This window comes from Lactuca sativa, chromosome 2 (assembly GCF_002870075.4).
Source record: "Lactuca sativa cultivar Salinas chromosome 2, Lsat_Salinas_v11, whole genome shotgun sequence".
NCBI lineage: Eukaryota > Viridiplantae > Streptophyta > Magnoliopsida > Asterales > Asteraceae > Lactuca > Lactuca sativa.
In genome coordinates this window covers 52,590,133-52,662,221 of record NC_056624.2, presented here as the reverse complement: position 1 = coordinate 52,662,221, position 72,089 = coordinate 52,590,133, and the positions used below count along the sequence as shown (strand labels likewise).

At 34.3% G+C, this 72,089-nt stretch overlaps 1 protein-coding gene across 4 annotated transcripts; it reads right to left on the bottom strand.

The window, feature by feature from the left end:
* Positions 1-26,067: 26,067 nt before the first annotated feature.
* On the bottom strand, positions 26,068-61,014 carry LOC111907137 (glucomannan 4-beta-mannosyltransferase 9). 4 transcript variants are annotated; one of them, XM_042899054.2, is made up of 10 exons: positions 60,458-61,014; positions 60,252-60,350; positions 59,053-59,305; positions 47,054-47,164; positions 46,834-46,970; positions 46,635-46,748; positions 46,370-46,569; positions 46,098-46,292; positions 26,468-26,541; positions 26,068-26,364 (listed from the first exon to the last, which is right to left on the bottom strand). In XM_042899054.2, the coding sequence occupies exons 1-9, from the start codon at positions 60,785-60,787 to the stop codon at positions 26,508-26,510; spliced, it is 1,473 nt and encodes a 490-aa protein (XP_042754988.1). In that variant the 5' UTR covers positions 60,788-61,014; the 3' UTR covers positions 26,068-26,364; positions 26,468-26,507. The 4 variants fall into 4 exon arrangements, with proteins under 4 accessions (XP_042754988.1, XP_042754987.1, XP_023758694.1 ...); XM_042899053.1 differs by lacking the exons at positions 26,068-26,364; positions 26,468-26,541 and adding an exon at positions 36,862-36,916; XM_023902926.3 differs by lacking the exons at positions 26,068-26,364; positions 26,468-26,541 and adding an exon at positions 41,513-42,065.
* Between the last annotated feature and the right edge of the window lie 11,075 nt (positions 61,015-72,089).

The following is a 72,089-nucleotide window of genomic DNA, read 5'->3' as shown; positions in this document are numbered from 1 at the left end:
TATTGATTGTAAAGCCCGAAATACCCCACGAAGTGCCCGAGAAGCCCGGAAAATTTATCTTTTCGGTTTCGAAGCCCGACTTTTGCAGAGCCCGGTTTCTCAACAAAACTCCCGGTTTTATTAGAAACGATCGTTATAGGAAACGAATTGCTGCCCGATTTTCACCAAAATACGTGAATGTGTAGTTACTTTCTATTTACACATAGATATGAAGTATTTACCTTGAAATACGTGTTATGTGTAAATATGCTAATTGTTTATTCGAGGTGACTGTTGAATTGATGTTTTATACAAGTTTTAAATTGTATATACTTTTTATCTACAAAATGTGTTGGGTAGAACATGGGTAGATATAATAGTTGTTGTGTGATAAAATGAAATAATGAGAGGCCTCGTTGTAGATATTATTGATGATCTAGTCATCTAGCGGAGTATAGATGACGACCACGGACTATTCTAGACAGTCCAGTGGAACACTAGAGGCTAGCAACCTGTAGGTCTTTATTCGAACTGTGTGTTTATTTGAACTGTGTGCTCACCAGATGTACTCCATCCCCCTCATGGTTGCCTTTAGGACATTTATTGCTGAGGAATCCCCTTAGCAGTAGTGTCCATCCCGATGATAATCCTTAGGCTAGGTCCCTTGTGATAGGTGTTTAGGGACGTAAAGTGAGGACAACGGGAATGGGTAATCAGGGTTATTGTTGATTGGTGAACTTAATAAGTATATTATTATTGTGGGTTGAAAAACCCTATATGCTCACTAGGCTCCCAAGCCTGACCCACTCAGTTTTATGATCACAGGTGGTGGACTCCGAGCATAGTCGGAGGATGACGAGAGATTTTTGGATTATACGCCAGTAGTTGTAAATAACTGTTGAAAGGCTTATAATGTCTTGTTTATGCTTTTGATCTGTATCGGAACATGACATCCCGAGGTTTTGATATATATATATATATATATATATATATATATATATATATATATATATATATATATATATATATATATATATATATATATATATATGGAAAATATATACCTTCTTAATGAAGGATTTTGATAAACTTTTATCATATGTTGTTTGGGGACCAATTCTGCAACATCTTATAAAAAGATTTCTCTGATTTTATTTTAAAAAGCATAAATTAAATCGGTCTTTTCTGGCCGAGAAATATGGGGATGTCACATATAATGAAAATACCAAGTAACTAAACATTTATAAATTCTCAATCTTAGTTACTTAGAAAAAATGTGAATTTGGTGCGAAACCATGAAATTGCACTTTGCACCATGCTAAGTCGTTAGTGGAGCGTGTGTGGTTAACCAGCTCACTAATTTAGGACTAGCAAGGATGGCAAAAGGTAGCTTGGTGTTAATCATGGATCAATGGAGCATGTGTGGTTAACCGGCACATTAATTAGGTGATATGTAACATCGAGAGTACCAAGCTAATTTGCATGATTATTCATACCTTGTTTGTGATCCTCAGCATCCCAGTCACAAACTTGAAGGGCATAATCGAGATTAAACATGTCCTTGAAAAGTTCAATGAATATCAAAGAATCTAGAAATTTCAATTCATTTAAAACCTAAAATTCATTTTCGTTTTTCATAGTGGAAATTGGTAAATCATCATTTACCTACCTTCAAATATTATGCAATTGGATTACGGCATCCCTCTTCCGAATTGTAAATTATTGTGTTGGGTCCTAGCCTTAATATTTCATTTGGGTGTTATATTAAGGACTTAAATCAACTAAACTTGAATTTCTCTGTTGTAAATGTCTAGTTCAGACAACTATGGTCTTCCCGAATCTTTTGGAAAAAGCTTTACCCATGAAGATGATATTCCCAGAAATCATACTTCACTTCCTCCACCTCCTTCAATAGTTCTCCCTAACCCACATGTTTGAAGACTTGAAAAGTTCAAGATCACTCAAGCCTTATTGATAAGCAAACATGAAGATGGAAAGTTTGTATGTGCTCACGTCTTGGACATGAAGCTACATATTGACAGGCTAGGAATGTTGGGTATCGTGTTCCCAAGGAAGTTGGTTGTTAACTTGGTTCTTCATTCACTTCCTAAGTCATATAGTCAGTTTGTTAAACACTACTATATAACAGATCACGACGTGACCCTTATTGATCTTACATATTTGCTAATTGCTGGTGAATCAGCAATGATTTAGCGCACTGGTAAAGAAAACCTGATTGGAAGATCTACTTCCCAAGCTACCATGGACATAGGCAATGACATGGATATCCCAGAAATGATTCCTTCTCCTAAAGGAAAGGAATTGTCCATGGTCAAAAATTTTGATCATAAGAGAAAATTTGTTTCTGAAATAGTTCCATGTGCAAATGCCAAAGAGTCCACTTGTTTCTACTTCCATTTGAAGGAACATTGGAAACGAAGCTACCCAGATTACCTGAGAAATCTAAGAGAGGGTAAAATCAAATTGTATGGTTCTACTTTAGGTAAATCCACTATCTAACTCTATTAAGTTCCTATTTGGAGATTCTTAATACATGATGTGATAAGATTACATTTTGATGTTTTTTAGGATCGAAGAAGAGAAAGGAAGCTGCTACTTAAGAGTAAGTTGAGTCAGATCATGAAGAAATGGATTTCGATCGCATGGTTCGATGATCGGATTTTTGAGCTGCTACTTAAGAGTTATGATAGATTGCTTAGAAATATGTGGTGGCATAGTTTTCATTTGTAATTGCATTGTAAGGACAAAGATTTTTCCGCAATTTTAATAAATAAAGAAAATTTTGATTTTATTTTATTTTATATTTCCTTACAATGGCATTTGTGAAAATTGATGTTTGTATGTTTCTATTTTTAGCAATATGGATTTGATTCTTTCGTTTGTAGTAGTGTCAGAAATTTACCAAATAAGGAAAGATTCTCATCAACCAAGTTTCATTTGGACAGAAACTTGGAATCATGCAACTTGTATTGTATGATGAATGACAACCTTCATATTTGGGAAATTAAGACTAATTTCTTATTCACATGTATATGTGAATTAAGTGAAGGACTAAGGGATCTAGTACACATCATTATGCACTGGTTAGGTCCACCACAAAGAACAATAAGACTATTCGTTATGATTTCCTAAAAGTTTGGTAAATATGGTTATGCTTACAAGATTAAGTGTGATTCTGAATCATTGAAAAAGTTTCAATGTATATCAGAATGAATAAAAGGAATCAAATGGGCAGAAAGATTAAAAGTTTCTCCAATCTGAAATTAAGGAGAATACTTTAGTATCATATTTTATGATCATCTTAATGATTATGGAAACATATCACAATTGATCCTCTAAAGTCACCTTAGTACACTTGTATGACTCAGAAGAGGAATCAAGAATTTATTAAATGGTTAAATCAATTAAGGTGAGTCATACTTCGTTCCAAAATCAAGTTTTAGAGTCATGCTCCAAGATTGTGACTTGAGTGATATATCTTAAGTAGGTATATAACACATTTAGAATTGGTAGTTGTGATGTCTTTAAGACAAAGACCAACGAAGACCAATTATATGAAGTGTGATTCTTGAGAAGAATCCGCACTAACTCTTGAATATTTGTTTGCCAATCGTGACGAGATAATCTTATATGTCAAGAGGACGGTGGGAGTCTTAAAGGTCTTGAAAATCTTCAAGAAACTAATCAAGAATAAACCTATAATTAATCACTAGCACACGACTTAAGGTTTGTAATCTATCGTGTTTACACATTCTTGCTTTTGTGCCCATTCCAGTTAAGTTGACTATGCATGTGAGTTCTATGAGTTATCAATTGTTTGCATAAGGTAAAGCACCTTTATCAGTGAAAGTTCATTGATCAGTAAGGGTGATCTCAACAACTTGGAAGACATGGTAGGCCCTTGTGCTGCCCAGTGACAAGAAATTAAGATTGAGTAAGTACAGTCCATGAGAAGTTGATTTTGTCATAGACCTTGTCTAACGATAATGGTTGGAAATGACAATTTTCACATAGATAAGAACACATACACCATAAAATCTAAGTGAAAGAGGTTTCTCTCTATTTCAAGAAAATGATTGTGAGGAAACACTTTCACTAAGAAGATTTTAAGGAGATAGCAGTTGTGGTAATTGCATTCTCAAATTCGATTATGATTACGGCATCCCTCTTCGTAGTTCGAATTGTGAGAAATGGAAAATAGTTCGAACATTCGGAACTTATTGTTGTAAGTTTTCCAATAGTTTAGACACACATACGAGCTTTCTTATAAAAGGTGTATGAGCTTAGATAAAGGCTTATCAAAGCATCTCAGATCAGAAATCTGAACTTTGGAAAGAAATTCAATAAGTATTGATTTCTAGAAGTCCAACTGATTTCTGAATACATGTCAAAGCTAATAGGATCATAAGTGTTATGCTGGTAAGAATATAATTATCATGATAGTGGGAGCATGATTATTATGTTAAGTGTTGCAGGTTAGTAATACTAGTTATAGGAAACAAAGGTTACAAATTTTCAAAATTGCAAAATTTGAAAGATTATTTCGTTATAATAAGGGAGAGGATACTTATACTTTATTTCAAATCTAGAAGCTTAGATTGAAATATTATATAGACTTAGTCATGGATATATATATATATATATATATATATATATATATATATATATATATATATATAGGATTACCATATTGGAATGTTTCAACATGGGAATTCTATATATGGAAATACTATAGCAAAAGACTAGTCAAGTATCATGTCTTTAAGTAAGACATTATGAATCGTGTCCCATATGCTTCGGATATAGGATCGATTGCATATGCTATAACATTCTCGTGTTCTAATTTTCCAAATGCCTAATATATTAAGAGGGAAAGATGACTAGAACCGGATATGACTAAAATGGTTAAACAACTTTCAATGACAATATAAGGTTCGCCAAGGATTGGTCACTTATGGGCAGTTGGAAGTATAGTAATGAATGGACTGTATTGACATTATTATGAACAAATAGGATTCTATTAATAATGAGTTGTCATATGGTAAATATGGAAATGTTTCCATACTGGGAGTTGGATATTAAGAATCTATCTGAAATTTAGAAACTTTTGTGCAAGAAGGATGTTCAAAGGAATGTACTTTGAAATTGAGACTTCGCTTCCATAGAATTGTTCTTGTGATAACCTCCAAAGGAATACTTTGTAATATCGTTGGCAAAGTATCTATGACTTTTGTACCTCGACATTACGAAAGGAATCATTTCATAATACTTTAGAATCTGACACATTCTAATAGTGGCAAGAATTTGGAATTCTTACACTTGTGATAAAGATTTGGAATTGGGAAATGAGTTTCATTGAGGATGTGTTCAATTGATCTATTTCACAAAGAAAGGACCATAGACAAATATAGTGTACATGCTTGGAGCACGGAATAACTAGTGTTTTAATTCAAGTATTAAGTTGATAAATCGAAACATTATACAATGAATAATGTGTAATCAATATTGTCATTAAATAAAAGGTGTTTTATTTATATTCAAAAGTTTTGAGACCATATTGGATTCGATTATTCTTGTGTTTCACTTTGCATGTTTTGACTTCCCGAATAATAAGATTATTCAAACTATCCACATTCGATCATACTTTGGAAGTAGGTATTGAAGCTAGACTATCATGAATGGGTCTGTAGACTGTCTAAAGGTGTTTAGACATAGCACAAGTTTGCAGCAATATTTATGAGTACTCCTATAATAAGATTCCAGTATTGGACTAAACCTATGCTCATTTGAATCACTTCATGGATTTTATCATGAGTGATCATGAGACGATAATATCTTATATTCTTGAAACCAAGACATGTGAGTTGTAGTTTACAAGTCGGTTGCACATTGACATATGTAAATGTACCAGTAATTTCGTGTTATAAAACATATTGTTGTGTGTGATTTGATGAGTAAATAGAGCAAGCACATGAGTCAAAGTTTAACTGTTCATTTTACCCTAAGAGGGATAAAAGCGATATATGTGGGCCCTTCGATGATTTAGTGATGACAACCTTAAGTGCTTGGCCAAGCCTGAACTAATTTGATTTTTTTCAATTAGTCAGTTGTCTTAAATTGAAAATAGGGAAGCAACACATGAACAGAGAGAATGATTATAATCCACGTCTCTATTCATACGATATCTATAATGGAGGAATATATGATCCCTTATCTAATGGATGCCTTACTAAATAAGATCAGAGTTCGATAGCGGTCTTTTGAGAGCTACGATTGTCAATCGGATTCTGAAGTCGTACTTGGAATTATAGTTATTAGACTTATCCAAGTGGGAGACTGTTGGATTATGTGTCTAAGCCCATAACTATAATAGGTATGTACTTAACCCGATATAGCATGCTCCATTTGGGTTGTAACACTCTGGAACAATTTGATAGGATGGATATTTGAGAAAGATATTATTTGTGATTTATTAATATATATTATAAGTATAATATATTAATTGAGAAATCATATTATTTAATTATTATTGATCAAGAATTAATTTGGAATTAATTTAGTGATCAAAAGAGACTAATTAAATTTGCAGGGACAGATTAAGTAAATCAGTAATATTTATAGTTTGGGCTAATGATCCATGTTGATTAGAAATGGAGTAAATCTTTATGAGGATCCATGAAGAGTTAGTTTATTAGGCTACTAAGTTATTGGAGTAAAAGCCCAAGTGAATTAAGTTTTACAAGTTTAAACCTTAAGGATTCCATACTATAAATATAATCCCTAGCATGCTAAAATTGGGCCCCTATGAGTCTAAGAGAACCATAATCGATTTTATGTCTCCTCCATTCTCTCTCAAATTCCTCCTCTTGTTCTTGGTTTGTTATAAGACATTTAAGGCATCGCACTTGAGGTGCTATTGTAAATATAAATAATCTTAACCAAGTTGTATAATATGTCTCAAGGGTTCCATACATATAAAGAACGTCGAAATCCGAGGTATAACGAAGAAGTTATGGCCCATCAAAGCTTTTCGGCAAAACCGGCATGGCACCGGGAAACGTAAATAGTGAATTTAAGATAGAGGACTTTTTAGCCTTAGTAATATAAACCAAAGTTGTAGTATACGTTAAACCGACAACATCCATAAAAAGAACGCCCAAATCTGACTTCGTGTGAGGAAGTTATGATTTTTCTAAGATTAGGCTTAGCAGTGCACGGCCCGGAACTCGAATTTTAGTTCGAGTGGTTTTTGTCTTACGTGACCTAAATTAGAGTTGAAAATCTCATTAATAGGAACTCAACGGTAAAAAGACAGACGAAAACGGAGTCCGTATGAAGGAGTTACGAATTCTTCGCGATCATTTAACAGTCTAAAGTCCTCCTACTATTAATTTTAAGATTGGTCGAGAATTAGCCGATGGAGTCTAAATGAAAGTTGTAGATCTTGTTTTTACCTACGCGTGGATATAAATAATGTCGAAAACGGAGTTCGTATGCGAAAGTTATGAATTTTTGAAAATCGGTTGATTTCCACCATGTGTACGATGCCACGTGTAATTACCAGGCTGTGCCTGGTTGTAGCCAGCCTGGCTCACGACGTGAGCACCTTAAAACTCACGACGTGAGCACCTTAAAACTCACGACGTGAGTGAACCTCCAGCCTCCTATAAATAAGAGGTGAAGCCCTCTTCATTCCTTACACCTCCCCTCACTTCCCTCTCTCTCTCTCTCTCTCTCTAATTTCTCTCTAGCCCCGAAAAGCCTAGGGAACCTCCCTAGCACGAGGCGGAAGCCCCGGAGTGCCCGACGGCTCCGAGAAGAAGAGACTTTCGGCTCGGGAATGCTGCTCCAGTGGCATCTGGTTTTGAGAAAAAGCCGCTGTAAGTGAGCTACGCCTACGCTATTTTTAATATACCTTTTATTTAATTATAGTAACGTTATTAGGAAGTTATAATAAATACTTGGGCTATTATTATGGGTTATATAAGTATTTTTTAACTCTTATATAATAGTAATAATAGCTAGACTATTAATTAGTCTCGGTAAATATTAAACTAAACCCTAGTGGTAATGATACTAGGTTCTATCGAGGGAAATTGTTTTAAGAGTAACGAAGTGTTGTCTGAATTCAGAGTCACCACCTTATCAGGTGAGTGCATAGTTACTTTCATCTTACACATAGATATGAAGTATTTAATATAAATTACGTGCTATGTGTGCATATTGTCTGTATACTTGTTGTCTATGTTGGGTGAAAGATTTTTATACATGCTTTAAATGATTTAAACTGTATATAAATTTTATATCTACAAAATATGTTGGGTAAAACATGGGTAGATGAAATATGAGTCGGATGATGAGATGAGACGTGAAATAGACCTTGAGGTGAAGGTGAGAGGTAGACGATGTGAGAAGCCTTGTACCCAAATGTTGGCCCCGTCATCTAGCAGAGTATAGATGACAACCACAGACTATTCTAGACAGTCCAGTGGAACACTAGCAGGCTCGCAACCTGTAGGTGTTGTGAACGATGTGTTCACCGATGTACTCTAAAAACCCATTGACATGTATTGCGAGTGATTCTCGGAAACGATACCGTCGATAAACGAGATAACCCTGGCAGCTGCGCCTAAAGGACAATACTGGCAGATGCTCGTCATAGAGAATGTCACAATTTTGGCAGATGAGCCTAAGTGATAGAACTAGCAGTTATGCTTGATAGATGTGTCATTGGCAACGATGGACTTTAAGCCGATTCCTTAGGATAATCCTTAGGAATGAATGAACGAGGAATAGTTGATTCTTAGGGTAGATCCTTAAGAGTAAAGAAGATAATGGGGATGGGTAATTGGATTGATTGTTTGATTGCTAAACATAATAATTATATTATTGTGGGTTGAAAACCCTATGTACTCACCAGGTTTCCCAACCTGACCCACTTAGTTTTATTTACATCATAGGTGATGATATGAAGTCACATTACACTGAGAGATTAAGGAGATATAAATCACTAGTGATAATGAATGTAAGTTCTGTTTATGCTTAAGTTTCTGTATTGACCATGATATCCCAAATGTTTTAAATGAATAAAAATACTTTTCTTCGGAAATGCTTTGATAACATATTTATCATGTTTTACTGGGCACAAATTCCACAACATTTTTATTAAAAGAGGTACTCTGATTTTTATAAAGCATAAACAAAATCGGTCTTTTCTGGCCGTGAAAATGGGGATGTCACAGCTAGGCTCTTGAAAGACCAATTCCTACAAGCAACAATTAAGAGGTATTCTTCTAACTTACTTTTATGTTTCAATTACCAATATCGTATGCTAGTTGTAAGTCTGAAGCTTTGGAAATTTTTGTAGCATGTATAACTAGAGAAAACTTAGATCCAAAGCTATTAGGGTTGTATGTCCACCATAGGAGTGTTAGAGTACATAAAACCCAACAGGTTTCATATTCATAAGATGTTGCATCAATTTCTTCTTCATTTAATTATAAGAATAGAAGCATGTCATGATGGATTTGTTTTAATATGGCACAATTATGATAAATTTGAGTTAGTTTTTTATACATTCTCTTAAAAATACGAAAAAATATTTTTTTTGTTTCATTAAAAGTCAACTATCATTCTTTTGTTCCATTTTGTATTTTCACTTAATTTTGAAATTGTATCCCTTAGTTCACTTAATTCATCATCATAACGATAAATAGGAATATATATATATATATATATATATATATATATATAAAAGTGTGCCTTCTCGATTACATTCTCACAAGACTCCGTGTGTTCCATAACACTCTTCGCAAAAAGACAAGTATTATAAGGGTTAGAATAACAGATTCCACAATCTTCAAAATTATAGCCTTAACCATTAGAATTTGAACTTCTAACCATCAGAAACTTGTTATCATTTGCACTTGCAGAAACATTTGAAACAAACAAAGCACCATGAGTTGATCTTCACACTTCCTTGTCGTCAGCAGAACCAGTAGACCAACGTTCAATGTTTCATGCATCACTATCCTCTTTCTCCACAATCATTGTATTCCTTTGAATGTTCATCTTCTTTTTATCCTCGCTCTTCTTCATATAGTATGCTTCATCCTTCCTTTTCACATTCTTCTCACTTTTATTCCTTGGCGAAAAATCCTTCACAAAAGGGTTCTTTCCATATATTGCAAAAATTCCAATCATAACCTGAATCACCAAGTAAATTATACTCTTTCTTTTATTCTTTTGTTGTTGGTAGTTTATAGTGCCATCGTTTTTGTTCTTATCAACAAATGAGTTACCACCATTGTATCCTAAACCTCCACTTTTAGATCTTGCACTACCACTATTCCTAAACTTCAAAAAGTTCTTCTTGAAAAACTTATTGGGATTGCTCACGAATAAATCCTTTTCTTCACTTGTAAATTCATCATTTATAGCATCGAAGTCAAAATCTGCTACAACGAATTTCCTCTTTTGCAACTAATGCAATGGACCAGCATCACCAGTTGACTTTAAACCCTCAATGACCTCATCATCTTGCGATTTAAGAATTCTTATCTTTTGCAACATCTAGTACGATTTGAAATGTTCATGAGCCTTTATAGTTGACACAATCATTTCCGGTCGGGGACAACATGCCATCCGGCAGGGGGATTCTAAAATTGCAGAGGCTTGGTTCAATCAAGCCGCTGAGTATTGGAAACATGGTATATCACTTACTCCTGGTAATTATATTGAAGCGCATAATTGGTTGAAGATCACTAGAAGTTTCGAATAAAAGACGAAACCCTTTTCTTTATTTTAGTTATTATTGAATTTCTAATTTACATTGTTTTAGATATTTTTTTGTTATAATTAATTTTTTGTTGGCCCCATCAGTCAAATAAAATAGATCATTCCTTTGGGAAGAACCAATCAAAGAATTTCTTTATATCCATTCTAAGCATTCTATTTCGTATGGTATTTTTTCCATTCAAGACAGAGTACTTGCAGGAATGTAACCATCTTCTCGACCAGTGATCGTTCCAACTCATATTTCATCAACCTACTCAACAGATGATTATATCTTTCATATACCTGATTTATACTCTCTATATTCCTCAATAAACTTCAAAAGAAACGATGTTTATACTGAGTGACGTTGATCGTTTTCATCTAAATATCGTTCCTTCAAACGTTTCCAAATTTCGGTTTCAATTTTGCAAGAACTAACCAGCATGAAAGTGTTTGATGCAACAGAAAAACAAATATGTCTTTTTGCTTTTCAAATCATTCGCAAAATTTTCTTTCACTTCACCAGCCATGTCAGTGTATTTATCAGAAAGTTGTCATTATTCAGTAAGTGAATAAAGAGGTTCCTTCGTCTTCGTGAACTTATGTTGACCATCGCTTATATATTTCTAGATGTATTAACCATGACTATTGATTCCAGTGATGTAATCTTCAAAATGCAACACCCACACCTATAATAGTCTGGAAAGAGAATTGGAATCCTGGTATTTGAACCGATGCTACAGGGCAACTTAAATGACACAACATGAGAATATTTGTTTACATGATTTCAATCAAACTTTGAACAATGAATCAAATCAATGAGTGAAAATACAAATTCAAACCATAATGAGTTCTTGAATAACAATTTCAAGATCAAAAAGCAAACTAATTGCAAATGCGGAAGAAATCTAGAAAAAATCAAAAACAAAGAACGAAAAACTCGATGAACTTGATGAACTCAGGAGAATTCAAAGATTTGAAATTCAACTCAAAGATTTCCTTGCTTTGATACCACTTGTAAGATCAAATAGATTTTACAAGTATGCAATCATGTTTGAAATGAAAGAAATGATACCACTCGAGATTAAATAAGATTTCGATTTCAATTAGAGTATGAAAGCTCAATTACAACGTTGGATGTAGAAACTTGCAAAAAGCATACTCTACTTTCTAACTAACATCCCTATTTATAGATTGACAAAACCGAGAGTTGGTTAGAGAAAGACCAATAAGAACACGCTACCTAGGTAGTAATAGACTATCAAACAATTATGCATGTCACTACAAAACCTAGTGTACAAAAGTCTGAAACCAAACATACGTTCGGAATAATACAATGAAGACTTAAGATATTACAATTGTGGAAACTTTTGCAATATGATTCAGACACACATATAGACTACGGGACGTAACAAAATCAACTGTTTAAATCGAGTTCTTTGCTTCTGTGTGCTCAAAATAAGTTATTAAATCAAGTTTAATTTTGATTAAACAAACACCCCTCGTTTTTACTTTTATGTTTCTAGTTTAGTTAATAGCTTTATTTTCTAAATTAAATCATACTCTTTCGCCTTGTGTTCGACACCTGGTCTTACCACAATACCACAGCTATACTACTACTCGATTAGGTATACTGCCTAGTGTATTCATAAAACAGTTTTATAAATTTTTTACTTTGCTTTCTCTCTCTCTCTCTCTCTCTCTCTCTCTCTCTTTATATATATATATATATATATATATATATATATATATATATATATATATATCCACATATTAAGTTTTTGGAGCTGTTGTCGGGGAATAGTTTGATTTGTTTAGATTAATTAGCCTTTAGTTATTGAATCCTTTTTATGAGATTTATTCCGCAAAAAGTTATTTTTCTGAAGTTTGGTATTTATTTTTCTAAAATTTGAGCCTTCGCATCACAATTTTCTATAGATTGCAACACGACCTCATTGTATTCTAGTATATTTTATTTTTCGTTTTTGTTTTTTTTACGCGTATTTGGTTTAGTTTCTTTTCATTTTAGTTAATTGATTAATTAAGCTTCCACACCAAAAACAGTGCCTTTATTTAAAAAACAAAAAAAAAAAAAAAAAAAACAAACAAACAAACAAACAAACCCATGCAAGAATTTCCAAAGAGAACTAAGCAAGCCAAAACCAACTCTACTTTTGAGACCAAATTTGTTATGAGTGACATAAGAGATACAAGCAATATCACATTCAAGGAGTATGTAAGTCGTACCAGAGACGGCACTGGGCACTTGCCCATGTCTAGTTTGTCTGACAATCCTGGAAACAAGTACTTTTGATCTTAAGGGCAAGTTTATGATCATATGCTATAAGAAACACATGTTTATGGAAAAGATGGTGAGGATGTGCACCAGCACATCGATGAAGTATTAGATATTGTAGATTACTTCAACATACCCGGAGTAACCAAAGACCCAATGACGTTTCGTGCATTCCCCATAAACTTCAAAGATGCAACAAAGAATTCGGTAAATCATTACCATTGAAAAGCCCTTAGATCAATCAATTTATCAAACAATGACAGTAAATAAGAATAAGAAGAATTCACAAAGAAAAACTTTCACTAAGAAAGATAATCTCACAAAGAGATTATCATGTGCACAAAGCAGCTATTAGGGTTTGTGAAAGGCGTAACCTTTCACAAACCGATACAAATGATTATATACTGCTATTCTAGACAATCCCTATAAATCAGGGATATGCCAGCTAACTAATTTACACTAACTATGGAAACAAGATAAATACAAAATATGTTACAATGCACTGAATAAACTAAACACACTGAGCTGCTAAAATGCTGATGTTGATACTGAGATATACGCTGATGCTGAAAGATTTATTTCAAACATCATCATATTTCAAGGTTTGACCTTACAATCTCCCCCAATATGATGATGTTCAAAACCAACTAAATAAGAACACCTCTGGACAAGAACTCTTCATACTCAGCTTCAGCTTCTATTTTTACTGGCCAGTAAGGACTATCCAGCAACTCTTGTCTTCTATTCAGCAGCTCCATAGCAATAAGGATGTGAAACTCTCTGGAGAGATCTTGATGACTCATGCACATTTGCCTTAAGACAACGAGATGAGTGGTTGGAGCCTCTGGAATCTCAACAGTTCGCTGAAAACACATTTTTCTATTTTTGTCGAGATAGAACATCCCGTGTTCAGGAACTGAGATAAATTTATGTTGAACTGGGTCAACACTGATAGGAAGAGAGTTGTTAATCCCACCAGCACCAAAATCCAGAACCAACACATCTTCACAATCAACTTGAAACTTGGTTCTTCGAGTTCTGGGAACAGATGACCTTTGGCCTTGATGTTGTGGTCGTTCTTTAGGAACAAGGTCCAAACGCTGAACTTTCTTGATCAGCCGATGAAGAGCACATGTCAGTTCAGAGGAGTGAGCTGAGGTTTGCTTGGTTGCCAATTCGAGTAATTCCATCCATTCAGAATATCCATATTTGATCAGCTCATCCCTCTTGACAACTTTAGTGTATGAATGTTGTGGACCTTAACGAGTAATCAGCAACGTAAGAATTTTCTCATTGCGTGGTTTGGAAGCTTTAACTTTGATGATTTTATCACTACACACTCGTCGTCTAAGAACATCTTCAAACCTCTTTCGATCAATCCTGTCTAGAACACTATCAGTCTTAGGCTTACTGCTGCTAGGAGGAGGCTGAGAAGATTGAGATTTGGACTGAAATTCCAAGAATTTCTGCATCTGAGCTTCAAAAGATCCTTTGGCCTGAAGTTTATGCTGAATGAGAGATTCATCAGCTTGAGCAATGTTCTTTAGAAGCTGAGCTTCATTAGCTTCATCAAGAATTTGTTTAACTTGATCAGGAGACATGTTCCATTCAGCTGCCAAATTTGATATACTGACTATGGACTTGGGTTTCTTGCAAGACAAAGAAGTATCAGTGTGTGAAGGAGCCAAGTCAGTATCTGCTACCTTGCGCTTGCGAGATAGCGGATGAGAATATTCACTAGCAACGTCTGAATCTTCTCCTTGGACCGGAATAATGGGATCAACAATGGGATCAACAAATTTCATGTCTTTCCTTTGAGATTCATTATCAAGATCATCTGAATCTTCTTCTTGGACTGGAATAAAAGGATCAATGAAGTTCATATCCAGTATTTGACATTCATCATCTTGTTCATCATCATGCTCACTATCTTCAATAAGCTTTTCAGTATCTGCTGGACTATTAGGCTTCGCAAAGTCAGACTCGTGCATCTGCTTTGGTGGCTCAGTCTGAACTAAGGAGTTGTCAACATATTCGGTGTCTCTCTCTTTTGGATTATCATCAACATTATCATCATCATCAACATTATCATCATCAGCAGCATCTCCCCCTTTTTTAGCATCATCAGTTTGGGGGCTAGAGGAAGGAGTATGCAAGAGAACTTCCTTTAGCTGATGAACATCAGCCTCAACTCATAGAAGACGTTGACTCATGTCCCGAGTCAGTGTCAAAAGTTCATTAAATGCTGAGGCCGGAATTTGAAAGAATGAAGTACCTGGATCTGCTTGTGACTGTGATTGCATCCTCGGAGAAGGTTGGTCCCCCTGGGGTGGATTCTCCCCCTGTGAGGGATGCTCCCCCTGGGATGGGTGCTCCCCCTAAAATGGTTGCTCCCCCTGAATCAGTTGATCCTTTTGAGCTGAGGGAACTTTCTCAGTAACAGAGACCGTATGATGAGAAAGTTGAGGAGAAAAATGACCACCATCATGTGATTCATCCTCTTGACCGGCATGATCTGCATGGTTACCATCATCTCCTTCATCAGTATCAGCGGTGAGTGAAGGAACAGTGTATGGATTTGCAATCCATTCTCTCATCCAATCAGAGATGCTGATGTCAGTATCCAGCGGATCATCTTGATACATTCGAATTGACATGCGAGGGCATTGGATGGGATTTCCAGGGTGTGAGAAGTAATCTGCAGCAAAAAATTTATCGAGCACAAGAGCAATCCAGCGTGGGAAGGGAACGTGATCAGCACGTACATTCGCATGAAGAAGCTGAACAAGTTGATCAAAGAATAAAGCCCCATAATCAAGTATTTTATTGAGAAGAAGTGAGCAGACGACTTGTTGCTCATAAGTGCTCAGTTGATCACCACTTCGAGACTTATGACCCACGCATTTGCATAGAGCACCGGTGAAGAATTTCCATCCTGGGGTCATATATTGGCGCTGAACAAAAGCTGATCGAGCACCAGCCTTTGAGTGATCATATCCCAGTTGATCGAATAGACGTCGACAGCATTCAATAGAAGGAAGTTCAGAGAATGGTTCAAAGATAGGTAACCTAAGTGCAGCACTGAGGAGTTCAGCGGTAATAAAGACAGAGTGTCTTCCACGGCCAATAGTCCCGGTGATGACATTGTTTTCATCATTGACTGTTGCGGTGTAGTAGAACTCACAGACTTGTTCAGGGAAGAACTCTGATGGAATGTCACTGATGGCGTATCGTAGGCGGCAGGAGGCTAAGAAATTAACAAAATCATCGAGTCCAAGACCTCGATGAACATCTAGAATATCAGGGTTGAAAACAACGTTGGTGGCTTTGATGTATATTGGAAGAGGAGGAGAGTTTGGGGCAGGGATTACCCTTCGTGAGGTAGAGGAGAAAGTAAACAGAGATGCCGCCATTAGAGAGTGTTTAGGGTTCTGGGGTTTTGAATATAAGTGAAGGAAGTTTAAATTGTTGAAGGAAAGTTTGAAATAAGGTGGAAAGAGGTTTAAATATGGAATTAAACGGGCCTTTAAAAGGTAATGATTATCTTCTTCAAAAATACGGCGTATCGTAACAACCTGTTAGATCAGAAAAAATAGTCGTTGGGTAAAAGAGCCGTTGACTGAAGATGAAACGTCAATCAGTGTTTGCGGAAGCACTGAGATCAGTGTCACAAAAGTTACATGCTGAGGATGATTCTCCGTCAATTCAAGGTACAACTTGCTTCGTTTGGGCTAGCAAGGAGATTGGTGCGTGTGATAGATACTAGTGGTATTATCTAACCATCGGCACAGAGTGTTGTGTCTTTATCAGTGAGTGGTTTATCTTACTAAATCATTAGACACTAAATGAGAAGAAGGTAAAGAAAGGATTGTTGCGTGTGATAAACCTTGGTGTTTTGGTCTAACCATCGGCAAAGATTGTTAGATTCTCATCAGCGTATGTTTAGTCACACTGAATCACGAAATCAGTGTAAGATTGGTAAGAAGAGATAGTTGCGTGTGATAGATCTTGGTGTTTTGATCTAACCATCGGCAAAGATTTTTAGATTCTCATCAGCGTGTGTTTTGTCACACTGAATCATGGAATCAGTGTAAGATTGGTAAGAAGAGATAGTTACGTGTGATAGATCTTGGTGTTTTGATCTAACCATCGGCAAAGAGTTTCAAGTTGTTATCAGTGTATGGTTTAATACAATGAATCATTCAACTTTAGTTTAGAAGAGTTGAAGAAGAGAGAAAGATAGGAGATCAAACCAAGTACTTAGTATGCAAATATCACCAGCATGTCAACATCAGCACAATGTACATCAGCTTATAAGACAATATCAAACATTAGCAAAATTAATCAGCAAAATTAATTACAAAGTAATCATTCCAAGTTCTCCAATAATGTAAGCAGTTGTTTGAGAATCCAGTGCCTTGGTGAAGATATCAGCAAGTTGCTCTGAAGTCTTGACATGTTCAAGAACAACTTTTCCCTTCTCAACATTATCTCTGATGAAGTGATGTCTGATTTCGATATGCTTCGTCTTTGAGTGCTGAACAGGATTTTGTGTGATTTGAATGGAACTGGTGTTATCACAATATATGGGAGTCTTTGAGAACTTGATCCCATAGTCTAGAAGCTGATTTTGAATCCATAAGAGCTGAGCACAACATCTCCCAGCTGCAACATACTCAGCTTCTGCAGTCGAGATGGCTACTGATGTTTGCTTCTTGCTAGACCAGGTGATGAGACGATATCCAAGGAAATGACATCCACCAGACGTACTCTTTTTGTCTAAGTTGCATCCTGCATAGTCTGAATCAGTGTATCCAAAAAGTTCAAATGTTGAGTCGCGAGGATACCACAGTGCTAAGTTTTGAGTCGCTTTCAAGTATCGAAAGATACGTTTGATGGCCAAGAGATGAGATTCCTTGGGATTAGCTTGAAATCGAGCATAGAGAATGGTTCCAAACATGATATCAGGACGACTTGCCATGAGATATAAAAGAGATCCAATCATTCCTCGATACAGAGAGTGATTGACATCAGTTCCAGTTGGATCAGCGTGCATCTTATCAGTCTTGGACACTGGAGTAGAGGCTGGTTTGCAGTCACTGAGAGAATACTTAACAAGCAAGTCAGAAATATATTTACTTTGGCAAATAGAAATACCTGATTTTTGTTGCTGAACTTCAAGACCTAAGAAAAAGGTCATCTTCCCCATCATGCTCATTTCGAACCTTTGAGACATGATCTCTGCAAATTCCTTGCTCAGTTTCTCATTTGGAGAGCCAAAAATGATGTCATCGACATAGATTTGAACAAGAACCATGTCTGAGCCTTTGTTTTTGATGAAGAGAGTATTGTCAATTGCTCCTCGTCTGTATCCATTTTCAAGAAGATACGATGTCAGCGTCTCATACCAAGCCCTGGGTGCTTGCTTCAGTCCATAAACAGCTTTGTCTAATCGGTACACATAATCAGGGTGATCTTTGTCAACAAAGCCTGGGGGGCTGATTGAGGAATACTTCTTCATCTAACACACCATGAAGAAATGTTGTTTTCACATCCATCTGATAAACAATGAAATTCATGTAGGATGCGTATGCGAGAAACAGTCTGATTGCTTCAATGCGAGCAACTGGAGCAAAGGTTTCCCCGTAGTCGATGGATTCAATTTGAGTAAACCCTTGAGCGACAAGCCTTGCCTTGTTGCGAGTAATGACTCCATCTTTATCAACCTTGTTGCGATAGACCCAACGAGTTCCGGTGATGGTCTTTCCTGATGGTCTTGGAACAAGAGTCCAAACCTTGTGCCTTTCAAACTCATTCAGTTCTTCTTGCATGGCTTTAATCCAGTCAGCATCTTGAAGGGCTGAGTGTATCTTGTCAGGTAAGATCATTGAAACGAAATTGACATACATGCAAAAGTTATTAGATACACGAGATCTGGTACGGACACCATCATGAATATTCCCAATAATTTGATCAACAGGGTGATATCGATGTTCAGAAACTGATGCTAATTCCGGAGAATTTGACACTGACGAGTTATCAGTTGCAGGAGAATCTTCAGCTTCAAGGGTTTCATCAGCACCTGACGAAATGATCTTGCTGCAGTATCTTGATTCAAGGAACATGGAACTGGAATGGTAGAATCAGAAATATCAGCTTCATCTCCAGCAAGAGGAACTTCGTCAAATGGGCAAGAGAGAAGCTCTTGAAAAATAGAGGAAGAATGAGTGACTTTTTCATCAGTGTATGATTCCTCATCAAACTTCACATGAATGGATTCTTCAATGCATTGCCTGTTCACATGAAAAACACGAAAAGCCTTTGAAATAGATGAGTACCCAACAAAAATACCTTTGTCAGCCTTAGGTTCAAATTTAGATCTTGGGTCACGCTGATTTAGAATATAACAAATACATCCGAACACCTGAAAGAAGGATACGTCTGGCTTTCGACTTTTCAGCATTTCGTATGGTGTCTTCTTGTGAATCCTGTGAATTAGAGATCGATTTTGAGTAAAGCACGCTGTATTGACAGCTTCAGCCCAAAACGACATAGGAAGACCAGCATGAATCATTAAGGTCCTTCCTGCCTCAATCAGTGTTCTATTTCTTCGTTCAGCAACTCCATTTTGTTGAGGAGTACGAGGAGCTGAGAAGTTTTGCCCAATGCCTTTATGATCACAAAATTCTTCAAGAGTTGAATTTCGGAACTCAGTACCATGATCACTTCTTAGTTGCTTAACTTTGAGACCTGTCAGTGTCTCATTTTTACGAATCAGTGAGATAATTTCCTGTGCAGCATGAATTTTCTTCTTCAGGAAAACCACCCATGTAAATCGAGTGAACTCATCCACAACCACCAGTGTATACTTATTTCCACCTAGAGAACGGACAGGAATAGATCCAAACAAGTCTATGTGGAGTAAGTGAAGAGGGACAGATATACTGGAACATGACTTGGGTTTGAAAGATGACTTGGTTTGTTTTCCTTGTTCACAAGCTGAGCACATCTTGTCTTTAACAACGCTGAATTTTGGGAGCCCTCTAACTAGATCTTGATTGGATATTTTGGATAGGTTCTTGAAGTTCATATGAGAGAACCTTTTGTGCCAAATCCAGCTGAGATTGGTCTGAGACTTTGTAAAGAAGCATTGCATCAGCGCCTTGTCACTTGAGAACATATCAAGAACATATATATCATCTTTTCTACTTGCTGAAAGTACGATGTTCTTGTCAGTGTTGACAACTCTACCTTCCTTCCTTGTAAAGTGAACTTCATAGTCAGCATCACACAATTGGCTGATGGAGATGAGGTTGTGTTTGAGACCCTTTACATATGAAACGTTTTGAAAAACCACGTTATTGCATTTGATATTTCCATATCCTTTAGTGAACCCCTTTCCATTGTCTCCATAAGTTACTGCAGGACCAGTTTTCTTGACATAGTCTTCCAGGAGAGACTTGGATCCCGTCATATGTCTTGAGCAACCACTATCTAAGTACCAAAGATGCTCCTGACCCTGCAGTGTTGAGAAACTAGTTAGAACACACTGACCCATTCGAGGATGGGTCATTCACAAAGTTATTTGATAATAGATTATAACACTCCTTAGGAAGACAGTTTAAAGAATTTGACTTAAGAGTCCATTTTTCATTTCTAACTTTAATATTATCAGCTCCTAAAGATAATTTATCAAATGAACATTCACTGATCTTATGAGAGGTATCACCACATCTGTAACAAACTCTAGTACCAAAGTTCTTCTTGGTGAGCAATTTTTTTTGACATAACACATTTCGACTTGTAAGACTCACCAAGAGAGCTTTGTGTCCTTTTGTTTATCATTGAATCACAATTGAATTCAGTATCAGACAAATTATGATCAGTGATAGATGATGAGCTATCATCAGTGTCTGATTTGGACTTATTCACAAATGCATTGCAATCAGGAAAATGCTTAAGTTGTTCATGAACAGCATGAAACACTCCATTTGAGATAGGGAAGGCAATAATATTCTCAATGAGAGGAGTTGGTCTTACAAGATGTGCAGAGTAAGAGGTTGGATCAATTCCAGTAATTTCAACATTACACTCAGTAACACCATTAGAGTTAGTAACACAGTATTCATCAATTAGACTCAGATTAATAAAAGAGTTACTGACAAACTTATTTTTGAAATTGTTTTTCATCTCATTCATGGAATAAAATTCAGATTCTTTTTCTTGTGATTTAAAAACTTTTTCAGCTTCTGCAAAATTACCCCCAAGAATTTTCTCACATGAATGTGGAATTTGAGCAGAAATAATATAATTAGCATTTTTGTGAGATTTTGCCCAAGTATGAAGCACAGTTTGTTCTTTGATAAAAAGATCTTTAACATTATCAATTTCAGCAGACAAAGATGAGTTTGACAAACTAGTGATTCTAAGATTTTCCTGAGTGGAGTCAATAATGTTATTTTTCATGGATATTTCAGCTTTAAGAAGATCAAGTTGATTTTGCAAATCCCTTATTGTTTGATTCTTCTTAGAATTAATAACACCCAAGTACTCAAACATTTTGATTTTTTCATTCATTGAATAGGAAACAAAGTTTTTAACCTGATACATTGAAGGAGAGTCAGTGTTGTGCTTCCTGGAATTTTCAACTGCATCAGACATATCAGCATCAAATGTACTTGTGTCTTTTTCAGAAACATCCGTGTCTTCTATCTTTACCATTAGACACTTGACTTCATCATCTGATGACTCCTCATCAGTCTTCCATTTTTCTTCTTCAGCAACAAGAACTTTATGTTCCAAGTTCTCTGCTTTCAATTTCTCAATCAGCTTGTTGTACTTCTGCTTCCAGTATTCATCCGAGCCTTGTTTTTTTTGTTTACATTCCTTTGCAAAATGATCAGTGCTCCCACAGTTAAAGCACTGAGCTTTCCCTTTCTTATTAGTACCATGCCTTTTATCAGCTTCTGATCTTTTTGAAAACTTTCCACCCATCTTCTTCTGAAACTTTGAGAAGTTTCGGCCTGATTTCTCAAAAGTCTTTACAATCAAAGCTTCACTAGCCACAACCTTTTCAAGATCATCAGTGTCAGTTTTAGACGAATCAGTATCTGAATGGCTTTCAGTGTCTGAATCTGACACTAGCTTTTTGTTTGAGAATAAAGCTATAGATGATTCACGCTGAGAATCCTTCATCAGCTCCTTTCTTTGAAGCTTGGATTCCTCATAGTATCGAAGATTTCCATAGAGACTTTGTAAGTCCATAGTGTTGATCTTCTCACTATTTTTCAGCACATCAACATGGTTCTCCCAACCTGCACCCAGAGAATCCAAAAACTTCTGCACTAGAACAGTTCTATGCTTCAACTGATCTAATCTCCTTAGATCATTAACAAGAGTATTGAATCTGTTAAAGGTTTGAGTCTAAGTTTCACCTTTCTTTGCAAAAAAATGTTCATACCTTCTGTTAAGATCATTTATTTGAGTAGCCTTGACTTCTTCAGTGCCTTCAAAAGATACAGTCAGAGTATCCATCATCTCTTTTGCTGAGATGCAATTTTGAACCAGCCCAAAGATATTGTATGGCAGAGCGTAGCTGATTGCAGCACGAGCACGAACATCTAGACCATTTTTTCTTTTGTCATCTGCCGTCTAGTTTTCTTTAGGCGTTTTCTTCATAGCACCATCAGGAACGTTGTTTTTCAGAGGCTGATACATCGGGACATATGGACCATTTTCGACGATGTCCAACATGTCTTCATCTACTGACTCTAAAGCATATAGAGCCTTTATTTTCCACATGGAAAAATTTGTTTCATCAAAAGGAGGAATTTTAGCGGAAGGATGATTTGATGAGTTCGACGAAGAAGAAGATGAAGCCATTTGTTTGATAAAAGAAACCTGCTCTGATACCAATTGAAAAGCCCTTAGATCAATCAATTTATCAAACAATGACAGTAAATAAGAATAAGAAGAATTCACAAAGAAAAACTTTCACTAAGAAAGATAATCTCACAAAGAGATTATCGTGTGCACAAAGCAGCTATTAGGGTTTGTGAAAGGCGTAACCTTTCACAAACCGATACAAAAGATTATATACTGCTATTCTAGACAATCCCTACAAATCAGGGATATGCCAGCTAACTAATTTACACTAACTATGGAAACAAGATAAATACAAAATATTTTATAATGCACTGAATAAACTAAACACACTGAGCTGCCGAAATGCTGATGCTGATACTGAGATATACGCTGATGCTGAAAGATTTATTTCAAACATCATCATATTTCAAGGTTTGACCTTACAACCATCAGATTCAATAACAACTTAGGACACTCTAAAGGAGAAGTTCCTTCAACAATTTAATCTGCCATCACAGATCGTAAAATTAAAATCAAAGATAACAATTCCGAACAGATGGTTGGTGAGACACTATTCAAAGCAACGAGACTTTTGCAAGTAAGTATATATATTTTTATATTTAAACCTATTTTATCCCAAGTATTTATCAAAGTTTCACAAAATGGCTAGATAAATAATTTATTTGGTGTCTTTTATGGAATAAAAAAAGACAATAAACCCTAATATATATTATATATATTATCAGTGCCGGCCCATGGGGAGTTCAAACAGTGCCCTTGAACAGGGCCCAATAAATTATGGGGCCCCAAAATTTTCCAGCATGTAAACTAGTTGTATTCGGTTTGAGACCCAAATCAAATTAGGTTAACAATCGCATGTATGCAAGACACAGGGGCACAAGGAGTGGGAAATCTGAAACTTTGGGAAAAGAAAAAAACTCTTCGATTTCTCTTAGGCATGGGGAACAAATTAATGATGCCTACCGAATCCTCTCCAATCCTTGATGACAACTGTCTTATTGTTTGTTTAATATCAGACGATTTCAGAGGCAAATCAAATCAGGAGCTTTCAGTTCTCACAATCCTATTGTTTCTACTCTAAAATCAGAAGCATCAATTCTATTTTACTCTAAAAAATCAACTTTGAGTGCTTTGTGCTTATAATCTTTGGAAAAAAAAACCTAAATGATAGAATCATTCTTGTTTCTTCTCGAAAAACAAATTTTATAAGCTCCGAAATCATACCTGGTTGAGGTTTCGAAATCAGAAGGTAAGAAATTTATGATTTTTTTGTTTTTTTTTTTTTTTTTTTTTGGTTTGTTTTTTATGCAGGTTCCTTTTTTAACTTTAATTTCTGGTTTTTAATTATAAATATTTTTGAAGTATAGATAATCAGAAAGTAACTTATCTAATTTTTGATTATTTTATTAGAAGCAAGTATTGAGTTTGTTTTTTTCCTGATGTAACTTGTTGATTTCATTTCTGATTTTTCTTATAGTTTTATTTTAAACAAATCAAAGTTTTTTTTTCATAATTGAAAACCAAGAATTCACTTACAAATTTGCATGCATATTGAAGACCTATGATCTACTGTGGCACAAGAACAATTTAATAGATTGGTTTCGAGAAAAGATTGAGAGAAACATTTTGGATCAAGTTATTCATGAAGAGGCTGCGGAAGACCAAGAGAAACCTATCGGAATGATAGACAATTTTCAAGTTAAAGCAAATTTCATTTTTTGTGCATTATTTGAATGAATTTTTGTTTTATGTATATTGTAATTGAGCATGGAAAAAAATTTGCTTAAATTTTTATGTCTTTTAAATTTTAGGGCATTTTTTTGTTAAATTGAACGGGGCCTCCGAAATCTCGCGGCCGGCCCTGTTTATTATTTATTTGGTGTCTTATTTCTTTTTATATCCAACCACGTGGATATATATATATATATATATATATATATATATATATATATATATATATATATATATATATATATATATATATATATATATATATATATATATATATATATATATATATATATACACCAATACCAGTATAGTTAAAATACTTGTAACCATCCTCCATGATTTTGTAGAATGTTGTACACGGTTTAAATATAAATAAGGACGTTTTTTCAAACTGAAAAGCATTTTTAATAAAAGGGTCTAATGTCTGAGGGTAGGATTGTATTTTGGTTATGTTTAGCAAACATATTAAATGAAAGATATAATCAAATGGACTTCAAAATGTAGGAATAGATCTATCAAAGGATTTTTCCAACTACTCTAATACCTGAACGATATGAATAATCAGTTTTGTAGAAACGGGAAGTGTGAATACACGTTTCTACATATACATAATAAATTAAAATACAATTTCTAAATTTGAAATGGTCAATAATTTAAATGATATCGAATACGTAAGTAATTCCTTAAATAAAAAGTGAAATCACAAAGTGAAATCTAAATTCACGGTGCATAAATTAAAAGGTCCCTCTTGAATTTCATACTCATGAAATTCGATTACCAATATAGCCACTACTACAAAAATACCCTTTAATGACATGCATTGGCTGTCATAAAAGCCACAGATGACACGTAAATGCATGTTAAGGTATGAACTGTCATAAAGGAAGACGACATGCATTTGCATGTCGTAACCTTACGACACGCATTTACGACCCGCTCTTACGACACGCAATGCATGTCAAGGAAGGTCTTGTCATAAAGAAGACGTCACGCATTTGTGTGTCATAACCTTATGACGCGCATTTACGACTCGCATTGCGTATCATTAAATCCCCTGTAATAAAGAAAGACGACACACATTTTTTCGTGTCATAATTATAAATGTTTTAAAAATTGTATTTTGATAGATTTAATAATTTTCAAATTAAATAACACATTAAAAGTCTCATAATACAAAATAAAGTATAATGAATAAAAAAGATAATTCATTACACTAATATGTCAAATACAAATAATCATTCTAATAGTAAGTACATTTAATACATTGCTAATATTGCATAATATTTATTATAGAAAAACAAAACATGTACAACAATTAAAGGAACTCGTGAGTCATTTCTCCTTTGTTAATCTTCATGGCAGCTTTAAGTCTTGCAACATCACCACTTGAAGATGCATCAACAAGTGTTGACTCTTTTTCTACATGTTTCCTGCACTGGGGGACATAAAATGAGTTATGTAGTTAAAAAAAAAGTAAATTATGTTTTTTTTAAGTCAAATGACTTTGTTTTTTACTTAATGCACAAAAAAAAGACTTAATAGAGAAATTCAAGCAATGAAAGCTTTCCCTCAAAACCTGAAGCAGCACTATAATAACGGGGTTCAACTTGGCGTTGATTTCTTTCCCCAACATCTTTTAACTCATCCAATAATGCTACATCACCTACTTCAAATATCTACACTTCCAGATATAATATTTAAAAAAAAAAGCCAAAACAAAACATAGTTCGAACTCAATTAAAAAGAAAATTATTTGTTAATATAAAAAACATATTTTACCTTGATAGTTTTGGATGATTTTTATTATGTGCAACTGTTTTTAATATCCCAGCCATAAGATTGCTCCCTGCAACCTACAAAGTTCAAAAGTCTGGTAATCAAGTAACTTCCAAATGAATAGATAGAAAATGCTTCATAGAAACTTCTTAAGATGTCACAAGAAAGAGCAACTTCTTGGTCTTGTGAAAACATATATAGTTACAAATGGATATATTTTTCATTATAGAAACCAAAAATAGCCTTGTAGTTTCAAGAAAATGTAGTTTCAAGAGAATAAAGAATACAACATGAGCAATAGGAGCTTAACAAACCCAGAAGCCCCACCTCAAAACTTTGACTCCCTAGGATATCAACCATTTATTTCCATATTCAAAGCTAAATACATAATTATAGATACCAACATCTAGAATGTCTTGAACAAATACGATGCACCTGAACAAGGCCCAAGGGAAAAGAAGTCAGAACAAAATGATAAAACAAACCCAAAGGGAAACTCATTGTGAAAACATTTCCTTTCTCATTGTGGAAACTCTTGACAATTGACTTCGACTACAAGATAGGAAAAAAATGAGAAAATATCAACTTAAATAATGTGAAGAACTTTTAGATAGTATGGATGGAATATGTTATTTGTAATTAGAAAAGGGAATTTGTCATGACCACAATCTTGTTCTATAAGAACTCCTTCAAACTGCCTCCCATTCTTGATGAAAAACTCAACTATTTTATCAACCAATTTTTTCATGTCAGATGGAGGATCCATAACCATGCTCTCAGTTTGGGAATTAGAGGAAGAAAACAAGCCCGAATACTAGAGACTGAACTTGATGTTGATGATTCACCTTTTCTCATGTTGCTAGTTTTTACAGCCTTCATTGCATTTGGAAAAGAATTCTTTCTAATAATAGGCTCATAACCAAATAATAAGTCTTAAGTTTTTCATATTCAGACAAGCTAGGACCACCTAGTTTTTGCTGGACAAACCTATTGAACAAATAATAAGTTTTAAGTTTTTCCACATTCAAGAAAAGGAAAATCAGATTCTTCAGAGATTCATTTGAACTTACTCAACAACTGATGAAGGTTTGTCACTCTATTCATATAAAGCCACAAGAACTACATATGATAGAAAGTTCAAGAAGACAGGTTATTTTGTGAAAGAAGTAATGTATCTAAACACCATTATCATTATGTGGTCAAGTGAGATGCACCTTTAGTAAAAGCATCTAGAACGCGACTAGACTCTAAATACTTTCTAAAAGCTTCTTTCTTTGCTTCTTTCTCCTGTAAACAAGCATACAAGAAATAGGATTCAGTTGTTAGAAATATGTACAGTGGATGTGGATGTGCTTCTGAATCAAATGAAACCACTTTCTTGTTATGATTGGGTAATCACATTCTTTTGTAAATCAAGATTCTTAAATGTTTATCTTATGTTTTAAATATGATACTTGCAGCCATTTCCAAAGGTCTATTTGGTTCCCTGATGGGATGAAATGCAAAGAGTAAGTCAGATATATGAAAACCAGAAATCAAATTATATCTTTTTTTGGTGAGAGATGGCTTAATAGATCTAAACTAAAAAAGATGCACTGATTCTCATTTGATTGCATACAAAATACTAAAAAGAATCAGTTTGTACAGGTGTGAATAAAAAAATGGATACCCTAATCATGATTTTGGATGTCAAACCTACAATTTTCAAGAACAAAGCAATGATTTTATTACAATTTAATAAGAACTTTATTTCTATAATACTGCAATGAAGGCTATAAAAACTAGATTCCTCATTTTTTTATTCAGCTTCAACATTATTTTGATCATTAGATTCCTCATTGTTGCCAAGGAGCAAACTGGCCTGTACCAGAACCGAAAAGTAGGGCAAACAAAATTAGCTCCCTCAATGTGAAATATACAGCAAGAGAAGGGAAACATACAGTCTCAAAGGTAGAGGCACACAACCTAGGGAAGAGAAGAGTCGCACACAATGAAGCAACAGTGTAGGTCGCAAACCAGATATGAGGCGTGATTCTCTCTCCCAAAATTATGAATCGACAAGTTGTTGGATAAACAACGGATTTTTCTAAATTTTGGGATGAATTGTAGTTTGAATCACAGATTTGGACTTAGCTTACCTTGGAGAACACATGCGAGTTGAAGAAACTCGAGAAATTATCAGTCCTTTCCTAATGGTGGTAAACGATATAGGTTGTGACCAGTGTATTTGATGAGCAAGGGGAAGGAATCGGTAAGAGCCAAAGGGAGATGGAAATTAGAGAGAGAAAATGGGAAATCTAGGGATCCACTGTGTGGAATGATTTCAGAGGTCTCCGGTCAAAAAAACCCTAGTTGATCGATTTTGTAATTAGAACGATGGACGCGGGGGAGACGAACGGAGAACGTGCCTTATATATATATATATATATATATATATATATATATATATATATATATATATATATATATATATATATATATATATATACAACGACACATTTACACGACATGCTTTTTATGATAGGTTCCCTCCGTGTTTTTTTTTTGTTAGACACTAATTTTAGGGCACGCAAAAATGTGAGTCCTCTATTCTTCAAATTTTAGAAAACTGACATTAATTTTAGGAAGTGTAAAAAATACATATCGTAAATCAGTGTGTGTCATTGATTGTGTGTCATTAAAGGGTTGTTTTCTAATAGTGAGTTTTCAGGTATCTCAATACATAAGGAAGTTACTCTTTATACACTATTCTTCAAAGATCAATTGAATTTTTAAGGATGCAAGTAAAATTTGTCATTTATTAGATCAATAACCTTCTGTCTATATTTGCATGTTCTTTGTGTTTTATAAGTCAACTTGGAGAGTACATTGATCTTTATTTGCATATTCTTTGTCTTCTGTCCATATTTGCATTTTTTTGGAAAGAAACTAACACTACTAGAAAATAACAAATAGGAGACACCATATATAATACGGATATAACTAGTTTCGTATCCTAATAGGAAATAGGATACATGATATCAAAAAACCATATTCTTTTAGGTGTATCATATGTCAAATATAAATTACAAAGAAATAGGATACGAGAATACTAAGTAGATGTATTCTATTTAGTGTATTCTATTTGAGATATAGAATACACTAACAAAATCCGTCGTATTCTATTTTGTGTATTTTATTTGGATAAGATTAAATCAAACTCGCTTTTATACGGAATAAATCGTATTTATCTAAATCATACTTCAACCCTATTATATATATTGACACTTCAACCTTATTATATGTAAATTTGAAGTCGTAACATTAATCTTTTTTTTTAAATCAAATCGCAACTTATTTGCTTAATTGAGAATCAAATCGACGACTTGGTTAGTTGAGGTATGCTTTTTTATTTTCCTTTAATAATCTTTATATACTCATTTCTCAATCAAATTAGTTTTCTTTTAGTTTGTAATTGATCGATATTATTTGTTTCTTAATTTGATCGTAGTTTTGATTAAAGTTAGATTAAATCTATATATTGGCCTAGATTTTAGGTTTTCCTCTAAAGATAATACCTCAAGTTTTGGAATAATCATATATGCATGTACGAATCAAATTGAAAAGATTAAACAATGGAATTGGTGTTGGCTTCTAATGATATATTGGAAAATATTTTATATTCTTAAAATAGTTAAGGGTTAATGGGGATATGATCTTTGATTTCAAAATGTTTGCATTTGAAAAAAATTATAAACGAAATAAAACTTGCAAAAGTTTGAAAAATCATATTAAACAAAGAAATCATGATAATGGGAAACAAAATTTTGTTTTATTATATACGTTATGTTTATTTTAATATAAAGTATAATTTAAGATTTCATATTGTATATATTGCTTATTAAATCATCGGCAGTGGAACTAATGTAATAAATATCTTATTTTTGTATTTACAATTAAACTTAGGTGCAATAATTATATGGGTTTTATGCAGAAAAGTGTCATTATTTTTGCAAAAGTTTTAATAAAGTACTAAAAGTTTTTTTTTAACAAAAAAATCTCGATTATTTAACACTTTGTCCAAATTAACGAAATTTTTTTTTTTACATTTGAACAAAAAATGTCAAATTATGTGATTTTCTCAAAAATTTAAGACTTTTCTGTTAAAAAAAACTTTTAGGACTTTATAAAAAAAATTTCAAAAATAATGACACTTTTTTGCATAAAACTCATAATTTTATTTAACCAACAGTAGGTTAAATCTGATGAAAAACGGGCCTCTAGGAGAGTTTGACATAAAAAATGTTTAGCCTATAAATCGAATAAACTTAATTTAGAGTAAGTTACTTAATTTAATGCATAACTAAGTCATTTTGAATGATTCTATACCTAAGGTTAGATATGCACAATCACTTTTGTCGCTTTTTTCATAAATTGTCAATATGCTAATATGAAATGTTGCCAATTTTTTCTTAAATAGTCAATATGTTGATATTTATTCCCTAGACAAATTATTCAAAAAACGGTTTATGAATGTCTACTTGCACCATCTATATCCATCTCATGTATAATTATTTACTAAATATTGATTTTATAATTTATAGATGGACCGTGAAACTTGGATGTATGAGTTGCGTCGTGCTAGTGATGAATATTTAGATTGCTTGAATTTTTTTCTTAAAGTTGCTGATGATCATCGGGTGAAAGAAGGAGAGACTAACATTTGGTGTCCATGTAAAAAGTGTCAAAATTTCAAAAAGTTTAGTGAATTAAACATAATACAAGAACATCTGATATGTTATGGGTTTATGAATGGCTATACACGTTGGACACGATATGGTGAATTATTTGTTGATCGTAACATGGTTGATACTGAAAATAATGGCGATGATATTGATGATTCACAAAACGAAATTTTGGATAAAATAGATGACATGCTACATGATATCGAAGATAATATTCCCGATAAAGATTATGAAAAATTTCAACAAATGTTTGACGACGCTGAAAAACCATTGTATGTTGGTTGCACTAAATTTACCAAAATTTCCGCCGTGCTAAAATTGTTTAATTTAAAAGCAAGCAATGGTTGGAGTGATAAAAGTTTCACGGACTTGCTAGAGCTTCTACATGACATGCTCCCCGAAAATAATGAGTTGCCTATTTCATTATACCAAGCAAAAAAACTATTGTGTCCGATGGATTTAGAAGTCGAAAGAATACATGCATGTCCAAATGATTGTATGTTATATAGAAAAGAGCATGCTAATCTACATGAATGTATCACATGTGGAGCATCAAGATATATGAAAAAGAAACAAACAGAAGTAAACAGTGATGTGAAAAAGAACGCCCCCCCCCCCCCCTGCAAAAGTGTTATGGTATTTGCCTGTCATACCAAGATTGAAACGATTATTTGCGAACGCCGAAGATGCAAAATTGTTACGTTGGCATGCTGATAAACGTACGGTAGATGGAAAATTAAGACATGTGGCTGATTCTCCTCAATGGGAGAATATTGATTCTGAATTTAAAGAATTTGGTGGTGAGATTAGAAATATTCGGTTTGGACTTAGTTCAGATGGAATCAATCCATTCGGAAACATGAGTAGCAGTCATAGCACATGGCCAGTACTTCTATTCATTTATAATCTTCCACCTTGGTTATGCATGAAGAGAAAATACATCATGATGCCGTTACTAATTCAAGGTCCAAAACAACCTGGTAATGACATTGATGTGTTTTTGGCTCCATTAATTGATGAAATGAAATTATTATGGAATTCTGGTGTCAGGGTGTATGATGCGTTCAAGAAGGAGTATTTCCAACTACATGCCATGATATTTTGCACTATAAGTGATTTTCCAACTTACGTAAAATTGTCTGGATATAGTACAAAAGGAAAGAAAGCATGTCCAGTTTGTGAAAAAGACACAATATTTTTATGGTTGGGAGAATGTAAGAAACATGTATACATGGGCCATCGACGATTTCTTCCAAAGACCCATGTTTATCATAAGAAGGGAGACTTGTTTGATGGTAAAACTGAAAATCGAGATATGCCTGAACCAATGGACGGAAAAACTACATTTTCCCGAGTTCAGAATTTAGATATTCAGTTTGGAAAATGCAATAACAATAAGCAGCCAACTAATTGGAAAAAAAGGTCTATCTTTTGGGAATTACCATATTGGGAAAAGTTAGAGGTACGACATTGTCTTGATGTTATGCATATTGAGAAGAATGTTTGTGATGCCTTGATAGCATTATTGTTGGACATTTATAAGAAATCAAAGGATGGGGTCAACGTTCGAAAGGGACATGGTTACAATGGGAATACGACCACAACTTGCACCCATTGAAAAAGAAGGAAAGCGCACGTATCTACCACCAGCTTGTCATACTTTGTCTAAAGATGAGAAAACAAAATTTTGTAAATGTTTGCATGGTGTGAAAGTGCCATCTGGCTATTCTTCAAACATTAGTAAGTTGGTGTCAATGAAAGACCTTAAATTAATGGGTATGAAGCCACATGATTTTCATGTTCTAATCACACATATGATTCCTATTGCAATCCGTGGAATACTTCCAGATGATGTCTGATACGCAATTCCAAAGTTATGCTTGTTTTTCAACATGATTCATTCAAAAGTTATTGATCCCGAAGTGTTAGATTCATGGCAACGCGATATTATCATCACTTTATGCCAACTTGAAATGTACTTTCCACCTTCATTTTTTGATGTCATGGTTCACCTTGTATCTCATATTGTAAGAGAAATAAAGGTTTGTGGTCCAGTATATCTACGATACATGTACCCATTTGAGAGATACATGGGTTTCTTAAAAGGGCATGTAAGAAATCGACATCGACCAGAAGGCAGTATTGTTAAAGGATATGCTTCAGAAGAGGTGATTGAATTTTGTACAAACTATCTGAAAGGTGTCCCTGCTATTGGGATGCCACAATCAAGACAGGAAGGTAGACTTCAAGGGATTGGTGTTGTTGGATTGAAAGTGATCATACCTAATCGTGATGAACTCCACCTAGCACATTTTACAGTATTACAACACATGATAGTTGTTGCTCCATACATAAATGAGCAAATGTCAATGTTACGATCTAGAAACAAACAAAGGTCTGAAAAATGGTATGTTAAGGAGCAAATCAGAACATTTCCAGCATGGTTGAAGGAAAAGGTGAAAGAAAAGTTAGATAGAGAAGATCTTGATCCTTTGGTTAAACTATTAGCGTATGGTCCGCGAAATGTTGTGTCCACTTACCAGAGCTACGACATTAATGGATATACATTTTACACTGAAAAACAGGATCCAAAGAGTACACAACAAAATAGTGTTGTGACGTTAATAGCAAGCTCGATTGGATACTCTAATGTAAATCACCAGGCGCAGGCGATTATAGCCAAAGATTCATATTATGGTGTCATTCAAGAAATTTGGGAATTAAAATATGATTCATCAACTATAGTACCACTCTTCAAGTGTAAGTGGGTCAAGAATAAAGGAGGTGTTAAAGTTGACGAAGACGGTTTCACACTTGTCAACCTTTCCACAGATGGCTATGTATCTGAGCCATTTATTCTAGCCAATCAAGCTAACCAGATATTCTATGTTGAGGACCCCAAGAATTTTGGATGGCACATCGTCCTCCAAGGTAAACGACGTATACTTGGTGTTGAAAATGTTGAGGACGAGGAAGAATACAACCAATTTGACGAGTTACCTCCATTTTCTATCGGCATCACATCTTAAGATGTCATTATCAATGATATTGCTTATTTAAGGTTAGACCACAACGAAGGAGTTTATGTTGAATCTAAGAAGAGAAAAAGGTATAATGTCATTTATTTAATTTAAAAAACCATAACAAAACAACTTGGTTTTCATTTGAAACGAAATAGATTACGATATTATATACTTACTATTTTTTGTTTGTTTGCAGAAACAAAAAATGACATCTTAGTTATGAAGACATCTACTAGAGAAGATACTTGTGTTTATTAACTTTGTTTTTTGTTTATTATAATCTATTTCAGTTCAATATTGTAAACAATTTAATCATTTTGTTTTTTAAATATATTTCTTTTATTGTTTGATATTTCGTCCCTATCGTTGGCATTTTTGTGTGAGTTTGCCGGTTTGGTCCTCATCCTACCTAAAATGAGGAATACGTCCTTCATTATTTATTTTTTTTTAATTTCTTTAAATTATTTTCTTACTATTTTAATTAAAAGAAAAACAAAAAAGAAGTATCACACCCACCACCGAAGGCTACATGTCTTGCAGGTGATTCGATTTGGGTTTAATTTATGTTGTCGTCTCTATTGACCCGGTTCATTTAGCACGCCACCCACCAGGAAAAAAATCTGGTGGGTGATTCAATTTGGGTTTGAGCACCCCTTGATTCGATCTGAGCATGTCTTTCCAGCAAGGGAGATGCGTGGGGGGAAATAGGAGTTTTCTGGCAGGTGGAGAGAGGGAGAACGAGAGGGGGGGGGGGGGGAAGATAAGGTGGATGGGTGGGCGACGAATGGTAATGGTTGGCGGCAGATGATGGTGTACGACGGTAGCAATTAGTGGTGATGGTGACAGACGGTGGTGACGATGAAAGCTAAGGGTTGTATATTCTTGAGTGTGTGTGTGTGTGTGTGTGTGTTTTCTTGAGAACAAAAGAAAATAGAAATAGAGAGGGGGGGTGGGTAGGTCATATTTTTAATTAATTGAAATATTAACATAAAAGAATATAAAAACAAATCTAAGGGGTAAAATAGTCCTTTTAAGTTGATAGGGACTAAAAATAATAAAAAGATCAAATTTTGGACTATTTGTGAAAAAAAAAAAAAAATTGTGTATCAAAGCCACATAAATTTACCAACCACAGGGACCATTTTTGCGATTTTGTCAATAAGTATTATAGCCTAACAAATAACTTAACAACCAGACACTATTCTTTATTCAAATAAAAGACTCAAAATATATGTCTTATTTTATTGTTTTGCCAAGCAGCTTTTATGTTTTAGATTTCTACGTATGTTAATAGGATTAAACTCATAGTTGACTTTTCCCAAATGTGTTGTCTTCAGTTGGATTTATCTATGCGTTAAATAGCTAAAGTAAATCAACAATCAATGATAATTATTATTCAAACAGATTTTATCATTTTCTGTTTAGATATTGTTTCATGATCTGTTAAGTTTTAAAATTCATATATTATTTGGTATGGACCTTGCATTTAGTGTTGTTTTATACAATTCCAAATTAGCCCTTATTGCTTGATCAAGACGTCAAGCTTGTCTAGTGTCCACGACTCCCATGTTAACTACATTATAGAAACAATTAAGAAAAAAAAACAATTGGGCCGATCTTGGTTATTGGAACCGGGCAAGTAATTTACCAAAAAATATTTAAAATCCCCGCCATCCAAGAATTACCCTCATGTACCCTAAAGTGGACTGGTACGTATCATCTTCCAAAAATTACCATCGGTATACCCTCTCCACATACGTTGCAGCATCGTCTACACAGACGACAATCACTAGCAATTCTTCATCACCGGCGACCACTATCTACTCTCCCTTTACCGCCAGTGACGATCAGTCAAACTCAGTCGTCAATTAGCCATAAACTCTCCATAACCGGCAATCACTAGTCAAACCTCCGCTACCACCTTCACAGTTGTCGATCGTCGTCGTTCACCAAGTACGTACTTTGTTTTTTAGTCGACCCTTTTGAACAAAGTTTGTTATGATTTTACTATGTAAGCACACTAACATCTTCACTCTTCTTCACAGTATCAGTAAACAACTAAATACCCAATTGTATGCAGAGTTGGTAACTGTTAACGATGTTTTGATGATATATCAACTTCATTCGTCAAAAGAAAGAAAATAAGGAAATCTTTGTTACAACTTACAAACCACATTAAGTGAATGCAGAATAACAACGAATGCAAAAATTAATTGAATGCAAAACCAAATTAATCTAATGAAGAAGGGATTTAATATTTTAATTGTTGCATTGGAGAATAAGAGATGAAAGTCACGTAACCTGAATAAGAATGGCAGCAGCAACTAGTTAACATGTAGGAGGTTTTGCAATATTTAAGTAGGTTTTATTCTAACTAATTAGGTTAGGGTATAATAGTACAATCATATAGAATTTAAAGTAATAGTTAAGCTGTTGGGATGAATTTAAACTAACTGTTACTATTGTTCTTTTCTGTTTTGTTTTTATTATATGAATCCACTATTAATAATAGACTATGAATAATATAAAAAAGTAAACATGTGATTGTTTAATGAATAATGATATGTTTTTTTACACTTTATGCAATTATGGGTAACATGTTAAAAAATATTAATATTTAATTATTTAAGCAAAATGATGTTATTCTGAAAACCATTTTACTAAACTAACCTGATAGTTGAATTGAATGTGAGTTCTTTAGTAACCTGCCCACCCAACAATGGAAAATATAGAAAGGAGTAAGAAAAGCGCCACATTGATAAGGGAAAAGACTGAAGAAAAATTAGCAACATTGCATGTTGATTTCGATAAGCATAATCAAGATATAGGAGAGTATCAACCTAAATTTGCAACTTATTGTGGAGTCGCGGCTAGGAGTAGGATTTCTATTTTTAAAGATAGTTGGGATAAAGTATCTAAGGCAGAGCTACATGACTTGTGGTTGGACATTAAGGTATGTATTTATAACTTGCTAAATGTTTTTTAATTAATAATTGTTACTAATAGGTACTATACTTTATTTTATAAAATAGAATTATTGGAATATACCAAATGATGCACCCAAAAAACAAACACTAAAAGTATGCAACAAGTCATGGAGGGCCTACAAGTCGACTCTTGTTAATGATTTCATGGACAATGATCTTGATGCTTCAAGTTTTTACCCGTACCTAACCAAAGAAGCATGGGAAGATTTTGTTAAGCTAAAATCCACTACAGAATTCCAGGTTGGGCTTTAGTATCTATTTTTGATATTTTTATACAATAAAAATTCTAATTGCATTTATATGTGTGAAGGAAAAAAAGGAAAAATGGGAAGGAGACTGTGAAGAAGAACAAAAATCCAGCTCACTTAGGCCCATTAGGGTATCGTGGGAACAAAGCTCGGTGGGATAAAGATATCGAGCTAGGTGCAAAAATAAAAGGACACCATATATCAAGTGAGCAGGCAAGAGATTTTATCTACGCTAGGACAAAACGCACTCCTTCAGGGGATTACGTTGTAGTGCCTGAGAGTGAGCAATTAGCAGATGAGTTTGTAAGTGTACTTTATTTTCTTCATCTCCATATATCATTTATTTAATAAATAGGTTTTAATATAATCCTTTTCTTTGCATTTACAGATATCAAAAGATAAACCCGGAGTTGATTTGATGGAAGAGGTTTTAGGAAAAGGGCACCCTGGTCGCACGAGGGCGGTAGGTTATAATGTCACTCTAAAAGAATCAAGGATTAACCAAGGAAATAGGAAACAACAAGAGTTACCAGATTTGGAAGATTTGGTGACGAGGCTAGAGGAGAGATTGTTTAATAAGTTATATGAGAAGTTATATGATAAGTTGATGACTGATATGGTGCCTGATATGATGGCTAAGGTGGTAGATACTGTCGGGGACATGGTCGACTCTATGGTGGCTACTAGTGTGAATCATGGCATGATGCAACATGATGATACTCGTAGGAACGAGCCAATAAAAGTATGAAGCCCGAACTTGAAGAAACCTAGTGTTCAATCTACAATGATGGATGAATTAGATAATATAAAGGTATGCATTGTTTCTTCGTACATAATTCATTTAAACACATATAAACAAACTAATTAAATGCATGTTATATATATATATATATATATATATATATATATATATATATATATGTGTGTGTGTGTGTGTGTGTGTGTGTGTGTAGGCTCCTATTGACTGTGAGTTGCTACTACCATCGGATACAGAGCATCATACAATTGCCGAAGGGAAAGTCTACCCATCGGAGAATGGAATGTTACATGGGATACCGCTAAAAGAACATCATGTGAAGGTAACTGTACGAAAGATTTATGATGGTTATAAGTTGTTCCCTCTTCCTGTGCCGACTGAAGAAACATATACTTTGGGGAATGCACTGTATGGTTTTACTCAATGGCCACGAAGTTCAATTGCTCTAGTTAAGGTAAAATATAAATTTCCTTTATTTTTTAATATTATAGTGATATGTAATGAAATCAATATGTAACCATTTCTAAACTTCCCAGCCCACTCCAACTGTGCAAAAAGATCAAAGACCTTCCCACACATCGACAATGGTACCAACGTCGACACCATCATCAACACAGGTTGATACTTATCATAATCCTTGTGATGAAGTAGTAGCTTAACCTTATTATTAGTCCTTAAAACTTTTAGCTGATCAAATGGATTTTTAATGTAGGTACACCAAAAAAGAAAGTACGATGAGACCAACAGTTTGCCCCTTGTAAAGAAAATACGACAATTTGTAATGCCAAAAGAACTAAATGGCAGGCCGAAGATCAAGTTAATGTATAAAAATTTTATGAGCCGCAAAATTGAATATCCAATTCATGTTAGAAGTGAGCCAGGGATCTTTGGAGTTGGGAGGACTGAGGTTCTAATCTATTCAGACTTGATTAAAGAGCTTATGACGAATAAGCAACTCGATATTGATTCTATTTTTTGCTTTCAGATGTGAGTATGTTAACATTTAAATAACTAATATTTCATAGAAGTTTACCTTTATAATATATATATATATATATATATATATATATATATATATATATATATATATATATATATATATACATATATATATATATATATACATTTTTTGTAGGATGCGACATTCAATGTTTCAACACGATAATAAATGTGCCTTCATAAACCCACAAAAAACCACTAGCTTGCAATGTGGAACCGATGAGGAATTCGGAACAAATAGTGTTGTAAATGAGTTGGTTGATGCGATGAACTTTCATCACAAAAAAGATATTTTTCTAGCACCATATTTGCAAGGGTATGATATTCTAGAAAATGTTATACGCCTTATATTTTTGTCAATAATTTTTGCTAATATGTTTAAACTTTACTAGGTTACACTACATATTATTTGTAATCTGCCCTCGTCAACATGCGTGCTACATTTTGGATTCATGTCGAGGTATGAAGACGTTTGAAGACTATGATATCGTAACACATATCGAAAAGTAAGAAGTTTATTATTTTTGTATTTTATGACTGCTATTTTTTCTATGGATTCTAAGAAATCAATAATGCTTACTTTTTTAGAGCTGTTGCAATGCTTAATAAACAATCCAAATCCAGATCACGTGCAATGACATGGACTTTCGCAAAGGTAACTAAATTTACTATCAATTATATATATATATATATATATATATATATATATATATATATATATATATTCTCATGTGTATTTTATATTTAGTGCAACCAACAAACGTCGAATTGGGAGTGTGGCTATTACATCTCAAAGTGGATGCATGAAATGATGTTATACAGACAACGGGGATTTCCTAAAGTAAGTAGTTTTTTTTTTAAATTTTAAAATTAAACCTTAATGTTTATTAAATTAAGTATTTTGTATTACTTTGTATGTAGAACCTTTGGAACGATAAAACACCATTTTCGGATGCGGAGTTGGACGATTTTGTTGAGTTTTGGATGACATCTTTTGTAGAGAAGTATTTGAAATGAAGCTATGTTACATGGTTAGTTGTTTTTACTATTATAATGGTCTTTTCTATCTTCCAAATGATCTGAATTTGGAAATAAATTACAAAAATGTATTTTTTTGATTGGATGGAAATGAATAAAAAAAATCTTAATCTTAAATTATCATTACAATAACAAGTTATTTATGTTAAATGATTCTTTTAAGCTACAACTTAATTGTGTATATTGTCAATGCTTTCAACAAATTTGGAGTGACGAAGAAGACAGCAAGAGCTACATACGAAATATGTTAGATTTGGATCGTTTCAAAAAAAAGATTTGGAGATGGAAATAAATAAGCAAATGTAATTAAGATTTTAGTTGAACATAACACGTTGTTTAGTTGATTTGTCTGATATTGAACATAATATATAAATATATTTTTTTTATATTGTATTGCAACTTAGGTTTATTTTATCACATTCTAGTGGATGATAAAATATTGGCTCATAAATATGATAGGGTACTTCTAGTAGATACACCAATTATAAATATGATAGGATATACATAGAATACAAGATATATATATATATATATATATATATATATATATATATATATATATATATATATATATATATATATATATATATATAAAATAAGATACACCATATAGGATACGACAAGAAGGTAAATAAGATACACCATATATGATATAAGATACACATATAGGATACGATACACCATATATAATACACATATAAGATACGGCAAGATAAATAGGATACACCATATATAATACACTATAATATACGTACAATGTACACCCTTGGATAGCATACGATTGTTTTAACCGTATTCTGTTTCTTTTGTAATAGGATACACCCCCAATAGGATACAGATGATTATCCGTATTATATTAGCAAAAACAGTCATATCCTATTCCATGTTTTCTAGTAGTGTTATATTAGTATTTAATATAAAAAGTTAACAAAAACTCAAGTATTTTAGTCCCGATAAAAAAAAAACAAAAAAAAAAATTGCACCTTGAAAAAAACTCGCGTCATATCGCGATAAGGTGCGCCTTGACACGTTATTTGGACGCCACGCTTAACAAACCCGCCTTGAACGTTTTCGTAACGGCTACACCACGCCTCACGCCATGACACGCCTTGAGGCGCGCCATGGCGCGTTTTTTAGAACCATGAAAATAACATATGACTAACACATGTCATTGCAAAATATGTGATGTACAACAACCAAACCTTCAAGAGCAATGTTTTTAGGAATGGTTACGAGGCTTTATCGACAAAACCTATAATTACACGTCGTCAATGAGTACTTAAAACATGTTTTTCACAGGGTTTAGCTATTTAAAATAAATGAATATTATACATGTTCAACAAACAAGAATCAAATTTCAAACAAAATCTACATAACCCCGTAAATACAAGTAAACCTTCTACTTTATGAACTTTCATGAAACATGAAAAAGGTACCAACCTTTTCTTCACCATTTCTTGTCCTTTGTGTGCTTTTATGATTCTTTGAATGGAACTACAACGGTTTACCTTTTTGTATGCAAACAATACGGTAACGTTCATTTAAATGAACTAGAAGAAAGTTGCATTTTCTCAAACATTGTATGGTGTAGCTAACGAAGAAATGATCGGGGCACAAAGATAAAATAATTGTCGATCAAAAATGGCTGACGGAGAATGTCATCTAAGAGCTGGGAACTTGAGTGCCAACATAACCCAAACCCATTACGATGAAAGCTATACCTTGTACACATAGGTAAATGTAGTAGTAATGCTTTCCAAATGCAAGATCATAGCAACCAGATACAAAGAGGATAAGACCCACACAAAGCTCTAGCACAAAAAGCCTGTATGAGTCCAAATATATATTGTTAGATCATTATTTATATATATAATATATGGTAAGCTAATTAAGGGGGTTTTTAGGTAACTTAACCTATGTAAATAATTTTATCTATAAGTATATGGTTTCTTTCTCTCATCTTATATCATCTTGAATAAATACAATACATATTCTTAGATTTTAGTATTTCAAAACACGAGAAATAAATACTCCCATCAATATGCTTTCTCACATTGGTCTTGGAATTTTTTCGTCTATTTTCATTTATCTTTATGACATATAGCAGGTAATCACTTAGGTGTTGTTTGTTTTTTCGAAGCAAAAATCCATAAAGTCTGCGAACCACCTCTGCAACCCTCTGCGGTAAAAGAGGTGGATCAAACGGCTGCAGACTATAGTAAGAAGCGTGTTTGTTTTTTTATCATATGCATGCTGCTACAGATATTAAAAAATTAAAATAAACTGATTTTATAATCCGAAAGTAGTGTTTTAATACCGAAAATTTAATAATGTATGACATTTCGGCAAAAATTTATGATATTTCAGCAAAAATAATGATATTTTAACAAAAAATAAAAATATTTTAACATAAAATAATGATATTTTATCAAGAAATTATTATTATTCAATATAAAAAAAAGAAAAAAAAGTTCAACAAGAATAAACAAAAAAAAACGAAAAAAAATGTGAAATAAGAATTCAACAATATATAATCAATATTTTAGCAAGAAAAAAAGAAGAATAAGAGGTTGGAAGAGGTAGGAAGAGGCAAAACAAATGCTGAGCCAAGAAGAACACGCGCAGAGGTTTTTTAATCTAAATACTTCTGAAAAACAAATAGCTATGAGATGAAAGTGTTGCGTTTGTGCTGCGCCGCGCAACAATAAAAGGTTTGAAGAGATTTTTTCCAAAAAAACAAACAGCATCTTAGATGTTGACTTTTTCGTAATCTATTTTTGGTCAATAATTTTTTTTTTTTTACATCAATAGGTTCTTCAAAGAAATTATTAATATCTTTTTTTGTGTTTTTAAATCATTATTATGGATGTTTATTATTTGCTATTAATATAATTAGTTTCTATGTTATTAGCTATATTTTATTTCTTATAAATGATATTTGGATTACAAATTAGTTGATATAACATTAAAGCTGGTTAACTATCTTAGATAACGGGTTGATTTTTTTTTTATTTTTTTATTTTTTTATTTTTTTATTTTTAATTTTAATCTTGTTTAAATTATACGGAGTACTAGTTTCTTTAATCAAATTTCACACTTTAAATAGTTTTTGAAAATAAATAAAATAAAAAAGATAAGAATTAGTAATTTTGCTTGAGTTATTTTTTACCTGCTTATGAAAATTAAAATATTTCAACACAATGTATTCATACCAATATAACTTATATTTGATTTGTATTTGTTGTAATCATATTAGACTTATTGTAATTGAAAGTTTTATTTTGTATTGTATTTAGTATTATATAAATGTCTTTATATTGTATTATAACTTTCCAGGCTATATTATTTTTGGATTGTTTTGTTACACCTCATGGCTCTTATGATGGGTTAGTGCCATTACAATGACGACATTGAGGAACCACCACATCGTTTAGTGGAGGTGTTCGAGTGAAATCACTTTTAATAACAAAAAATGTGAAATTTAAAGTCTATAACTTTTACTTATTTATTCAAATATGTGTAAGGATTAACAATTTTTAAATTATATATAATTATTAGATTTTTACGTTTATTTTAAACTATCATAATATTTTAAATACTTTTAGTAATGATTTTATTTGGTTTATTGGTCCTATTTAAAAGATTGTCATGTAAGTCAATTTTAAATTAGTTAATTTTAATAGATGTCAAACTATTTGAATCTCATGCATTTGAAACTTTAATGATGTTTCAATTGTCTTTTAATATTGATTGTAATCATAAATCATAAATATTATGATAAATTTTGATATTAAGTATTGTTTTAATATTAAAACTCCAGAGCTTTCAACTAATTAACTATTATAAGTTAACTATTTTGTAACTCATAATATATTAGTTTGTTGATTTATAATATATATAGTTAATGTATACAAATTAAATTGTTAACTTCAAATTAAATATCAATTAACCAAACAAAATTTTGACTAAAAGTAATTTATTATAATAATAATTTTTTTAAATGTAGTCTTTAATTATTTAAAAATAACTTTTTTTTATAATATTAAATATCACAACTAAATTGAAATTGCAAATCCACACACAACCTCTACATACATTACCTTGAATTGAAATGATCATAAAATATATCTATCTGATAATGGTTAAAATTTGCTAAAAATGAAGAAGTCGATTTATTTTTATTTTCATATGAACTCATAGGTGGTGGTTATTGAAATGATGTGGTTTTAATAATTGTCTAGTTTATCGTATATTTAAAGTAATTAGAAAGTGTTATAACAAATAAATATAAAAACTATCGACTTTAAATTAATAACAAGGATCTAATTATTTATAATATTATATATTTATCAATAATTTAATTATATTATTGTAATTAGTGTAATATGTTTGTCATAACTTTAACCATCATAGTTTTATTCATGCACCATGCATGGATTTTCGCCTAGTTTATTATGAATTTGGTAATTGGTACTTTGCTAAAAGTTTTAGAAATTAATGCATTTCAATGTGAATTGATAGTTTGGTATTGTGCTAAATTGTTAAGTGCTTAATGTATTTGTTATGAATTTTGGTAGTTTGGTGTTTTGCTAAATTGTTAACGACTTAATGCATTTTATTGTGAATTTGGTAGTATAGTATTTTGCTAATTTGTTAAGGACTTAATGCATTCGTTGTGAATTTGGTAGTTCGGTACTTTGTTAAATTGTTAAGGACTTAATTCATTTGTCGTGAATTTGGTAGTTTAATCGGTTGCCAAATTGTTAAGGACTTAATGCATTTGTGACTTAATTGTTAAGTACTAATTTGGTTTTTCTTAGTTTGTTGTTTTAACTTATATACTTATTTTGTAGATGGATATTAATGCTTATCTTAAAAATTAGGTGTTTCTAGTGGCATTGAGAGGTATGGTTTGATCTTTTACTACTGAAGATAACTAAGACGAAGAAGAGAGGGATGACAGAGATAACGATAAATCGATGCTATTATATAACACAAAAGTTAAAACATATATTATGGATATTTGTAGTATTTATGCTTATTATATGTATGTAAAGCAGTTTGTAGATTAGTATTATTATACTATGGATTTATATAAATTGCTAATCTGTATGGAAATAAATTTGACATTTTAAAAAAGTAGGCATTAACGGCCACATCGGTACGGGCAGAAAGAAAGGCTTAGCGACAATGTTATTAACCGTGGAGACGGTGTTACCAACAATTCATTAGCGGTCTTCTAATTAGCAGCGATATAGGAATATTAGCGACAACAGTCAATAGTGATGAAATCAATAATAACGTCCTCGACGATTAGCTACGTAGCAGTTATGGCGACTTAGACCACCCTGTCGCAACTAGTTCTCTTATTTATTGTTGTGTATGTGTGCAAAAAAAACATTTGTTAGGACAAAAATTAAACACAACGGTGGTCTAAATTAATAACTTTTCAGTAATCGATAATGATGAGGGGGGGGGGGGGGGGGGGGAAACAAATTTCTTTAAGAATCCAACATGTTTGTATGAAAAATATTTGTTGATGGGTTTGAGAAAATAAGAACATTTGGTTGGAGTATTTCAAAATTTTCATTATAATCAATCTTTAGTTTACTAGTTTTTCTAAAATAAACTAGAGTTTACTAGTCTTTCTAAAATAAATCATTAATAAGGGTGAAATTAAATACCATCTTATATTTTCTTCATACTTATCCTCCTATCTATATGAAATTGTGACAAGTGTAATATTTTGATAATCTTAATAACATTTTAAGACACTTGTCATTATTTCACATGGGTAGAATAATAAATATGAGTAAAAATAGGAGGATATTTAATTTCTCTTGTTAAGGATACATACCTTTCACTTAGCTTGAAGCTAAGTCTTCCATGTTGTCTAGTTCCGATTTTATCCTTAGAAGCATCTCCATGTTTTTCAGTTACAACCCATTCGTTCACTCTTTGAGTTTCAAAGAGTCCAATAAACGTAGCCTTACATCGATGGAGGGACATAGCATTCTCAATTACAATCCAAAATACCACCAAATATAAGGACCTACAAAAGAGGATGGAAGTATGACAAACATCCCATTCCTATTAAAAAGACTAGCAATGATATTAGAGAATAAATACCTTGGAGTCCCAACAGCATTTAGGATAGTGATGATGGTTGGGATGTAAATCGTACCCCACCTTGGAACTTCGACTTCAGGTACCCACACACATATAGGAATTACAACACAATAGAGCATGAATGTAACAATATGAGCCACAATCTTCCTTACGAAGAAGAAACTGTATATTAAATGTAGCTTCTTCCACAATGTAACTTTCTGGATAACAAAGTAAATGATTCACAAATCTTCAAACTAAACGAGAAAGAGAATAATGATGTTACCTCACTTATGATAATCTCATAGACCATTTTCCTGAATAGGTTTGCCGCACCGCAAGACCATCGGTGTTGTTGATAACGATACGCTTTCAATGTGCTTGGTAGTTCGTTTTTAACCTACGTATCAAAATATAAAGACTTAAATTAAGATATAAAGAAAGGTTATATTCATACTGGAAGTAATACATTTCAATTGATTTACATTTATTGAACCAATGTACAAGAATTTCCAGCCTTTAAGACTAGCTCTAACTGCTAGATCCATATCTTCAACTGTAGTACGATCCTTCCATCCTCCAGCCTCATTAAGTGCAGCCATTCGCCAAACTCCAGCAGTTCCTAAAAAAAACATATAACGGTACAATTTGATTTAAAACGGTGCTTTAGAACCTTAAAATTAAGTTCAACAACATTTCTATTACCATTGAATCCAAAGAATGCATAAGTAGAAGAACCAACTTCTTGCTCCACTTTGAAATGGTAGTTAAGTGACATCTCTTGTGTTCTTGTCAATAAGCATTCATCTGAGTTCACTATAACATCATGACATTGCCACCATAAAACGTATTAATTAGTTTTTATTTGTTTATATTATATTCCCCAAACACCATATAAATGAGACAAGCATAGAAAACGTTGGAATTTCTATATGTGTATGTTAAGGATACGTAGCATTTGAACATACTAACGTTAAAAATAATGCATACGGCAAAACTTTAGCCGGTATTATCCTTTAATTTAAAGAAAAACTAATTAATTTATTTTCATTAAAGGGTAAATTAACAATCGGAACATGCTGACCGAGCACAAAGATACCTTGACAAACCATGATAACCTTCATTTTAAGTATATACCATTCATACTCTATGATCTAAGTTTAATGGAGATGAAGAACATACAAATTTAATGGTACGTAAAAGGTGACATCAAATGATTCCTATTAGACACTCATAGGTCTCTCATACGTTTCCATTCTTTAATGTGATTTTTCATCTTTTTGTACTTTTCCTTATTCTCTAAGGGTTGTATATGTAAATTATTCTTATTATAAAATGCTTGCTTCTCCACGGTATTTGGTATGGAGACTCTTTCTGTCATGGTATCATTTGCCTAAAGATCCTATTTTTTCTCATTTCCTTCTCTGCACGTTTTCTTTTTCTCTCTTCTAATCCATGGCAGGTTCCACCTCCACCGATACTCTCCTCCCCATTAACACTCTTATGCATCTCATTGCTATTCGCCTTTCCCCCCTCAAACTATTTGTTATGGAAGAGTCAACTTATTCCTCTCCTCACACATCAAAATTTGATGGGTCACGTTGACGACACCTCCTGTACTCCACCCACAGAACTCCTCGTTGATGACAAATCCTCACCAAATCCGGCGTACTCGGTATGGCTTGCTGCTGATCAGCGCACCGTTATCATCCTCCATGCCTCTCTCACTGAAGAGGCCTTCTCTGAAATTATTGGGCTGGACACAGCTCGACAAATATGGGTTGCCCTTGAGACCGCCTACAGCAACTCTTCTATCGAGCGCATTCAAAACCTACGCGATCAGCTCCGCCAACTGTCTTAAGGCGCCTCTACTGTTACTGATTATGGTCGTAAATTTAAGACCATTTGGGATCAGCTATCGGCGATTGGTTATCCCGTTGAAGAATCTGAGAAGGTTCATTGGTTTTTGTGTGGCCTTGGCGGATCCTTTGAAACATTTTCAACTGCTACTCGAGCCTCTCGGTCACCCCTTCTCTTTCGGGATCTTCTTGCGCAGGCAGAGGGGCACGAATTGTTTCTCAAGTCCATTCATGGGTCCATCGCCCCAACTGTTGCGTTTACCGGTTTGTCTCGTGATACTATCTCTAATCAGGGTCGTGGTGGTCGATCCTCCTGTGGCGGTCGGGAACGTGGTCGCCGTCCTCCGCACTGTCAATTGTGTCGTACAAACGGTCATTATGCTAATGTCTGCCCTCGTCTTGCCACCTATGCCACCCATGCTCCCGCCTCTGATGTTGATCTCGCCAAAGCTTTTCATGCCCAATGTCATGTTTCTTCCGCCGGACCGGATTGGTATGTTGGTTCCGGTGCGACGGACCATATGACATCTACTTCTTCATCGGTGACTCAACCCGCACCCTATTCGGACACCAACCAGGTTACCTTTGGGAATGGTCAGGTTCTTCCCATCTCACATGTTGGTGACTCCTCTTTTAATAATAATATTAGGCTTCGGGATGTATTGGTCATTCCTAAGATTACCAAAAAACTTTTATCCGTTAGTAAATTAACCATTGATAATAATCTGGATGTTTTGTTTTCTCAACCTTATTTCTACATTCAGGATCGATCAACGCGACAAATTCTTGCTCAAGGTCGGTGTGAACGTGGCTTATATGTTCTCTCTACCAGTCCTCGGGCGTTTTTTGCCTCCACCAAGTCAAATTTGAAGGCGTCCTTTGAATTGTGGCACTCTCGGTTAGGACATGTGTCCGTTGACACCATTTTACTTTTAAATAAACAGGGCCGTTTGTTGGTTACTTCTCTTTTACCAAACCCGATTGTATGCTCTCCTTGTCAAGTTGCTAAGGCACATCGATTACCTTTTGTTATAAATGAAAAGCATTCATTAAACATATTAGATTTGGTGCACTGTGATTTGTGGGGACCCTCACCTGAATGTTCAGTTGATGCTTATCGATATTATGTTGTGTTTATGGATGATCATTCTAGATTTACGTGGTTTTATCCTCTTAAAACCAAATCTGATTTCTATGCAATCTTCGATGTATTTCTCAAGTTTGTTCAAACACAATTCACTCGCAAAGTAAAGGTTTTTTCAGAGTGATGGCGGCACCGAATTCTTGAATCATCGTGTTTGCAAATTACTTAATGATAATGGCACATTTCACCAGGTTTCTTGTCCATACACTCCTTAACAGAATGCTCGGGTCGAACGCAAACACATACACATTGTTGAAATGGGTATGGCAATGTTATTTAATGCACACGTCCCTCCATCGTATTGGGTTCACGCATTTAGTTCTGCAATCTATCTAATTAATCGCTTACCTACTTCGGTGTTGCAGAATAAATCCCCCTTTTAGCTTGTATTTAATCGGGCTTCAACTTATGATCACCTTCGACCATTTGGTTGTCGTGTTTACCCGTACTTACGAGACTATGCCGCTCACAAACTCTCTCCACGAAGCCTCCCGTGCATTTTCCTTGGTTACTGCTCTCGTTACAAAGGTTATCAATGTCTTGATCCTGCGACATCACGTATTTATATCACTCGGCATGCCAAAATTGATGAACAATGCTTTCCTTTTTCTGGTGGTACGTCTCAACTTCCGTCAACCATGTTAACCTTGACAAATTTCTTGGATGATCACCCATGTTCCCCTGTTGTACCGGTTGTTTCGCCAACATCGCCGTCAGCTCCGGCCTCTTCTTCGACATTGCCTGCCTGCGACCTTTGTGATGAGACACAATGCCCGCCTGTCTCCTCTGAATCTCTGGGAGACCATGTGTTTTCTCAGCCCACTACCGTCCATAAGGAGCCTGCTACACCCGAGCCCACGATTGTTTCTGACGAACTTGCTACGCCTTTGCAGTCAGATTCACCCGTTGTTACTCCGACCCCTGTTCCTTCACCCACGGGACATCTAATCACCACACGAGCCAAGGCTGGGATTTTCAGACCAAAGCATCGGGCTGATTTGGCCCACACTTCTTCCCATGCGCTATATTCAGCGCTTTTTGCTTCCACGAATCTGAAAGGGTTTAAGTCCGCTGTAAAACATCCACATTGGTTGACTGCCATGCATCAAGAAATGGAAGCTCTTCACCGGAATAATACTTGGACATTGGTTCCCCGACCTGAACATCATAACATAGTGGGTTGTCGTTGGCTATTTCGTGCCAAATATCATGCTGATGGTTCAATTGAAAGACACAAAGCTCGTCTTGTTACTCAGGGGTTCAGTCAAGTCCCGGGGATTGATTATTCTCAAACTTTCAGTCCGGTGGTTAAGGCATCTATTGTTCGAATTGTGCTCTCACTAGCGGTTCTTAACAACTGGAAACTCCACCAACTTGATGTTAACAATGCTTTTCTTAATGGTGAGTTGCATGAGCTGGTATACATGGAGCAACCACCGGGCTTTCAGGATCCAACTTTACTTCATCATGTGTGTCGTCTAAACAAAGCTCTCTATGGGCTTAAACAGGCTCCGCGGGTTTGGTTTCATCGGCTAAGCACCTTTCTTATTGATAGTGGGTTTGTTTGTAGCAAGGCGGATACTTCTCTGTTTGTATTCAAACGGGACTTGTGCATCTTGTACTTGCTTGTCTATGTCGATGATTTAATTTTGACTGGAAATCAAGAGGCTGTCATCCAGTCTTTTATCACCAAACTACACGATACGTTTGCTATCAAGGATCTCGGCCGCCTTAATTTCTTCCTCAGGCTTGAAGTCATCTATACTGATACTGGCTTATTTCTAAGTCAATCTAAGTATGCTCATGACATTCTTCAGCGAGCGGCTCTTCTTGACGCCAAACCAGCTACCACCCCGCTTGCTTCCAATGCTGCCTTTGTCACGAGTGGTGAGCTATTTGATGACCCGACTCACTATCGGTCTCTTGTTGGTGCACTGCAATACTTGACCATCACACGTCCTGACATTTCATATGCGGTAAATCAAGTTAGTTAGTTTCTTCAGAGTCCTACGCGTTCTCATTTTCAGAGTGTCAAGCGCATTCTCCGATATGTCAAGGGCATTATGTCCTTTGGCCTCACATTTTCTCGCCATAACTCCCCTGGTCTTCTTGGTTATTTTGATGCGGACTGGGCTCGGTGTCTTGAGACACGTCGTTCTACTTATGGCTACTTAATTTTTCTAGGCGGCAACCTTGTATCGTGGAGTGCTAAGAAACAACCCACCATCTCTCGCTCGAGTTGTGAATCTGAGTATCGTGCCATGGCAAACACTGTTGCGGAAATAATATGGATCACTCATTTACTGCGGGAGCTGCATACTCTACCTCCGGATCGACCAACGCTTTTATGTGATAATAAAAGTGTCTTATTTCTCATGTAAAATCCGGTCTCTCACAAACAAGCTAAGCACATTGAGTTGGATTATCATTTCATTCGTGAACTTGTTTCTTCTGGGAAACTTCACACCAATTTATTCCTACCAAGCTTCGGGTGGCGGATATCTTTACAAAGACTCTTCCCCGACATCAATTTGAGTTCTTCCGCGACATGTTGTGCATCAAACCGCCACCATTTCGCTTGAGGGGGGATGTTAGACACTCATAGGTCTCTCATACGTTTCCATTCTTTAATGTGATTTTTCATCTTCTTGTACTTTTCCTCATTCTCTAAGGGTTGTATATGTAAATTATTCTTATCATAAAATGCTTGCTTCTCCACCGTATTTGGTATGAAGACTCTTTCTGTCAATTCCATTGAATAGAAAGACGTAAAAGTTCACAATTATAACATGAGAATCAATTTACAATGACTGGATGAATATAATATAGAATTCACTAAATAACCTTCTTTTTAAATAACCTTCTTTTTGTAAGTATATACGATTCATACTTCATGATCTTAAGTTTAATGGAGATGAAGAACATAAAAAATTTAATGGTCAGATTTTGAAGGTAAGTAAAAGGTGACATCATATGTTTCCATTAAATAGAAAGAAGCAAAAGTTCACAATTATAACATGAAAATCAATTTACAATGACCAAAATGAATATAACACCAAATATTTAGTTTTACATTATTATTAATACTAATACCATGGTATTATAAAGTATTAAAGTAATATAATAATACGTTTGATTTCCAAGGGGTGTCAATGTGTAATAGCAACGTGTTGTCAAGTAATCTTAAGGTCACGGGATTAAATCCTGTTAAATAGATTCATCTGATTATCACAACTTAATTTTTCATTATTATATCACATTATCAAGTCTTGTTCGATACTTTTGATACACGTTTTGATTCGTTGAATAAACAATAATTTTATTCATACAAAATAATTTATGTTTTAGAATATTATACAGTGCAATCTTCTAGTAGAATTCTGTAAAATATAAATTTGTATATATAAAATAACTATTATTTGTGAGATCCAAGTATTAAATGAGTTTATTTAAAAAAAAACAAACATTAATATATCTAACTATTTAAAAAAAAATTAATTTATGAGGAAAAAAATAAAATATTAATTATTAAAATTGAAATGCTTATTTATCTTTTAAATTTAAACTAATAATTTAAATAAATAAACAACTAAAATAGTTGAATGCAATTTTGGAATTTAAAAATTATAATGAAAATTGCATTAATGAATTAGATATATACATCTATTAATACATTTATTATATTTAAGTATTGTATGAAATTTAATAAAATAGAAAAACCCACAAAATGACATGTAAATATAATTTAATTTAATTACCATAAAATGACATGTAGCATAATGTATAAGAAGATGGACAAATAATAAAATTATTTTTATTTATTAAAGAATATTATATAGGAATCTATTCCCATATTTGTTATTGACTTGTTCATTAAAAGTCACGAAAACAAACTTTTTTTTTAAAATACCTACTTAGTTATCGCAATTCAACTCAAATATGAAACAACTTGATAGGCTTGTTTATAATATAATATTATAACAACAAAAAAAAAATGTAATATTATAATTTGATAGAATTTTAAGAATCTTATACTTAATAAGAAACAAATACTCAAACATTATCATAGAAAACGTGAAAGTTAAATTTTATATGCACAGATAAATAAAAGTAGCAAGAAATTGTATTTAGTTATCTATTTCTAAATGAAGATCGTAAATTTATCTTATGCTCTTTTTACTTTGTAATAATGATAGTAAGAAATTGTATTTAGTTATCTATTTCTAGATGAAGATCGTAAATTTATCTTTTGCTCTTTTTACTTTGTAATAATGATAATGATAATTATTATGAGTGCGTATTGGATGACTTGGTGAGCTAAAATCGAACCATAACCATTATAAGCGGTTAATGCATATTATTAGTCAATGTGTATAAGTTAATATAGGTTTTGGTTAACAGATGTAGTCAGTTAATAGTTATATTTAATGATTAATATTAGTTAACCATAATGGTCCAAAATGACAAAAAGATAATAATAATAATTTACTATAAAAAGTGAAAAACATAAAGTACATTGCTATAAAAAGTGAATGATTAATTTGCTATAAAAAATAAAAAAAAATAAAGTATATTGCTATAAAAAGTGTATAACCACATTAATAGGATAGAAGATCGTAATCCATCTAATTCTAAATAATTACCCTATAAAAAATTTAGTTCCTAATATAATTACATATGTTTAATATTTTATTATATTAAAAACATTTATTAATATTATTGGTTTGGTTCGACTCATAATGGATTGCTTTTAAATGAAAAATTGAAAAAAATGTATTTTTGATTCATAAAAATTAGAAACCACACCGCCTTTTGTAATAATGGTCCAGTTATATTAATTTGGTTTTGATTCGGTTAATATGCTCATCCCTATTAATTATTACCGTTTATTTAAAGTTAAAATATTTTTTTATTCATATTAACACTTTAATTGTAAATACTAATGCTTTAAACATGGGACGAAACTAAATTTTTCTTTTTATTAAAAGAATAGAAAAGGAAAATTAATTCTTCCTCGCCCCAAAAAATGATAAGGGTTTTGGTAGATTTAAGAAGAAGAAAAAAAAAATCCAATTTCTTATTGATGTATTCCGGTTACTTCGGATCCCTTTGAAACCTATAGGAACATGTTAACAATCAATGTCTTAAGTTTTGAGGACAAAAACAATTATGCGCCACCACAAATCGTATTATTACAAGAATCTCTTAGCTTATTTGAGATCAAAAGTGTTGGACAATAATATCACATTATCAACATATTAATACCTATATCATAATAATCTATTCATAATATTCTTAATTTTTTTAAATGTTCATAAATGTGTCACATGTTTATTTATTTATAATTTTAATTATCTTAGATCATAAAAGTAAAACATATATTTTGGGTAAAGAATATTATGGGCGTGTGTGGGAGATGATGTTTTGGAGCTTCTAACTTTATGTAACGTTTAAAAAAACACTATCAGTTACTAGCTACCCGTTATTCTTTCTAAACGTATATTATATATAATAAAACTAAAACAAAGTGTTGATAGCCTTTTATAGGCTTCTTTCATATTTTACATAAATAATCCGTATTATTCATGAGTGCCAATAAAATAAATTAATTAAATAAGGTATAATTGTCATTTAATATGTATTTAACATATGATAGTTGACAGTTTTATTCTTAAGGACACGTCATCAAGTTTTGAAAACCATGGAATGCATCATGTCAAAAGTTCAAAAGTTGGACTAGGGATGAACTTTTAACCCAAAACGGAACTAGAAGAGGTAGGAACCGATTAGTGGTATTCAGTCTAGTTCCCCTAATTCACCATTTTGGTTTTTGATTCTTTTAGTTCTGATACGGTTCGAACCATTTTCTTTACCAAACACCTTCTTAGATAACACGCGTCCTAATAGAAACGAAATGGAACCGGTTGCAACTGGTTACTGATATTCGATTTGTTCTTAGTCCATCATTCACTCCTTAACCAGTTTTCGGTTCTTTTGTTTTACACCTCTAAGTTAGACTAAAATAGATATTAGTGCTAACCATAGAGTCCAAAACTATGGTTTACGCTTACTTGATTTTATTTAATTATTAATAAAATAATTACCACTACATCATTGATCACCATTACACAACCATCAACCACCACACTACCAGACCCAATATACCACATTACCATCACTACTATCATAAAATTGAAATCCCTAACTAAAATATAAACCCCAACCTTAAATCATAATGAAGACCCTAAACCATCATACAACCACTACAAAATTTAAATCATACTTAAAAATTAAATCATATCAAGAAATGATAGATGGATAACGGAGTTATGGTTGGAGTTAAGCGGGTGGAGTGAGAAAACGAGTGACTTTCCTTTTGCTCGACGATGGTCCTAAAGGTAATAAGTTGGTTTTCTTTACAGTCATCCCCGAGAGAGATAGAGAGAGCCATGGATATATATATATATATATATATATATATAGAGAGAGAGAGAGAGAGAGAGAGAGAGAGGGGTGGAGAGAGAGATAGATAGATAGATGGATAAAGAGAGGGAGAGAGAGAGAGAGAGAGAGAGAGATTATACAAGGATGCGGTGTCAATTTATGACATGACACAACAAATACACACGAAATGAAATCTGGACGAAATCAAAATTCAAATTTGTGTTCGTGTCAAATTCAAAAAATACGATGTTGTATCGTGTCTTGTTCGTGTTCACAAATCGACACGAAATTGACACGATTGAACATGTGTTTTCCGTGTGTGCCGTGTTATGTTTAATTAAGTATGAATTAAATAAACTAATGGTTATGTAATGTTATCTTTGTCGTTTTGTCGTGTTTTAATTGGTTCGTTTTCGTGTTAGTGAAAAAAAAAACACGAAATCATATCGTGTCGTGTTCGTGTTATATAAAACATTGTCATGCAGTGTCGTGTGAGACAAAAACATGTCTACCCAATTTCACAACCCTAGGTGGGGTTTTCTAGAAACTCAAAGAAAAGATGGTGATCTAGTTACCGTTTGCCAGGTTATAAACGGAGGCGGATTATCTCTTCAAAATAGAGAGGTAAAGAGCGTGATATTTTAATGTATAACAATCTCATAGGCCGCTAAGTGTGTAATTTTTTGAAAACCATAAGGAAGAGCCATATGACCATATCAATTTTTGAGACCGAAGGGACCAAAAAAATATAACGTACTATTTAGTTATGTAATAATTTGAAAATAACAAACGAAACAGAAAAGCATATGCCAACCAATGGACAGATAATTCAAGTGGCAGTAAACGTGGGAATCTGTCTAACTAGTGGGCTCCCTTCACTTTCTATAGAAAATAAAATTTTATTTTATAATTTTAGATTTAAAAAAAAACATATATTTTAAAGTTTAAAAGACCTTTTTATGTATAATTTTTTAAATTAACTATCAAACAAATCTTTAATAAAATTAACTTGTATTAAATACAATTATGCTTATTCGATTTTTATATTAATTAGAAGATAGAGAAAGTGTTAGTTATAATCTTTTCTACATATAAAAAGACAATAGACTTCCAATTTTTATATAATATTGATTGCAGATTTGCAGTTTTAAATACCAGAGCTTTTAAATTGTTACACTTTTTCTTTATATATTATTGTTCTTCAATTAGTTTATATTTTATTTACATAATTTATTTATCAGTTAATGTAGATATTTAAATTTCAAAACAAATTATAATATTTATAAGATAAGAATATCTAACGAAAATGACTACAACACAATGTATTTGACCAAAATTTTCTTCTCACTTTATAGAAAATATCATCGAGTGCGATACAAGGCATCCCGGGAATCAATAAATATATAATGTATATTGCTTTCTCAATTGCAACGAATATTTTTCATACCCCTATTCTTGAAACTATAATTTCGAATTGTCTAATACTATCAGTATTTTTTTTATCAAATCTTATCTTTTAAGTTTTTGTAAGTCCAAGTGTATTATTTTTGTCATAAAACTAGTTGGAAATTCTTATATAGTAGTGGTCATTTTAATAATAATAAAAAACTGTACTATTTTCTTATATTTCAATATTTAAAATGTTCAAACTTGTAAATATCCTTATTTATATAGAGGACAAGATAATAAGTAACTGAACACAATACTAACATTATAGTTCACCGTTTTACGTATTTTAAAGTTATTAACACCAATATAATACCATTTCAATGATATTATAGTTATCCTCCACATTGATATAATATAAGGAGTGTGTATGATAAAAACATTATCTTTTATTTGTTATATGAGTGTTTAGAAAAATAGTTGAAAACTTTTAAAATATGTAAAATTACATAAAAAGACAATTGTTTAAAAAATATATATAAATATATTTTTAAGGACAATTATGTAATTTGAATTCAAAAGCTGAGTAGCTTTCTGTTAAACACTATATGTAATAACTTTTATATTTATAGCGTTTTATTTAAACTAAAAGTCAAACACTCATACCACCAAATGAAGTTTTTTGTTTAAACTGAAGCGTTTTGTTCAAAACTAAAAACTAGAAACTCTGAAACGCTCTCAAATATTTTTTTCAAAATTGATCTTTACTACATATTAACATTTATTTTATACTTAAAAAAATATTTTAGTTATATAATTAGTATAATGGTTAATGTAATGCATTTATAATTTGGTAAAGTATAGTATATTTATTAATATTTAATATATAAAATCAATTTTGTTTTCATAAAAAAGTGTGGCACCTCCGATTAGTTTATATTTTTTTTGGACAATTTTATCTTGTAAACAATTCATCTGATTATTTTTATTGGTCTGCTCTTCGTTCAAGGTAGATAAAACAGATGTAGATTTTCCACCTCTAAAGCTATGGGGAGTGTCGCTACCACCATCGTTAGAACGTGTTATAGGCGTTGAACACCGCCTCCTGGCTCGTTCCATGGAGCTTGCTGGGGAAGGCTTGTCAACACCATAGCGAGAGGAGAGAAGAGTGAGAAGGGGTATTGATAGCTTCTAATTGGTTATTGGTTATTATTTTCTTTTTTAATTTTTTTCCTCCAAAATCACCTATATTAAATTAACACACTATCACTACCTATCTTTTTTGTGTTAGACATGGTAAGCTTACATGGTTTCAAAAAAAAACTAAAAAATTCTATGTGACAATCTGCTAAAAATGCTATTCCTCCCTCCAACCTAAGATTATAGCATCAGGTCTCCACAAGAAAGAAACTCTCTAAAAGCGTCCATCACTACATGCTAAGTTTACGTGGCTTCAGAAAAACTAAAAAATTCTACGTGAAAATATGTTAAGATTACTAAGGCCTCGTTTGTTTTTCTACAAAAGTACTTTTTGAGCACTTTTTCTTTCTAGCGGGTAGGCGTTTCTCAAGTGCACGTTTTTTTCCACAAACTTGTAAAAAGACAAAAAAGATTTAACCACTTCCAAAACAAACAACACCTAAGACTCCTTCTAGCCTAAGATCACAGCATTAAACCTCAAAAAGAAAGCGACTCTCTAAAAGGGCCCGTCACTTTAATTTATGTTTTTTGGACTAATTTAATGTGTTTATTACATGTCACTTATACATACCACATATTTACCAATTTTATAGTTAAACGTCTAATATTAAGTGTAAATTTTAGAAAAAGACATAAAACAAACAATAAATAAGTTTTAGAGGAATATGTACCGAACTTCCAACGAGCTTGAACAAGACCAAGTTCACTGTTATAATGAAGAAACGGGATAGTTTTCTTGAGAAAGTCAGGTTCTGGTTGAAAATCGGCATCAAAAATAGCCACATACTCGCACTCATTAGCATAACAATGCTCTAAACCTTCTTTAAGTGCTCCTGCTTTATATCCCTTTCGATTGTCTCTCACTTGATAATGTATGTTTGTACCTTTACATGCCCATTTTTCACACTCCACTTGCACCATACCCTAATTCCCCCATTTGAATCCAAACCAATGGTAAAATAAATTTTACAAAAATCAGTATCTAATTATGATGATTTTTTTTTTCATATAAATAGCCAAGTTTTTGGTAAATAGAACATATAAATACTGATTAAGTTTTTGTTTACTCAATGGCATTTTATATTTTTTTCTAATTCATGGTGTTTTAGACGAAATATGCAACTGCCATATCTTTTAGAAACAAAATAAAACATTGTAAAAGAGGGTTGGTTATCTTATGACGTGACACCGACTAAGCATTTATTTATGCAACATTATTTTACTAATATCAATTATATACACTATGCTTCAGTCAATTAAAGATGATATAAGTAATATATTACATATGTTAGTCACAGAATAGAATATTATTAAACAAATGAATGTTCTAACTCTATTTAAACAGTTTTTCTTTTTGAAAAATAAATAAAGTTGATTGTTTGAAAATTTAAAGTGTCTTGTCTTCATTTATGTTTGAAATCTCATATTTTAAAAACTCATAAATAATCACATGCCGTAACCTTTTAGTCATAAATAAACAAACTTTATTTTCCTTTATAACAGAAAGCACTATATGTTATTGGTGTCACGTTTCCAAAAACCAATAATAAGAAATTATACTTTATTTATTTTGGATTGCGTAATGAATAATAGTAGAACCAAGATGGTCCTTGATACAAAATGGAAAATAAAATTAAACTTTTTATGTGGCTCTTAAAAATACCATTGCTAATAAAAACATATATATATATATATATATATATATATATATATATATATATATATATATATATATATATATATATATATATATATATATATATATATATATATATATATATATATATATATATATATATATATATATATATAAGATAATATACCAAAAAAAACGGTATTAATTGTACTAGGTTTGATATTTATTAGTTACCTTGATGATAGGATCCGTTGAATCATCAAGAACTTGAATCACAATACGATCAGCCGGCCATGAAAGCCCACATGCAGCTCCAATGGAAAGCTGATAAACCTGTTTTGAATTAAAAAAAAAAAAACAATAAAAACAAAAACAAAACACAAAACACAAAAAACCAAAAGCAAACATAGAGGAAGGGGAATGATGAAAAGAAAACAAACTTCTTTTTCATTGAACATTGGAATTTGAACAAGAACAAGTGGGTAAACAAAGCTCCCTGATTCAAGCTCATCTTTGAATTCTTCCCATTTGTAGCGTTTTTCAATCTTTCTCCCAAACAAATAATTGAATGCAATCACCAACGACATGTAAACCATCTCTATGAACAACATTACAGACATCGCAAGAGCAACATACATCAATGTTCTCAGAAATGGCACCAAAACTGGCACTTTGAATCGTTCCCAGGTCTCGATAAGTTTCTCAATGATGTCGTCTCCATCAACTGTAAACGATTCTATTGCAAGTTTGATTGTCGAAAGCCTCCTCATTTGGTATTGTTTTCTTGTTTACAAAGAAAGATAGCTGTAAATAGTGCAAAGAGAGAGTGCTTAGTTTTTTTGTTGTTTTGGGACAGGATATTATCGAAGGGAAAGCCGAAAAAATGGACTTTAAACAAAACCCATCTAAGTTAGAGCCGAATGAACAGTTAAGAATAATGGAAACATAAAAGAATAATGAGAATGGTTACAGAGAGGATGGGCATATAGGCATGTGCATAGAAAGATAATAGACAATTTTGTTTTAAAGGCAAATTACAAAATTTATACTTTATTTTATTTTCTATTATTAAACATGTCCAATATTCAACCATGTCACTCAACATTATTAGACAAAATTTCTTATGGTTTAAAAAAATTCCTTAAAATGGTCTTTTTTTTTTTTTTTTTTTTTTCTTTTTTTTCAACACAAGTTGTCACACCAATAGTCTTTATGTATAATGACAGACGTTAAGTTCTCTATAACTTTGCATACGAATCATTTATGAAATATTTAAAAAAGTCATTTAAATTTTATATTAATTATCATAAATCAAATAAAAACACAATAAAAAGTAAAACATAGAAAATGTAATATTTGTATAAATAAAAATAAATAAAACATACTAAATTCAATCAACATGTAAATATATTTATTTAATATTTTTTTATGTAAACTTTATCTAAAATATTTAAACTATAATATATAATTAAAAGAAGAACATATGGTAAAATAATTAACCGTCCAATAAAAAAAATGATATTTAGACAACGTTGTTATTCTGATATAAATTTTAACCAAACCAATTGAATTGAATTTTATTTTGTTCTATTTAGTTAATATATTTAAAGTCAATACTTTTTATTGATTGTCCGTATTTTATTTTTAATTGAAGACAACAATGTACTTATATTATAAAACAAAAATGAAAACTATAAGAAACGAGATTTTTAGATTAATTATGTTGTAGAATGTTATTTTGATGCTAAAAGCATTTTGGTCATTTTTATGTAATTAAGACTTGTGAAATGTTTTGATAATATTTTATGATTTTGTCAAAGTGTTATGAAGTTATTACGTAACTTCCCAAAACTTAAGACCAAAAATTTCATTTTAATTATAATAAACCATCAACTAAAACATCTATATAAAAACCATACAAGAAAATCAGAGTATGTCAATCAAACATCCCAATACATCAGAGTCATATAAAGCAGAAATCGTGGTGTGTGCGATGTGATCATCCCGAGCTCTTCCCTTTCGATCCGGAAGTACCTGAAACAAAAACTAAATCGTAAGCACAAAGCTTAATGAGTTCCCTAAAATACCTCATACCATACATATCAAACATATAATGAGCCATGCCCAACAACCATCGGGCCCCACCCGACTTCCGGCTCCGCTCGGAACAGATCTGTCAAAACATGAGATGTGCTCCACCCATCACATTCATCAGACCCCGCTTGACATTCATACAAGCACATAAACACATGCAATAATCACTAAGATAAATAACATACAATACTCCCATCAGGCCTCACCTGACATCGAACCCCGCCCGGAATACATATCACATACTACACATGCAAGAGTCACACAGACAACTAACATCCTAATCATAATAAATCATGGGCCGACATTGGTGCCTTCGATTGCCAAGTACAGTGAGGAGATTCACCTAAAACTGCTGAAAATCAGATAAATGCTCGGACTGCTGATCTAGAAAAATCCCTACGGTAATCAATCAAATAAAACCCTAATTAATAGTTGAGCCATAAACCATAACTAGGAATCCATTCATTTGTCTAACTCCCAGAGTAAAAGACTATTTTACCATTTCCTCACTTGGCCTAATAACCATGGCTTGACCCAATGATTCCAAACGCCCAATATGATCCAAATTCCTAAATAAGGCCCAAAGCCCCTTATGGGCCCAAATCCAAGAAGGACCGAAGTCTAACAATAACCTAAAGTAAAAACAAAGCCTAAAATCCTAGTAGTCCCAATATGGCCAAATACCCAAAAGTCAACAAAAGTCAAAGGAAGCTGAGTACGCCCGATGTACTCAGACTTACACCCAACGTAAGCCTTACGTGGCTAGTATATGCAACGTACGAGCTGGGTACGCCCAACGTACTCCACAGTCAACCCAACTCTCCATTAAGTGCTTAATAGGTTAAGCCACTAAGCCAAATTCTCAAATCTGATCCTAAATGATGTCATAACACGTAAAGTTGAAAACTTTACACCCTTTCATGACTTAATGGGACCCAATATTAAAAAAGAGCCATAATAATAACCCTAACTCATGCATGGTCCAAGATAACTCATCAAGATTGCATTTTTATAAACAAAGGACCTCAAAAATGTCAAGATCAACCATCCCTCGCTTCTGGAGTAGCCCATACTCACATGCATGACTTAAAGGACCATAAAAAGCACAAAACAATCCCTAACTAGATCTAACCAAATGAATCATCTAGTGTAACATCCCGAATTCAGGTGTGTCTCTTAAGCCCTTCTTCTTTTCCCAAGTTGTCAAGTTAAGCCCTTAAATGATTATTAGGCTTGTGAGTACGCTGGGCGTACAGAAGAGTACGATGCACGTACTCGCGCGCTTAATTTGGACGCGGACTCGCCTGGGTATGCTGGGCGTAACGAGTCTAGGTGGAAACCCTAATTTGGGGCTTGTGCACTATAAAAGGAATGATATGGCCTGGACCTCAGCCCCCATTCCGGAGAGTGAAAGCCTAATAGAGAGTCCTCCTTCGTTTCTAGCTAGTGTGTTGCTGTTCTAAGCTTCAAAGTGTCATTTCAAGGTGGTAGAAGAGAAGTAGAGGCCATTTTGGAGACTAGAAGTTGTGGGCAAGAGTAAATCCGAGTTTTTCAAAGGTTGGAGCTTCTTCCTGAGGTAAAAAGCTCAAATCTTAACTTGTCATTTGTTTTGTGTGCTTCTTGGACCAATATCTAGGGTTTTTGGTCCCAAGATGGAGACTTTATGAACAAATAGTCTCCATTGGCCTAGATCTATCATATTTCAGGACTATAAGAGTTGTATGTTCATAAAAATGCAATCTTGGACGTGGATATTGAGCCATGCATGAGATCTAGACCTTTTGAGGAGGAAGGAAAAGTGTTAGAGGGTGTAAGGACCTTTACAACCATGCAAAGGCTTAAAGGTTCCGACTTTATGGGATAAGAGGTCTAGAATGAGTCAGATCTGAAAGTTGAATGAGTGTCTTAACCGCTTAAGACCAAAAACCAAGGAAAGGCTGAAACTGAGATTTATGTTGGGCGTAACTCTCAGTACGCGCAGCGTAAGGGGTTGAGACCCTGTTTGTGACTCGCCGGCGTACGCCCCGCGTACAGAGTAGGTACACGCCGCGTACTGCCTTCTATTGACTTCCGTTGACTTTTAGGGTTTTGGTCAACCTTTGGACTTTCAGGGTCAGGGAGGGGTAAAATGGTCTTTTTCCATTATGTGGAATTGTAGAGTGGATTTAATCTAGACTTTGAGAGCCATTATTTATTTTAGAGTGTTGTTATGTGTTTAGGCGGGGGCTAGACTAGTGTGTTCGAGTGCGAGATTATCCGAGATACCCGAGGTGAGTCTTCTCACTATACATTACCTAGAGTGGTATATTTGTATAGACCAGGGGTCTTGTGTGCTATGTGTATGTATGAGATTATGTGCAATGTGATTTATGTATGCTATGTGATTGTATAGACCTGACCGGAGGGTCCAACGATATAGACCGGGCCAAAGGGTCCAACGATACAGACCGGGCCGAAGGGCCCAACGAGCTATGACTGGACCAGAGGGCCATGAAATTTTTCTCAAATCTATTCACGGCGACACCACTCCCTCGGTTGCTTTTTTTGCCGGCACCACTCCCTCCTCGGGTTCGAATGGTGGTCAGGGTCGGGGTGGTTGCTCGTTTCGTGGTGGTCGCGGTCATGGACGCCGACTGCCTCATTGTCAACTTTGTCGCCAAAATGGCCACTACGCGAACCAGTTCCCTCAACTTCACTCTTTTGTGTCCCCTTCACCCATGCGTGATGTTGATCTCGCCAAAGCTTTTTTAGCCAAGTGCCAAGTTACTCCTTCCGGCCCAGATTGGTTTGTTGATTCCGGCGCCTCCGATCACGTGGTGTCTTCCACCAGATCGGTGTCTAATGTCGAGCCGTATGGTGGTGACTCTTCGGTGCAATTTGGAAATGGTAGTACACTCAAAATCTCTTCTATTGGTTCTTCCAAAATTGCTAATGGTATTCACTTGCGGGATGTTTTGGTGGTTCCCCGCCTCACCAAAAATTTATTATCCATTAGTAAACTAACACGTGATAATCCTGTGGATGTTCTTTTCTCTGCTTCATCGTTTTTTATTCAGGATCGAACAACGAAGCAGGTCCTAGCACAAGGAAAATGTGATTGTGGGCTTTATGTTCTAGCCACTTCTCCCAAAGCTTATGCGTTTTTTGCCGGATCCAAGCCGCGTGCCTCTTTTGAACTTTGGCACTCGAGATTGGGACATGTGTCTTTTGACACTATTTCTATGTTAAATAAACTTGGACTTTTATCTGTTTCTAGTGTGTTGCCAAAACCAAATATTTTCTCTCCTTGTGAACTTGCTAAGTCTCGTCGCTTGCCATTTTCTAATAATAATAAACGTACTTTACATATATTGGATTTGGTGCATTGTGATTTATGGGGGCCGTCACCCGTTTCGTCAGTTAATTTATATCGCTACTATGTCTCTTTTGTGGACGATTATTCGCGCTTTACATGGTTGTATCCACTTAAGGCCAAATCAGAATTTTATGATGTTTTCGTCTCATTTCTCACTTTTTTGGAAAATCAATTTTCCACCAAGATTAAAGTTTTTCAAAGTGACGGGGGTACGAAAATTTTAAACTATCGTGTGAAGGGCTTATTAAACTCGCGTGGCATTTTTATTAGATTTCGTGTTCGTACGCCCCGCAACAAAACGGACGAGCCGAACGCAAGCATCGCCATATAATTGAAACGGGCCTTGCCATGATGTTTCATGGTCACATACCCGCCTCTTATTGGGTTCATGCCTTTAGCACCACGGTGTATATTATTAATCGCTTGCCTTCGAAAGTTCTTGGCTATCGTTCACCTTTTGAGATGTTGTTTGGTCGGGTGCCATATTATGATAATTTTCTCCCATTCGGGTGCCGGGTCTACCCTTATTTGCGGGATTATTCGCCTCATAAATTGTCTCCACGGAGCATTCCCTGCGTTTTTCTTGGATATCACTCCCAATACAAAGGTTACTTATGTCTTGATCCTAGATCCTCGTGCATCTACATCACACGCCATGCTCGGTTTGATGAGTTGTGTTTTCCTTTTGACACCACTGCCACACACACCGCAATCGTTAATTTACCACTTCACTCCTTTTTCGATGATTTTTCGGGTGTGTTCGTGCCTGCTGTTGTCTCAAATCCTGCTCCAATGGCCTCGCCTCCAGCTCCCTGTACTGTATGCGATGATCCTCCCATGTCATCATCACCAGTCGAGCCCCCCCAACCCGATCCTGCTTCTACAGTGCCTGCATCAGACCCCTCTTCTGCTGCCTCAGAATCTTATCACGGCTCCAACACTGAACCTGCATCGGGTTCGGATTCGGATCCGTCGATACCTGATGTCGACGTTGCTACACCCTCACCCTCTGCTCCATCGGCACCGGATCCTGTTGCTCCTATCGGGCACCCCATGACCACTCGACCAAAATCTGAGATTTTTAAACCAAGGCATTGGGCGAACCTTTCTCATACATCTGATGGTGGGCTTTATGCTGCTCTGTTTGCCTCTGCTAACCTGACAACGCATATTGAGGCTCTTAGGGATTCCAAATGGGTTGACGCCATGCGCTCCGAAATGGATGAACTTTCACAAAATCACACTTGGTCTTTGGTTCCCCGTCCTGGTAACACGAATGTAGTGGGGTGCCGTTGGCTCTTTCGGACCAAGTACTTAGCCGATGGCTTTATTGATCGACATAAAGCACGCCTTGTTGCTCAAGGTTTTAGTCAAATTCCCGGTCTCGACTTTTCTCATACTTTTAGCCCGGTGGTGAAGGCGACAACAATTAGGGTTGTCTTGACTATTGCTATTATTAATAACTGGCAACTCCACCAACTTGATGTCAACAATGCCTTTCTTCATGGCTACTTGTCTGATACAGTGTATATGCGGCAACCATCCAGGTTCGAGGATCCTCGTTTCCCTAATCATGTTTGCAAGCTTAACAAGGCCATTTATGGCCTCAAACAAGCTCCTAGGGCCTGGTTTCATCGCTTGAGCTCCTTTCTTGTGGCAAATGGGTTCATTTGCAGTCGTGCAGATCCCTCTTTGTTTGTGTTTCAACGTGGTACTTGTCTCTTATACTTACTCGTTTATGTGGACGACCTTATCCTAACAGGCTCCGACACGGCTGTCACTCGCTCTTTCAATAACTTTCACATGCATCGAGGCAGCTAAAGCCTCATGAGACGAGGTATCCCACCCACGATCTGGAGTTGGAGGCAGTAGTGTTCGCCCTCAAGATCTGGCATCACTATTTGTATGGGGTTCGGTGTACTATATACACGGACCACAAGAGCTTGGAGTATTTGATGGATCAGCCCAACCTGAATATGCGTCAGAGGAGATGGTTAGATGTGGTAAAGGATTATGATTGTGAGATCCTGTACCACCTGGGCAAGGCTAATGTTGTAGCTGATTCCCTGAGCCGTAGGGCGGAGAGCGCCCCGATTCGATACATCTCTATGCGAATGACACTGATGACTTCAGTATTAGACACCATCCGGGAGGCCTAGGCAGAGGCTGTGAGGCCGGAGAACCGTAAGAAGGAGCGGGTGATTGGGTAGGTACCGAAGTTTGTTATCGATAGTCGGGGCTTATGACCTTTCAGGGTCAGATTTGGGTGTCGTATGTAGGTGGGGAGCGCACCACATTGGTGGAGGAGGCATATCGATCGAGATTCTCGATCCATCCCGGGGCCACTAAGATGTATTTGGATCTAAAGAAAGACTATTTGTGGCCCTGTATGAAGAGGGATGAAGCATGGTTTGTCGAGAGGTGCTTGGCCTGTCGCAAGGTTAAGGCCGAGCACCAGCGTCCGCATGGCAAGTTGCAGCCACTTGAGGTTCCCCAATGGAAGTGGGAACATATTTCCATGGATTTCATCACCAAATTGCCGAGGACCACGAGGGGTGTCGATGCAATTTGGGTGATCGTCGACCGACTGACGAAGAGCGCTCCCTTTCTTTCTATCAGTGAGGGCTCTTCTGCAAAGAGGTTGGTTGAGTTGTATGTGAGAGAGGTGGTATCACGACATGGAGTTCCGATCTCGATTATGTCATATCGGGGTGTACATTTCACTTCTTGATTCTGGAAGAAGTTCCATGAGGAATTGGGCACGAGGTTGCATTTCAATACCGCCTACCATCCACAGACGGACGAGCAGAATGAGCGGACGATTCAGACGCTCGAGGATATGCTTCGAGCATGCATGTTGGACTTCGGAGGAAGTTGGGACACGCACTTGCTGTTGACCGACTTTTCTTATAACAACAACCAGCATTGGAGTATCGGTATGCCTCCCTTTAAGTTATTGTATGGGCGGAGGTGTCGGACTCGCATCTGTTGGGGAGAGGTCGGGAAACGAGTGTTGGGTAGCACTGAGTTAGTGCTTCAGATGACAGAGCAGATACAGCAGGTCAGGCAGATATTGTTGACAACTCAGAGTCGCCAGAAGAGTTACGTGGACAGGCGATGATCCGAGTTTGAGTTTCATGTCGGAGATTTTGTACTCCTTAAGGTGTCTCCTTGGAAAGTGTCACACCCCAAAACCAAGAATGGCGGAAACGTTCAGGGGTGGAGGACGTCATGTGAAGTATCATAACAGTGTAAAGTAGTAAACAAGCAACAACATCATCCATTGCATTAAAAGTAAAGTTTTATACATGTGTGTTCTTTCATTGTAATAAGACACCGAAATATGTAATCAAAATAAAAGACGAGTCTTGTATGTGCTCCGTCTTCTCAAAACCTAGCCATCGTGCCTGTCTACTGGTGACCTGAGAATACAAGTTATTTTGAAAGCGAGTATCAGCATAAAGCTGGTAAATTCATAAGTATTTAAGTGTCATTGCCTTGTTTTGGAAAGCTGTTATGAATGCCATGTAAATATTTGAATGAAACATTTGATATAAGTATGAAAACCCTATAAAATTCCATATTTCCTACTAGTATAAGGGTAGCCTTCTACCAAGACCCGAATGTTTGAAAGTAATCTTCTACCAAGACCTTTATGTTTTGCTATAACAAAGATAGTTTTCCTCTTTTTGACTACTACTAACAGTACCTAGTCTACCTCATCGTTTATGTGAATGTATAACAAAATAAAGTAATAGGACAAGTATAGCCATGTAAGTGTTATCCTTTTGTATTAGGATCAGCTCGACATCGTGACTGCTATCACACCCCGAAACCAAAGGCGGAAACGTTCCGGGGCGGAGGATGTCATGAATATCGCAACCAATGTACATAGTAAGCATAGTAAACACAAAACTTTACATTACATAGATTCATTTACATTGTCTGAAAACAAAGAGTTACATGCGTTATACATATACATATCATATGAACAAAAGTAAAGACGTGTCTTCTACGCACTCCATCTTCGCCAAAAGGATCGCTGGTACCTGTCTAATGTGGACCTGAGAATACAAGCAGTTTGAAAATCAGCATAAAGCTGGTGAGTTCATAAGATGTTTGTTTTCTGAAAATGTACAAGTTTCTTTTCATTTTCCGAAAAGTTTGTTATCCAAGAAAATTCCATATTTTCTTATAAGTATAGTTTAGTTGTCCATTAATTACACAATCTATTTAAGAACAGTTCAGTTATCTCAGGAAAAACCCTTATTTTCCTAAAAGTAAAGTTTAGTTAAATACCACAGAGTATAGTTTAATACATAAAACTATATATTGAAAACCACTGGGAATTACCATCCAGTATAACAGTAGATATTTTTAATGCATAAAAATATTGATTGAGAACCATGGGAATATTAACCCGTACTAGATATAAAATAGTTTTTAATACACAAAACTATAGATTGAAAGCCATGGGAATACCATCCCGCACTAGATATAGATATAGATTCAAAAACCATGGGATTAACATCTCGTACTAGATATAGATTTAAAACCATGGGATTAACATCCCGTACTAGATATAGATTCAAAACCATGGGATTACCATTCCGTACTAGATATAGATTCAAAAACCATGGGGTTAACATCCCGTACTAGATATAGATTCAAAAACCATGGGATTAACATCCCGTACTAGATATAGATACTATAGATTGAAGATAGATATAAAATCAAATCCTTGAATAAACTTATATTAATACATATTGTGAGTCGGGTAACCATGCTGATGCGACAACGAGACCTCCTTGACGTTCGTCAGACGTCGGACGATATCCAGAATTTGTCACCCCAGGCGTGCCCGCCTAACTATAGCTAGCAATTTAGGTGTGGGATTGTCAGTCTCGAATAGATCTATTCACAAATTCCATGCTCTCCCTCCTGGAGACTCTGGTTACACTTCCGGGGAGGATTTACTGATAACCCAAAGGGTAATAACGAATCTCACAAGCTAGTATTAAATTACTCATGTTGTTTTCAGATGTTATCAAACATACTAATTGTTTTGAAACATAATACAGTGAAAACAGTTAAATACAATGGAATTATCTGGCAATATACTCTAAATTAAATAGAGATAAACTGAATCAGACATAGTTTATCTAAAAGCTTTCCATAAATCTGTGCTTGTTAAATAAGAGCTAAAGATCCCAAATTATTCCCATAATAATTTGATTGATTTGATTGTTTCCTTTACTGAAATCCATGTAGTTATAATCAATAAAAACATCCCTTATGCTCAGCATAATACATAAGGGGTAAAGATATCTAAAAGTTAGCCAGATATTTATAGAAATACATCAGTTTTAGGTTTTGAAAACATTTATAGTTTGCTTGTATTCCCCCCTGAAAACATTGAAAAACACGGAAAAAGGCGTAGGGGTATGGAGTCACCAGTCGAGGAACGTGTCGTCTAGGATGCTAAGTGTCAGATCGGGGCTTGATAACGCGTGAGGTTCCTATGTAATATGAAATGATACACAATTGTATCTAATTAGACTTTGAATCACTAATTAGATAAGATTATACACTCCAAGACGCGAAAACACTTCAAAATAAGTGTTTGGAGTGACCCGGGTGACATCTAAGGACATATATGGCTTGGAAATGGAGTTTACTCTTCAAGAGTAAACTCAAAAGAGAGTTTATGGCCCTAATGACCCACTCCCCATGAGTTTACGGCCGTAAACTCATGGTGAGGTGTTCTATGGTGATAAATGGCCTTATATCACTTGGGAAAATTAGCTAGGATCAATTCTAGGGATTAGGAATGGATTAAACCCTCATATGGACCATATAATGGAGTTTACGGTAGTAAAATAGGAGTTTACAGCCGTAAACTCCCCCACACTCAATCCCTTGATGTTTTGGTGGTCCTAGGTCATTACAATGCACATAGGAAGGTTCTAGGGTTGATTTCATGGCTTAGGAAGTGATTGTGACTTGAATTGACCATGGAAAAGTAGTTTACGGTCTATGAAGGTGTTCTTGGGAGTTTAATACCTTAAACACATGATTTTACAACCGTAAAATCATGTTTGTCCAAGATTCATGCGTTTTAGTGGTTGAAAGTTAAGCATACTGAGTTCTAGACCCATTTCTAAGCCATACAAGGTGTTAAGGGCACTTTAACACCCATTGGATGAGTTTAAGGTCTAAGGAGATGAGTTTACAGTCCAAGAATGTTCTTGGGCCGTAAACTCAAGCTTTTCCCATTTGTGTAAGTTTTGGTGCATTTCTTGAAGGATTATAAGGTTCTATACTATCATGGAAGTTTGTTGGAGGTGTTTAGGGGCAAACTAACACCTTAAAATGAGTTTAATCCCCATGAATTAGTGTTTACGGTCTAAGCATGTGCTTGGACCATAAACTCATGTTTATACCCTAAATGATGAGTTCAAGGTGTCCTAAGTCCATGCAAATGAGTCCTTAAGTCATATCTATGCTCCAAATGAGGTTTGGATGGGTTTTATGGCTCAAAAACCCCATTTACATGTGTTCACAGCCTAAGGATGTTCCAAGACCGTAAACACATGCTTATGGTCCTATTCCTCATATAATTC

What these genes read in the sequence shown, in the direction of transcription:
- LOC111907137 (XM_023902926.3), bottom strand. Translation starts at nt 60,787, where the DNA reads ATGAGGAGGCTTTCGACAATCAAACTTGCAATAGAATCGTTTACAGTT. An exon ending in TGCATTCTTTGGATTCAATG is followed by an intron (nt 46,971 to 47,053) that starts GTAATAGAAATG and finishes TGTTTTTTTTAG; the next exon opens with GAACTGCTGGAGTTTGGCGA. An exon ending in TGTACATTGGTTCAATAAAT is followed by an intron (nt 46,749 to 46,833) that starts GTAAATCAATTG and finishes TTTGATACGTAG; the next exon opens with GTTAAAAACGAACTACCAAG.